This window comes from Ricinus communis, chromosome 1 (assembly GCF_019578655.1).
Source record: "Ricinus communis isolate WT05 ecotype wild-type chromosome 1, ASM1957865v1, whole genome shotgun sequence".
NCBI classification, from domain to species: domain Eukaryota; kingdom Viridiplantae; phylum Streptophyta; class Magnoliopsida; order Malpighiales; family Euphorbiaceae; genus Ricinus; species Ricinus communis.
Genome location: NC_063256.1, coordinates 13,086,209 through 13,139,079, shown reverse-complemented (window position 1 = coordinate 13,139,079; position 52,871 = coordinate 13,086,209). Strand labels below are relative to the sequence as shown.

At 29.4% G+C, this 52,871-nt stretch overlaps 4 protein-coding genes across 7 annotated transcripts; 3 read left to right on the top strand and 1 right to left on the bottom strand.

Moving 5' to 3' along the window:
- Positions 1-18,635: 18,635 nt before the first annotated feature.
- Positions 18,636-22,684, top strand: LOC8267687 (probable galactinol--sucrose galactosyltransferase 1). Its single transcript, XM_002530577.4, has 13 exons — positions 18,636-18,955; positions 19,098-19,357; positions 19,452-19,542; positions 19,859-19,907; positions 20,009-20,100; positions 20,174-20,281; positions 20,376-20,510; positions 20,606-21,016; positions 21,117-21,258; positions 21,339-21,406; positions 21,488-21,622; positions 21,707-21,924; positions 22,031-22,684. Exons 1-13 carry the CDS (start codon positions 18,765-18,767, stop codon positions 22,405-22,407), a joined length of 2,277 nt encoding a protein of 758 aa, XP_002530623.2. The 5' UTR covers positions 18,636-18,764; the 3' UTR covers positions 22,408-22,684.
- Positions 22,685-23,434: 750 nt separating this feature from the next.
- Positions 23,435-28,387, top strand: LOC8267689 (cytochrome c oxidase assembly protein COX15). Of its 2 annotated transcripts, XM_002530579.4 has the most exons (7): positions 23,437-23,795; positions 24,811-25,109; positions 25,441-25,666; positions 25,761-26,006; positions 26,109-26,219; positions 26,631-26,762; positions 26,858-28,387. In XM_002530579.4, exons 1-7 carry the CDS (start codon positions 23,625-23,627, stop codon positions 27,026-27,028), a joined length of 1,356 nt encoding a protein of 451 aa, XP_002530625.3. In that variant the 5' UTR covers positions 23,437-23,624; the 3' UTR covers positions 27,029-28,387. The 2 variants fall into 2 exon arrangements, with proteins under 2 accessions (XP_048225889.1, XP_002530625.3); XM_048369932.1 differs by lacking the exon at positions 26,631-26,762 and having other exon boundaries at positions 23,435-23,795.
- A 350-nt stretch (positions 28,388-28,737) lies between these two features.
- LOC8267691 (disease resistance protein RUN1) lies at positions 28,738-35,994 on the bottom strand. 3 transcript variants are annotated; one of them, XM_048369919.1, is made up of 6 exons: positions 33,385-33,756; positions 32,826-33,288; positions 31,178-32,279; positions 30,808-31,083; positions 29,693-30,697; positions 28,738-29,562 (listed from the first exon to the last, which is right to left on the bottom strand). In XM_048369919.1, the coding sequence occupies exons 3-6, from the start codon at positions 32,210-32,212 to the stop codon at positions 28,903-28,905; spliced, it is 2,976 nt and encodes a 991-aa protein (XP_048225876.1). In that variant the 5' UTR covers positions 32,213-32,279; positions 32,826-33,288; positions 33,385-33,756; the 3' UTR covers positions 28,738-28,902. The 3 variants fall into 3 exon arrangements, with proteins under 3 accessions (XP_048225876.1, XP_025015150.2, XP_048225880.1); XM_025159382.2 differs by lacking the exons at positions 32,826-33,288; positions 33,385-33,756 and adding an exon at positions 35,116-35,994; XM_048369923.1 differs by lacking the exon at positions 32,826-33,288.
- A 7,078-nt stretch (positions 35,995-43,072) lies between these two features.
- LOC125369047 lies at positions 43,073-43,879 on the top strand. Its single transcript, XM_048370447.1, has 2 exons — positions 43,073-43,297; positions 43,419-43,879. Exons 1-2 carry the CDS (start codon positions 43,159-43,161, stop codon positions 43,625-43,627), a joined length of 348 nt encoding a protein of 115 aa, XP_048226404.1. The 5' UTR covers positions 43,073-43,158; the 3' UTR covers positions 43,628-43,879.
- The last annotated feature ends 8,992 nt before the right edge of the window (positions 43,880-52,871 follow it).

The window sequence follows — 52,871 nt, the reverse complement described above, 5'->3', positions numbered from 1 at the left end:
AATATAAGATTATTTGATATGTGATACTATATCTTGATAAATTTTGACATGTGAATTTATTTTTAACACATAAAATTTAAGTTTATGCATAAAAGATTAAGAAAGAGATTGAAAATACTTAATTTTTTATTATTTATAAAAATATTATAAATATTTATAAAATATTAAAATTCTATTTAGTTTTATTTAAAAACTCAATTTACATTAATGTAAAATTAAAATAATTATAACAATCATTCAACATCTAAATAAAAATTAATTTTATAAATATAAAAATATTTAATCAATATATATTTTAAAAAATATATAATATTAATTTTTATAATTTATTTTTATTATAAATTAAAATGTGAAAAAAATAACAAACAAAAAGAGCAGTACTCCAGCTACACGTGTGCTCTGCCTCCGGACCACACTGCAAGGTGGACCGGAGTGCAGGGCATAATTTGCCGTTTAAGGTAGTGTGTCAAAGTAGCAACTCTATTTCTACTTGTACCATTGGACACCGAGCACCCATTATATCATTAATCTTTAATAGCCTATTGTCCTGTATGCCAATATGATGCGAATAACCCATGCCTACACCGCTTATTCATAGTAATTTTAGATGAGAGAAATTGAGAAAGATCAACCTACCAAATTCCTATAATTCAGCTATATCAAATTTTTCTAAGAAATATATGTTCTTATTTTGTTAATATACATCATGGTTGACACTTCCCTTAATTCTTTCGCAAATGGAATGACAGTCAATCTCAATATACTTTATTTATTCACGGAATACTGGATTAGATGCAATATGAAAAGCAGTCTGATTATCACACCATCATTTAGTTAGTATTGAAGTTTTAAGGCCTAATTTGGTCAGAAGCTGATATATTTACATGATTTCATACTTAGACTTTGCCATACTCAAACATCAGACAACAGTCTGTTTCTTTCTTTCCCATGAAACTGAATTCCTATCAATAAAGACGTAATAGCCTGAAGTTGATCTTTAAATCCAGCCTAATCAACATCTAAAAGACATTTGATCCTAGTATGACCATGATTTCCATGCATAATGCCTCGCTCAGGTGCTCTTTTAAATAGCACAAGGTTTGCTCTATTGTCGTCCAATATAAACAATTGGAGAAGATATGTATTGACTCACAACATTGATTGAGTATGCAATATCTGGACAGTCACAATAAGATAGTTCAACTTCTTTACCAACCTTCTATATCTCTTAGGATTCTCAAATAATTTACCTTCTTTTGTGAGTTGCAAATTTAGAGCTATTAGGGTGATACGTGATTTAGCTCCTAATTTTCCTATTCCTGACAGTAAATCAAGCATATGCTTTGAGTTAAAAAGATTTCCTTCTTGCTTTTAGTTACTCTAACGACCAAAAGTTATTTTAGTATTCCTAAATCTTTAGTGTGGAACTAACTGCAGGAAAATGGTTTAAGAGAGGAGATACTTATAGTATCACTTTCAATAATAATAACAATGTCATCTACATATACTAGTAAGAGAATGATGCCATCTGTAGACTGTCTATAGATAACCAAGTGATCAGACTGGCTCTTTTGTAAAACAATCTTTTTAACAGTTAGAACAAAATTTCCAAACCAAGCATGAGGGCTTTGTTTTAACCTACATAGACTTATGAAGGTGACAGACTTTCCATACTCCCCCTGAGCAACAAAGACATGTAGTTTCTCTATGTAAATTTGTTTCCAAATATCACCATGAAGAAAAGTATTTATGATATCTAGTTGATGCAATAGCCATTTGTGAGTAGCAACCATGGAAATGAATAATATGACAGAGGTAAGCTTGGCAATAGGAGAAAGTATCAGAGTAATCCATCACATATGTCTTGAGCATAGGCTTTAGCAACAAGACGAGCTTTCAAGCGTGCAACTGATAGGGTTAACTTTGATAGTAAACACCCACTTACAGCCAATAGTTATCTTGCTCACAGGTAGATTCACCAAAGTCCAAGTACCATTGTCCTCTGAAGCATTCATTTTCTCAATCATAGCACTATGTCATCTCGTGTAAAAAAGGGACTCATTAACAGTTTTAGGAACATAAATAGAATCCACAAAGGCAATGAAAGAATAAGGGATATAAACGAATATAAAACACAAAAGAAGGCACAAGATAAGTACATTGGTGATTACCATTACTTAAGAGCAATAAGAAGATCATCCTTAGAGATTGGACTTGACAACGATGGAGATGGTGCAGTTGGTGCAGGATATGAGTCAGAAGGAAACATCATCGGAGATAAACCTGTACTATAGGCGGCTTGGGCTTAATAGGAACAAAATTAATAGGATTAGGAATTAAGGATGTGAATGTATAGATTAGCAAATAATCATCCTTCCCTTGACTTATATAAAAACTAGATGGAGAAAATGGAGTTTTCTCAAAGAAAGTGGCATTGGCGAACATAAAATACTTGTTAAGTGATGAGAACCCATATAGCACAAGGAATCATACTTCAACAAAGAATCATAATTCCACTAAAGATCATAATCCAGCAAGGAGTCCTGATGATGAGAACCCATGTAGCACAAGGAATTCTACTTCAACAAAGAATCTTAATTCCACTAAAGATTCTAATCCAGCAAGGAGTCCTAATGACATTTATTTAGGAGTTATTTGCTTCCTTGTTTATTTAGGAATCTTGACCATATCTTATTCCCTCTCTTTAAGGAATTATTTGTTTCCTTGTTGATTTAGGAATCTTGGTGCATATCCAAGTCATTCTAGGATTAGGATTATTTTGTTTTAAACTCTATAAATAGAGCTATGTAATTCGGCAAAAGCAATCCTTTGATTGAATAAAAACCTTGTTTCTTTGCTTAAAAAGTTTCTTTGAGTGTTCTTAAGATTAAAGATTATTGTTCTTTAAGTGTTCTTTGGATGTACTTATTATTCAAATATAGAGTTTTAAAGACTTTTAAAAAGTCTATAAAAATTAGAAGGTATTCAATTACAACTTTTATAGAGTAAAAGTAAGGTAGTATTCAAAAAGTTATTGATTTTTATAGACATGGACTTTTATAATTTCTAATAACTTTTTATGCATTGTTATGAATAAAAAAATTTAAAATTTCTCTTTCACTTTTCTTTAAGATTGTAATAAATATTTTTTAGAAAAAAAAATCATCTTTTTTCTTTTCAAAATCTATAAATGTCTACAAAAGTATTTTTAAGTAAAGTCTACGAAAGTTATTCATAAAATCATAAATTCTATAAAAGTAATTAAAAATTTTAAATTTTTTTTAAAAATAATTCATTTAAAGAAAATTCTTAAAACTTTTTAAAACTCTTAATTAAATACACCATGCTAAGTGTTTGTGAAAAGTTTTCTATGAATTGGTTTTTCATTGCATCTTGATCGTCATTTTTGGGATAACTCATTTCTTCGAGCTACCAACGTCACCACAATAGTAACCATTCTATCCTTCTTTCTATCACCGCCATAACCTCATCACACAGTTCATCCATTGTACCTAGAGGAAAAGCCACGAGTCAAAGCTCGAGCAGGCATTGTAATTGTAGATTTTGGAGTTGTAAATCTTAATGTTCTTTGGTTAGGAAAATAAAGAAAATAGATTTTGGCAAATTCAAAAGGAGATGACGTGGCATTTAAGAAAATGACAACCCAGTTGGATGTTAAAATTTTTATAATTTTTTATTATGCCAACTTAGCTGTAATTGACTGGAAATATCATTGGAACTTAAATTTTTAGTTTGTTGATAAAATTGAAAAACTTGAAAGAATAAAATAAAATTAAAAAAAAAGTCAAAAATTCAGAATTAAATAGATAATTAGACCAATATAACCATCTCATTCGAAAATAGTCATTAATAAAAGTAGACTTAATTGCCAAAAAAATCAAGTATTTTACATTTGTTATCAAAATTTAGCACTTATTTTTAGATTCTTTAAATCTCAACATAGTACTTTAACATTTATCTCAATTTTATCCTCCGGCGAAATTATCAATCAAATTTGTTGACGTAGCTTGAATTCTGACGATAAAAAAAAAAGAGACTGAGTTAACACTTTCGTTATTAAAAAATATTTTTAAGCACATGAACTAATAAAACTCTAAAGTTAATAAAAGAAAATATAAATTCTTTTATATGTTTAAAAAGATAATATCTTATCAATGAGATGAGTCAACAACTTTAATTGATTCTTTTTTTTTTTTGTTATTGTCAAAGTTCACGTCATGTCAGCAAATTTAATGGATAATTTTACTGAAAGTTAAAATTTAAATTAATGTTAACATATGATGTTGAAATAGAAAATTTAAGAACTGCATGCTAGATTTGATTAGAAGTTGTAAAGTGCCGGATCTTTTTGGCAATTAAGCTATAAAAGTAACAATGAACCTCAAACCAGTTTTGAATGTAACTGGACAATACTATCAAACATTTGAATGAACCAATTCAATGAGAGCACTAGCTCGTTTATTGACTCTTGGACTTGAACTAGGACGATAGTATTTAGCAAAATAACACGGCTTACATTTTAATAAAGACAAACTCTAAAACTGAAGGCATACTTTCTTTAACAAAAAAAAGGGAATGATGAATGAGTGGATCAAGAATGTGCTTCAAATAGGGTAACCACTCTAGAACAAGCTATGTGATAATAGGTCTCCTAGGAAGTGGACTGACAGATTTTCAGGAAGACTAAGACTGGTGACCATTTGAGACCAGGCTACAAATACAGAGGACCAAAAAGGTTCACGATCAACATGTGTCAGCAACATTGCAAGTTCAAGAGAAAGGTGTTGAGATTGATCCGACCTAAGAGACCCAGCCGGTCGCCTATTAACCTAACTTAAGGCCAAAGAAACAAGGACCTGAAAAGTGTCCACGCCTACACACAACAGTACTAATAGCCTATAGAGAAGCCATAACACAAAGAGGAAACAACCAATCAGGAGGTAGCAAAGGAATGCACCAACGGGAGTGAAGATTCCCTTAAACTTTATTTTTATCTCATACATATAGAATATGATGGTAAGAGCACAGGTAGAAAAACCCTAAACACTAAACCATTTGTCCTTTCCTTTTCCTAATACCTTACTGACTTGATCCTTGGAGTAGCTTTGCCGATCTCCTTACTGGCATTGTCTTCTCATTGTTGCCTTGCAGAATCAAGCTAAGACACACAAGACTAACGTCATCACTATAGATCTTAGTACTTGTGTATCAAGAATGTAGAGACTTTCAGACTCATGTCCCTTACCAATAATTTTCTTCATTGCAAGATCATAAAACACACAATAACCAAAAAGAATAAGACAACAGTTTAAAGTACGAGCGAGTTTGCTTATAGATATCAAGTTAAAGGATAGCTGAGGTAAACTAAGAACAAATGATAAAAGAAGTGATGAAGTTGAAATAATTATGTCAGATCCAAGAACATAGGTGCGCACCCATTTGTTAAAGTAACATTAGAAGGAGATATTCGTCATTGAAAGGTAAAAAACAAACTAGCTATCATGTGATCTATAACACCATAATCAATGACCCATTTGAAAAAGGATGAAACAAGTGATGTATTGGGTTTATCTAACTCAACAATAGCAGGAGTACACTGAGATTTCAATAAATCTCGGTATGAATGAAAACAAATTTCTCAAAGATATTATTAATAGTTGCAACACAAGCTGATTATGCCTTCTTATTTTGTCATTTCTTGTAATCCCGTTTCATGTGACCAGGCCTATGACAGTGCTGACAAAAAATTCCTCTCAAATCTTGTCCACGAGTATCTATATTTCTATCATAAGTACTAGATCGATCAGAGTTGCTAGAATACACCCCCTATTGCCACACTTATGTTGTTGTTTTCTAAATTAAAAGGGATTACTACAGTTGACAAAGCACTACTAGGCTGAACCGGTGGAAAGGTTTCTGTATGAAGAATTCTACTAAAACTATTTTACGGAGAAAATATTTCAAAATTAGAAAAAATTTAAGATTTGGTAGTCTCAAATTTAGAAGGAAGTCCAATAAAAAGATTCATAACTATCTTGTCTCTTTGAGTTTGTTAAACTGTCACATCAGTATTGAATGGAAGAAGCATACTGAGCTCCTCATAAGCTCTCTTAAAACTATGAAGTAGCTGGTAAGGAATTAATTGCTCTTTTCTACAAGATAAAAAGCTCTGCACATCTCATAAATATGGGAAATACTCTCCTTTTCAGAGTATAAGAAATCCAGATAGTTCAGTAGTTCTTTGACAAATTCACACTGATTAACTTGACCAATTACTTCACTATCGACAGAATTGCGTATATGTAAGAACGATCAAGCATCCTCCCTTAGCCCCTTAGGTGGATCTTCGGTCATATGATTGTCCATATCTATACTTTACAGGAAAAGTTAAAAAGTGTTCTACTCCAATCAAGATAATTAGAGCCATTTAGCTCATACTATCTGACTTTTGACACTACAGGAACCACATTGGGCATAACCATAGATTTCTTATCGATCATCCTACCAAAATACGTAGAGAAAATAGAAAAATAAAAAATTCTCTGGAATCGAAAAATAAAAAGACCCGAACCTGTTACAAACGAACACCTTCACTTGAATGTCAAAACACTAAACGAAGTGTAGATATGTGCAATAGAGAGCAAGGCGAACTAGGAGGACGTCACAGGAAAAATTTCTGGCGGTAGATGCACCCTCGCGCACCGGTGAGTGGGTCTGATAAAAGATTTTTTTTAAACGGTGCGTATGGCTCACGCAGGGCTTTTGGTCACCGGAATCTAAGGAGATGCTGATATGCTAGTGGCGCTCCTGCTCAGGCTGGTGGTGAAGTACAACAGTCACTCGCAACGGGTAACCCAGATTAGAATCCAAATATGCCTTTTTCAGCAGATTCAGAAGAAAAATTTCTACACCACAATATAGAACCCTAATTTGCAATATTTAAAGCTCTAGTACCATGTCATTTTAGATGAGAAATATTTTTCTTGTGTATTAATTCATGTATATAAATACACACACACAAAGCTAATCCTTCTTTAAGAAGGTTAACTAATCTAATTCCTATAATTCAATTATATCAGATCTTCCAAATCAATATTACATATCCTGTAACATTCTTGTTGCAAACGGATGTGCTTACATAGGATGTGTTTCTTTGCATCTTAAAATTAACATAAAAATCCTAATACCCCATAGGCAAATCATTCTAATCCTAATACTCCACCCATGACGACAATAAAGTACTATGAGAAATATCTCTAAGTCCCAATACAACTCCTGTGTGAGAGCCTTAGTGAGGATGTCTGCCAACTGATTATTTGAGCCATGATGAATTATTGTATTCTCCTAAGTTCTCTTAGCTTCTCCAGTGGCATAGTACTTGACCTCAATGTGCTTGGTCCTCTCTTGTTACAGAGTAATTGTAGCCTCCATCTGCTCGTGTCCCTAGTTAAGTATGACCTTTCAGAACCATAGGTTCTATTGCAGCAAAGGCAATGGTGATGTATACAGCTTCTGATGTTTATTGCGCAACCATATTTTGCTTCTTCGATTTCCAACAAAATGGGCCTGTTGGAGTTGCTTAGATTTTTGTTTAAGAATTTAATCAGGATTAGTCAAATTCATGTAATGTTAACTATGTTTCATTAATGTAATTATATCTCAGCAATGTAATTAGTTTTAGGTGAAAAGGAATGGTGATCCTTGTTTCAAGGGCACAAGCATAATGTTAGGTTGTAGTAGTTTTGTCTAAGAGAATTCACTTCTCCCTATAAAAAGGAGAGGCTGCTGGGGCATGAAAAAAGAGAAAAAAAAAGAGGAAGAAAAGAAGGAAAAAATGTCTTTTTTTTTTCAGAGTTGACTTTTATTTTCTATTGCAATATGTTTCTGTTTTCTGCTAAAATCTGTTGTTCCATGTTCTTCTTTTCTTCCTCCTAAACCCAACAGGGCCTAACCTAGAGAGAACCCATAACTTGAAGTGATCTCCATATCTTCTAATTTCTCTGTCATTTTCCAAAAATTCTTTAAGTTTCTGCTCTAGTTTCTACACATAGCAAGCCCCATGAAAAATTGTATTTCCTTTAAAGTACTAATTCCTATTAACTCTGGGGAAAAAGAAAAAAAAAGAAATGCACCTCGTCGGATGAATTTGTAAAATTTGAAAGTGTACTTAATCAAACTGTTGCAAGTAGAGGTATCTCCGTTGATGTTCCGTCACATCTCATTTTGTGCAATTGGACAATTAACTTTCATTAATCAATATGGAACTGCTTCAAAATGTAAAAAGCATATTTCTTTTGAGAAATGAAAATACCATGTTGAAACTAATTTGTCTGTGTCCCAAGAAACTACCTGTTCAAGATCAGACATTTCAAATTCATTTTGCATTTATGTTCTTAATTTCTGCGATGATTGAGCATCAATTCCCAAGTTCAGGAGGTCACCAATATACACTGGTACTACAACTAATTTTCCATTTATACATTAATATCCTTTGGTTGATATACATATAAATCCTTTTGTATCTCAGAATAGAAATCCTTTTGTAGCTCAGAAATTATAACTGTTGGCTTCACAATAATTTGATTTTAAGTTGCAGGATCTAATAGTGTCATGTCTTGCTAGCAGTGAAAGGTGTCTCCATAATCCCAGCTTGATGTGCATAGCATTTGACCACCAACCTAACCTTGTGGTCGAAGATTGTCCTATTAAGATTCAACTTATTTCTGTAAACCCATCTTACACTAATCACAATCCTCATAGCTTGTTGCCATTCACCGAATTTGAAGGGTTCGTCATAACTTGTACGCTCTTAATTAGTATTGAGCATTAGAGAATCAGACTCGTACTCGTAAACTGACATGCATATGAACCAGGAAGTATAATAACTTCAGTTTTCTGATATGACAGAGCATCCTTGTTGTATATCAGAACCCTTTCTTTCAATTTCTTTTCTGTCCCAGTCCCAAAAAGCATCCTAATCAAATTGAAAAAATCTATGCATATCATTACTTGTGTGATATACTCTTTGGACCAGTTTCAGTGAGGTGCATAACCCAAGAAAACACTGAATCTCTGCGTTGTCATCTAATGCTTCAAACTAGCTAACCATTGAGAATACCTAATCTTTGCAACTTAAGAAATACACCCAGGTCATCCTAGTGTAGTCATCTGCAAAAATAAAAGAAAATGAGAAATTTATTCTGGTTATGGGCTGACACACATCAACTCCAATTTCCCTTTTGCCTCCATGTCTTGTTGAAAGGAAAGACTTGAATTATATGGTTACTTTAATTGAAAACATTTAGACATTCTTATGCATGTAAACCGTAGATATATTCCTAACTGGATCATTTTACTGCATAAGCTTTGAAGATTTCAATTGAAATGCATATATCTCCACTGCCCAAACCCTCATCTGCTTTTGAACCATAAGCGGCTTGGTCAATGGTATTCCAAAGAAAAAATCAATTAACCAGCTTTATTTCCTTTACTAAGGAATTTCATTAAAGTAGAGTTTTTAATTTTACTTTATTTGAAAAGAATGGATGGTAAATGAAAAATTTAGAAGGTAATATTGAGTTTTTAAAAAAATAATGCTTAACCAAATGCTTTACTTTAAATTGGTACTTTCTTCCCAACAGGAGTTGGAGATTCCAATACCTTATATGAAACCCTCAAAAATTTTAAAAAACTTTCATCCAAACAGGCTGTTAAGGGAGTTCACTTACAAATGAATTCTTGTTTGTTATGTGCTGGATATATTCAAAAATTAATTGATATCTTTTATCTAAAAGACATAACTTTTAAGAATGTCTTTTCATACGGTCATGTTCTTTCAAAGGGTTATTATCTATTCATAACATCTTTTAAATATTGACTTACTATAGATTATTTTGGAATTTATTTTTACTGCAGAAAAATAAACTTTTTTCTCTCTGTCGACTCTGTAACAAATACAAATACTATTTTGAATTGATTCCACAAGTGCACAATGCAATCAATTGGTTTCATTTTATCCTGTGAGGAAATTTGCAGATCCTCTGTTGCACAACACATAGGGCAAATTTTGCTTCAAGTCATGACAATTGTTACACGACTTGAAGTAATCTCTTTTATCAAATCCTGATTCTAATATTATGTACCTTCTTATTCACATTATAGTATATAATAATGTATCTTCTTCAACTTTATTTAGTCATTCAAGTAAGACCAAAGTAAACAAAACTATAAAAGATCGGCATTAAAAAATTAAGATACTTGAACTAGATGTGAATTAAAATAATTATTTACAAAGTCTTGGAAATTCATTTTTGCTACTATTATCCAGATGAATTCCTCTTTTGCAAATTAAACTTGATTATCCAAATGAGTTCCTCATTTCACTTTAGGAATCATATAATACCGACTCTAGTGGTTGTACCATAATTCATTTATTCACTATTCAAAGCAATAAAAAGATATATAGACCATTTGGCATTGAGAAGGATGACAATAATTTCTCTCTTTCATCGTTCAGGTCAAACTTGACTATCCCGGTGAGTACTAGATTTTAATCTCAGAATATTATAGTTCATATGACAGTTCTTCATTTATTAAGTCTCACTATCTAAAGCAATAGAAACACATATGGACCTTTTGGTACCACAAGAGGTATCCCTTTCTTAACACCATCTTCTAGTGGCAAGATTATTGGATTACATGAAATGAATTTTTATCATTTAAGTTTTATATATGAGTGTATATAAAATCAATATTGTGAGCCCTCAGGCTTGGATCTATTTTGATTTTAAATTTGATTGGTTGGGTGGTTGGAGTTTGCTCAGTAAAAAGTACTTGCCTATTTATAGATTTTTATGGCTTGAGAGACGCTCTTCTATATACTTTATTCTTGGTTTGATTCTTAATTAACTCTCCATCTTGAGATCATTTATTATTGTTTTTCATGTTTTGCATATGTTATTAATAATGCAACTTTCTTGCTTACTTTTTTACTCTTTTTAACTTTTTGTACTTATTTCACTCAACTTCCTACTTCTGCTAAACTTCCTTATTCACATGTTATAAACGTGTTTTTTCTTTTTTGGATATGCTTCACTTCCACACAATTTCCTCTTTCGATGACAGTTGTATTCCTTCCTCACTTTCCAAGAACGTGCTTTAAGCTTTCAAAAAACCCCGTAATTGATTTTTCACCTTTCTGCTTTCTTATTTTTCATATGTCAATAATCTTTAGGGATTATTAAACCAACTATTGGCTAGTGAACTGAGGATTTACCTATGGGTCACGAATCCGGATATGGGCCAAAATCCATGGACTTCAAAACTTAAATCAATTTTAAATGAACTTTCTTTATAGGTCTGACCAAATTTAACAGACTTGAATTAGTGCTAAATTTATATATAAGTAATAGATTTAGCAAAATTTTATAAATATAAAATCTATAAAATTTTAAACAAATTTCATTTGGGTTAAACAAAAAAGCAATGAATTATCATTTAAAAATAAAAAAAAAATTGAAATAATATAAATTTATTACATATAATATTGAAATAAAAAATGTTATAACAATAATCATTATTTTAAAATTAATTAAAAAAATGAAAAATTTTAGAAAATGATGAAAATTTCTTAAGATTTATGGATTTTGAATACTTCTTTATTTGCCAAATAATAAATTTAAATTAAGTTTATAAATGTTATGAAATTTCTCATTCAAAATTCGTCAGTGGAACCATCTTTCTTAGTATATTAATGTAAAAGGGAATTTGATTTGAGGTTAAAAAAATAAGTGAGGAACAACTTTCTCTTTCCATCGACAGAAGAATTAAGGAGTTGTACAAGCTATATAAAGATACGATTCTAAGCTACACTAACTAATGACTAATTGCCACATCACTTAGCTAACTACATCAACTAACTATCTGAAACATGAATAAATAATAATAATACAATATAGTCAACACAAGGCATATGCTAAAGACACTCTTCCTCACTTTGACTTGTATAATACCAACCGCATAAACACCTCAAAGCAAAATAGTATTGATACCAAAACATCCAAATTCATAATAAACCAAAATAAAAATAATCAAAGACTAAGAAAAACATGAACTCAGAAAATGACTTAAAATTCAAATGTGGTTTCAACCTAAAAACATGAAATAATCTGAGCCATTTGTTTGCCATCTCTACCAAAATTAAAGCTAGAGTTGCATAAACTTAACAGAAAAGCAAGATGATAGTTGCTCTATTTTTTTTATAAATTATGGTATTTCCTTAACCTATATGTACAAATGCACATTTTTATTTGACACATCTCGATGTTTTTTTTTTATATATAACTAGATTTTATTTAAAAAATATCGGATAAAATCTTTACGAATAAAAAAATACTATTTGAAAAATCTTAACGTAATTTTATATTTAAGATTCAAATTCAAAGCTTTAGTTACTATATTCGATAGGTTTATATTTTAATTAATTATAGAGATGAATATTATCAATCAAATTAAAAGATATCTCAATAGGGGAGAAAGTCTTGCATGGATACCTACTGATGAATTGTCACTAAATTACAATTTATTCCATTTCCCACTCAAGAAAGAAAAAATAATAATAATAAATTTGTAAGCCTGGCCTTACCATTTAATCCTTGGCATTAACACCACCCTCCAATGTGCTAATGAAAAAGTGGCTAGATTCCTAGAAATACCATTTGTTTGGTGGCAATAACAGCACCCATTAATGTGCTAGTGAAAAGGTGACTAGATTCCTAGGCACATTATGACATGCCTGTTTGCCATGACGAAATGTGGTGTAATAAGTGTCTTCAGATAATTTTAAAATTACACCTTCTCCAAGAGTATGACTCTTGGACTCCTTCCTGGATTTTGTTTTCACCCTCAAGTTGGGTGATTTCTATTTAAATAGACTCATTTTATTGTATTAGTATATAAATTTATAAGAAATAATTTTAACATAATTTATAATTTTTAAATATATAATAAATATTACTATATAAAAAATTAATATTCTTTTAAAATAAAAATAAAAATTTATAATTTATTATAATATAAAATTTATTTTTATTTATAATTAATTAAAATTAAAAATTTTATAATTATGTAGAAATTATTTCTATATGGAATTGCACCATAAACAAACTTTAGTGTATATTGATATTTGAAGCATCAATAGTTTATAAATTTTACTGCTATCTTCAACTCGTGCATTTGATCTTTTAAGCCAACACTTAGAAATAAATAGAACTTTTGTGAATATAATAAGTAGACAGGGTGATGTAGTTTTTGTCTTTTAAAATTATTTTTAATCGAATCTATTCAGTTCTATTTAATTTTTTATAAATATTTTTATTTATTTAAACTAAATCTTAAATGTATTACAATTTAGCTTTGTTTGATTAAATTAAAGTCTCTTAACCCTAAACTAAAACATACCAAATTCTTTTTATTTTTTAGCATTTAAAACCTGATTAAATTAACATAAAAATTATTTCACAGTTCAAAAACAACTCTTAGCCGCCTCTCCTCATCAAAGTTTATCTTTGACCACCGTTGGTTTTTTTTTTATCAGCAGTGGTTCTTTCTTTTATTATTAATTAATTTTAATAAATAAATATTAATATTTTTTAAAAAATTTTATAATCCTTCGTTATGAAGGTTTTGAGTTTTTTTTTTTATAGGAGTTCTATAGTAATCCATTATAAAAGTGTTAATTTCTTTCTCTATAAGAATAGTGAAAAAAAAATTAAATCTGATAATCAAATAATCAGACTCGTCAAAAGATATCTATAAATTTGATATGTGGTTTAGTGTCATTAAATAGAGCGTTTTTTCTGCAGAATTGCAATTTACTGTTTCTCATCAACACAATTGATGATTGTTATGAGTAGATTTATGTATTTATATTTTTTGATATTTGATATTTATTTTTATCTTGTATATTAATATATATTTATTAATTTTTATTAATAAAATATTAATATTTTTTCTTAAAATTATTATAATTTTAGAATATATATGTCATTCTTTTTATTTCTGATTATATTTTTGTACATATACATTTGAAAAGAAAAACTCAATCAAATTTATTATTAAAACAAAACAAACTGAACCGTCAGACCTTTTCATTTTCAGTTGGATTTTTGTCACCATGTGCAAAACTATCAATATCAAATAAGTAACTAAGCAACTAAATTTGAATAAGCAACTAAGCACTTTTGAAAGAAAAAAAAAAAAGAAGCAAATAAATACTACTAATTCAAAGGAATAAAACAAACTCTTCCCTTCGTAAGATTAATGCTACGCAGCCGACTATTATTTATCATAATACTTAATATACCATATAATATTTTCACTAATCTGTCTTTTAATTTTAAAATACTAAATGACAGTTTAATTAAGTTATTATAAGTCATTAAAAGTGGTTTACCATTTTCAAATGCGTAAAGCAAATTGTAGAAATGAGACTGTTTAATATTAAAAAAAAAGATTAAACTATAAATTTATTTATGAGTTTTCTAGATATAAAATTACTAATTGAATCTTTGCAATAAATTATCTAAAAAAGATAAACTTGTTAAACTATTTATTCTATACTAATATAATTATTCATAAATAATGGTGGATATATATATATATATATGGTTGTCGGCTGACCTGATTGGCAAGAAGGATATCTTAGCGTATGGCTGGATTCACACGATTAGAATTCAAGATCGGATCTTAATTTGAATATCATGATTGGGAAGTGTCGTATAAATATGTAATCCTTCCAACAAAAACTTGTCCTATTTGCTTTCTTTTTTTAATTCACTTACATAAAGAAAGCTTAAACTTGAATTGCTGGAGTTAAAGACAAGCTTTGATTAAACATATAATATTCATTTCCCCTTTTAAGAATGATTTAGAAATATAATTAAGCAACAGATTTTAAAACAGAGAATAATTTATGTAACATTTAAATATTTACTTAAATTAAAATATATTAACATTTAAATATTTATTTAAATTAAGATAATATTGTCGGCATTTACTTTTACGAAAAATTGAAGAAAAAAAATGAATTTAGTTGAGTAATACATGTCGAAATCAAATTTAAAATTAATTTATTTTAAGCTATTAGAGTTATGCAAATCATAACACATGCGACAATGCTAATCACTGTATTAGTGTAATTGACTAACCACGGTCGGAAAATAAATATTATAATTAAAATATTTGGATTAGATTTAAAAAATATAATGGATTTAAAACTAAGGTTGAGAATATCAGAATAAATATTTTATAATGGGAAAATAATAAATATTTCTCTGTATATTTGATAAATTTTTTAAATAATTTTATATATTTACTAAAATATCCAAATGAAAATATTTTTATTTTTATGATATAGCCTATATTATCAACTATTTTTTTTAATTTTAAACTAAATATATTTTTTTTATTATTTTAATTTTATCTGACCCGCTTTTTAAATTTTTTAATAACTATTTTTTTTTCTAACATAGTTTTATTTTTATATTACAGCAATAATGATTAAGTAGAGAACAGAGAGATGAACAGTGTTAGTGTCCAAATGACTAATAATATTGCAAGGAATTATTGATGTTGTTGTGTTGTTTAGTGGACAATTGTCATTACCAACACAGCAGTGCTGTGCAGGTTGTCATGTTTTGATATATTTGAGCCTTTTCAGTACAAAATCTGACTAAGCTCCACGTATACATTTTGCTTTTCATGCAAATCGCTTTCATTTAAGACGCTAAGTATTTAATCAATGTTGCCCTAATTACCTACTGGATCCTTAATTTTATCATTAACTCATGTCATTAAATTCTTGCTATTATTGATTTTCAACCAGAAAAATAGGATGCTTAACTATAGTTTTTGAATTTTTTTAAGAATATCTTTACTGTGATTATTCATTATTTCTTAAACATTTAGTTCCATTAAAAGAATTTGATTTAGCTTCACCGGAAAAGAAAAAAAATGAGCAAAGGATTAAATTTCAGGCCAAATGAGTTTAATTTTAATTATTTTAATAAAATAACTCACAATTTCTATTTAAATGTTAAATAGATCTAAGATTTCACTAAATTTTATAAAATTAACAGTAACGGTGTTGACGATGGTTAGACAGAGTCGAGGATGGTAGAAAAATAGCAGCAATAATATTTAATTTTAATTTTTTAATAAAATAAAAAATAATTTTTAATATGTAAAAATTAAAAAGTATAATTTAGAATATTAGAATTAATATTTGTTCAAATTTTATTTATTTATTTAATTTAAATAAGAAGCATGATATATACACTTATAGTTTTTTTTAAAATTTTTTAAATCTGTTTAATCCTTAAATAGAAATTATGAATATATTTGTTAAAATAGTTGAATTTAGATTTGTTTGCCTGAGTTACAAGTTTAGGTGGCTGTTTAGCCCTGGATTTTGATTTTATGATAAATTAGCTATGAAATAATTTTATTATTGAAAATAATATTATAAATATCAAATTATAAAAATTTAAAAATATTAATTTATAAAATAATTAAATTACAAAAATTAAATTATAAAATATTTTTTTATCACAAAAAGACCAGAGTCTTTTAAGTATAAAAACACAACCACAATATATGTTTTTATTATTTTTTTCCTAAAAAAATCATTTAAAAAAGGAAGCATTTATCAAAATTTGCAGGAATGTAAATTATTTTATTAAAATATCTTTTATATATTAAAATAATAATAATAATACATGCGCGTAATAGATAGGATAATACAGGAATGTTTGATTGGATAAATAGGAAATTTCCAAGTCATGCACAGGTCATTTCCCTGCTTAGCATTCAAATCGTCGCCAACCGGCTTTGAAGAGAGAGCAACTGGGCGAGCGATGACGAAATGATTTAGTATGCAGTGCGGCATGCCATACAGATTGTGCCACCTCATTATTGGGCACGTGAAAATATGGGAACATGTGTAATCGCTTGCATCTTAGTTGCACAACTTTTTGCCTTTTTCTTTTTGTCTGTGAGAGCTGAGCTAATAACTGTCAAAACCACTTTTTCTTAAGTGGCTCCAGAAACCCACACAGCCGCATTCAGTTCATGATGCAGATATTTTTGGGAAATGATACAATACGTCATTGCTCCTCGTTCCTTTTTGTATCCTTTTTTTTTTTTTTATAAATGTTTTTCCTATTTAAACCTCTATTTTTCAAAAATTTATAATTTATTCATTCCCTCCAAATATTTATACTATATAAAAAAAAAATCTGTATTTGAGAAATGTAGCATTCTCTTAGCCGTTTAAATTAATTCTTAAATTTTTTATAAAGAACTATAATTTCAAATAATATCCATCTTATATATCGATAAATATATTGAATAAATTTATATAATAAATTTTATAAAATAAATAAACTGAAAGAATATTTACTTTAAACCTTTAATCATAAGACTTCATTTTAATTGCTCTTTTTAAATTATTTTATTTATTTTAATAAATATTTATTATTTTTCTAAGAATATTAAATATATATGAGAAATTAATTTCTAATGAATTATTTTTAAAATTAAATTTCTATCAATTCTTAAAAATAAATTGAGAATTGAGATTTTATTATATATATATATATATATATATATATATATATATATGTTGAAGGTTTCTAATGTATATTAACAATTTTGGCACGTATGTATAATAATTTTAATATTATATACGGTTATATAATATACAATTTTTATATTTTATTATTAATTATTTTAATAGATCATCTTTTAGCTAAATTAATAATAATAACAACTATGTGATATATGATGTCACACCAATAAATGATCAAAATAAAATATAAAAAAATATATAACTTTTCTTTCACTTTTTTATTTAATTTTTTTTTTGTTGATTAATTGTCATGGATAATCACAGTAGTTTTCACGTGCATTGATGTAATAGTTGTGATTTTGATTGATGAAAGGGTAAATTAAATGGCCCCACAAATTACATTTATATAGAAACCAACGGTGGAGACGATGCAGTTAGGTAGCACACAGTTCACATGCATCCGCTATGCTCTAATCCATCTCTTGTCAATAAAAAGAAAAAGTGAAATTTATTTGGAAAATAAAGAGGGGAAATTAAGAGAGCAAGAGAGAATTAAAAAATTATTTTATTTTTATTTTACTTGAAATAAAAAATATATTAATGGATCTTAAAACCGGTAATTAGAACCGACCCATTTTATGATCCACAATATTATGAACTGGGCAGTTCCTAAACCGGAACCGGCCGGTTCATCAACTGGAATAGGCCTATATTCATAATTTTTTTTGAAAAAAAAAAAATAATGGTAGTGATTATTTCCCGCCATCGACAACTTTTATTATTTATTTTAAGTTCTAATGGTTAATTTTCACTTTGTTTCTCATGGAGAAAAGACTTCCTTTTTTATTTTTATTTATAAATAAAAGAACACAAGAATCGAGGAAGGGCTTTACCTGCTTTTGACGGAGTCCCTGGATTGCAATATATAAACTTTGCAACTCCTTATTTTTTTAACAAAAAAAGGGTCCAATTTGTTCTTGAATTGCTATAAATACCATAATCATTAACCTCAATGTCTCATTTCAAGTTTGCTTCTTTCTTTCATCTTTCTTGTTGAACAGCACAGATTTGTTGCTGTGCTTTCTGGGTTTTCTTGATAAATATTTAGAAGGCAAAGATGACAGTAGGAGCAGGAATAACTGTGGCTGATGGGAATTTGGTGGTGTTAGGGAACACTGTTTTGCATAATGTTCATGATAATATTGAGATCACACCAGCACAAGGTGATGCTTTTATCCATGGAGCTTTTATTGGTGTTCGATCTGATCAAGTTGGTTGCCGTAGAGTCTTCCCTGTTGGACAGCTCGAGTATGTCCTTGTCCTTCTTCTTCCTCTTTTACATTTTTTTACTGTTTCTTTCTCCTGAAAAATGAAGCTGAAAGGGTTTTATTGATGATTTTGTGATGTGGGAAATGATTATAATTGTGGATTATTGCTTTGAATTTTGCAGAGGATTGCGTTTTATGTGTGTTTTTCGGTTCAAATTATGGTGGATGACACAAAGGATGGGGACTTGTGGTCAGGATATTCCTTTTGAGACTCAATTCTTGATTGTTGAAGCAAGAGACGGGTCTCATTTTGGCAATGGAAATGAGTATGGAGATGATCAATCTTCAGTGTATACAGTATTCTTGCCAATTCTTGAAGGAGATTTCAGGGCTGTTCTTCAAGGGAACGAACACAATGAGCTGGAGATTTGTTTGGAAAGTGGTATGAGCATAGACTCACTTTGCTGATGATGATTTTTTTTCCCTCAGACATTTTGGTTTTAAATAAACTAATTAAAATTGGTTTTGAGCTGCAGGAGATCCTTCTGTTGAGGAATTTGAAGGGAGCCATTTGGTTTTTGTCGCTGCTGGATCAGATCCCTTTGATGTCATCACAAATGCGGTGAAGTAAGTTTTCATAGATCATTATCTATTGTTCACTATCTTCTTGTCAATTTTCCTTTAGCAATATAGTTTGTCACTTGTCTCATCCGAATTAGTTTAGTGGTAGCTAAATTCTTTCCGTAGATCGACATTCGAATTTAGATCTACGACATGTAAATTTGTCCTCTTTAATTGTGTAAACTACAAAGTCTTAATATTAAATGTTTGTAACTTGTAGGTTTTGTTCTTAGTGCATGCTTTATCATGGAATAGGATAGTCTTACTAATTGCTGTTTATGCATCACTTATTTTTCTAATGTGCAATTCGAATCATTCACAGGACAGTCGAGAAACATTTGCGGACATTCTCTCATCGGGAAAGGAAGAAGGTAAACTTTGTGGTTTAAATTGTTTAGGTGCTATGTTATTTAAAATTTCTTTTGGCACTTTATCTATTTACATGTTGAATAACTTATGCTGTGTGGTACAGATGCCAGATATGCTGAATTGGTTTGGTTGGTGCACATGGGATGCCTTTTACACTGATGTTACTGCAGAAGGTGTGAAGCAAGGATTAGAGAGGTATTTTCTCTGTTCACTGGAGTTCCCAATACTTACATCCTGTGGTTTAGTGCTAACCAGTCAATTTTTGCAGCTTACAAAAAGGTGGAATCACCCCAAAGTTTGTTATAATTGACGATGGATGGCAATCAGTCGGTATGGATCCCACTAGTATTGAGGCTAAAGCTGATAATACAGCCAAGTAAATACTTGAACTGGAAATTTTTGCATTAATAATGTTACCATTTTTCATTGGCTGACAAATTTGGCTTGATGGTTCTCTTCTTGTCCTTCAGCTTCTCGAATAGATTGACAAATATCAAAGAGAACCACAAATTCCAGAAAAATGGCAAAGAGGGCCACAGGGTAGAGGATCCAGCTTTGGGACTCCGCCACATTGTCACTGATATAAAAGAGCAACATCATCTGAAGTATGCTTTGCTTATAAAAAATATTAACCAATTCATAGGCTGTAATAATATATGTCAAGGAACATGTGCTGATATCTTCTTCTATATATGTTTAGGTATGTTTATGTCTGGCACGCAATAACAGGATACTGGGGAGGTGTAAAACCTGGTGCAACTGAAATGGAGCACTACGAATCCAAGATGACTTACCCAATTTCATCTCCTGGGGTTCAATTAAATGAGCATTGTGATGCTTTTCAAAGCATTACCAAGAACGGGCTTGGACTTGTGAACCCTGAGAAAGTTTATAACTTCTATAATGAACTTCATTCGTATCTTTCATCTGCCGGAATTGATGGTGTCAAAGTTGACGTTCAAAATATTCTCGAAACTCTTGGAGCAGGCCATGGTGGAAGAGTTAAACTTGCTAGGAACTATCATCAAGCATTAGAGGCATCAATTGCTAGAAATTTCCATGACAACGGAATCATTTCTTGCATGAGTCACAATACAGATGGTTTATACAGGTAAATTAAAATCTCTCTTGTTCTGTGTATCAATGTTAGTGGTAAATTTGTTATTCTTGCTATTTTAAAACTTGTATGACCTTTGTGTTTATAAATGCAGTGCAAAGAGAACAGCTGTTATAAGGGCGTCAGATGATTTCTGGCCAAGAGACCCAGCATCCCACACTATTCATATCGCATCAGTTGCTTATAATACCATTTTTCTTGGGGAATTTATGCAGCCAGATTGGGATATGTTTCATGTAAGCCAACAAAACTAGTGTGGAATTCGTAAAGTATTCGACTCATTGGATATTAACATTGAATGTGTTTCTTATTACAGAGCTTACACCCAATGGCTGAATACCATGGAGCAGCTCGTGCAGTTGGAGGATGTGCTATTTATGTTAGGTAGGGTTTCTTTTCACTAACATATTGCTAATGTTTTCCTTTCCTGAAGGTGAATGAAACATGTCTTTTTGTGTATTACAGTGACAAGCCTGGACAACATGATTTTAATCTACTGAAGAAGCTTGTACTCCCTGATGGTTCTATATTAAGGGCTAAACTTCCTGGCAGACCTACAAGAGATTGCTTATTCTCGGATCCTGCCCGAGATGGAAAAAGGTAACCAACAATTTAATTATATTTTTGGACCTAGTCTATTATCTTGAATCTATTTTGCTTAAAAATTTACACTTGGTGTTGCAGTCTTCTGAAGATATGGAATATGAATGATTTCACTGGAGTCGTGGGTGTATTCAATTGCCAAGGAGCTGGATGGTGTCGAGTAGGAAAGACAAACCTTATCCATGATGAGAAACCTGGCACAATCACCGGTTCTATTAGAGCTAAAGATGTTGATTATTTACCTAAAGTTGCTGATACTGAATGGACTGGGGATAGCGTTCTGTATTCTCATCTTGGTGGTATGTTATCCTTGCTGTTAGATGTTCCTTGGCTTGGTTAAACTTTTACAGTTAGCAAATCATTTCTGTATGTGATTTCCTGACCAAGTTTTTGTGTTTTTTGCAGGAGAGGTGATTTATCTTCCAAAGGATGCAACCATGCCGATTACACTGAAATCTCGGGAGTATGAAGTCTTTACAGTGGCTCCTGCGAAGGAATTACCCAATGGGACTAAATTTGCTCCCATTGGTCTGATCAAGATGTTCAATTCAGGAGGTGCTATCAAGGAGCTGAGTTATGATTCTGACACAAGTGTAGCTGTTCACATGAAAGTTCGTGGGTGCGGCCTGTTTGGAGCGTATTCATCATCTCAACCCAAGAGGATTATAGTTGATTCTGAGGAAGTGAAGTTTGTATATGAAGAAGGGTCTGGTTTAATCAGTGTTGATTTGAGAGTTCCTGAGGAAGAATTGTACCTCTGGAACATAACAGTAGAAGTATAGAGAAGAATAGAAGTGTCATTATTCTTTAGTAGTGATTCAAACTGCTTGTGCACCTGGAGTCCCCAATTGCATCTTCTCTAGGTTTGTACAAAGGCATTGGTGGTAGTTTGCTGTTTAGTGTACTAAAAAGATGCTTAAAAGAAGGCATGTCTTTTGGGTACAGCTCTTCAGAAGACTTGCAGCCTTTGCCAATGGATAAAACAAAACCATTGACAGATCTGTATTCTTATATTATTTGAGGTCTATGAATAGAGAATTATTTGTTAAGAACAAAGCATTTATCAGGCGTAATCATAACCGAAAACGATTTTGATTTTCGCTTCTGTAAAGGTTGAATGCTGTAAAATTGCATGCTATAATTTAAGATCTTTCCTAATTCTGCATATTGTTTCCTTACACAATGGAATACTTTTTCAACAATCTCATGTAATATCCAAGCTTTCATTCTTCTGTATGAATCAAGAAAACAGGATCCTGTTTCAGGAATTGCTTTATATTTCCATTTCAGAGTGACCGAGGAAATATCCAAATCTTTTTGCAGAGAAGTGATAACTTGCATAGTAGCCACATTTTGGTACTGAGAGTAACCAATAGAAAGATTTTTCCATAGGAAACTAGCAATCTTCAATTCACAACTACACCAACGAAACAAGCCTAAGGCTATGGACCCAGAAAAGTTAATCATTCTTTTTACAAACTTCAAATTCTTGAAATGTTAATGGAGAGCCAATTTAATCAACTATTTTGATTTATAATAATATATATTAGTCCTCTATCACTTTCAATATAAACAGAGATTTCCTTTTTTCATAAATAACTCCATTGCGATATTGAAAAAAGAAATCAAATTCAATTTTTCTTTTCCATCTTCATTGATATTAATAGGATTATGAGAGAATGACTTCTTTAGGCCCTAATATTTTCTTTAAAAAAATACTATTAAAGTTGTAATAAAAGGTTCAACTTTAGTTTTAAAAGTCACTTTTTAGAAATAAAATGAAATAGTGGAAATTTTTATTAGGAATGAAATTTCAAGGAAAGAAAAAACATCTTCTTTCTACCTTCTGAGAGGCCACGTTATTCGCAAGAGTAGCCACAAAAGCAAAAACGCATCGTTTAGAGCTGTTTAAAGCTATTTGGGGGGACTGCTGCAATGCTTATTTCCAAAACAAAAAACCTTACTAAACCCTGAAAGAGAGAGAGAGAGAGAGAGAGAGATGTTTCAGAGCAGAGTGATATCATCTATTCTGAAGAGAAACAAAGGAGCTTTTAACACTGTAATTTCCAGTTTCAAAGGGAAAGCATTACCCTTTAGAGACTTGAGAGAACACCCATCAAATCATAAGTCGTTCTTCAATGGCTTCAGATCTTTACCTGAGGCAGTAAAGGTTCTCTATAATCTTTTTTTTTTCTTTCTCTTTTTTAATTGGAGTCAAATTTCTTTTTGGGTTTAGAAGAGCAAATGTGATTGCCTTTTTAAATGCGTTTGTCATCTTTGTATAGTTTCTAAAGGTAAAGCCTCATATTCTAGTGTTTATGGGTTCACTTTGATTGAAGGGATCGTTTACATTGCGATTGATTTATGATTCTTGATGTTAAATAAGAGAAAATAATGGATCTTTATCTGAGGTTTTTCCTATTTCAGTTTCTAGGTACCATTTATTTGATTGGATATTTCGGTTTTTTTTTTTTCTTTTGAAGCTTGAATTGTGAAATCTGAGATGGAATGAGCTGAGCAAGTAAGTCTATGTTTGTACTGCTTAACAGACGAGCTTATTTCTAATCTTTAAATTGAAAATTTGGCATTTTTGACAATCTTGATTCTTGTGATAGTATCAAGGGTCTTTTTCTAGGAAAGAAAGAAAAACGATTTTGAATCAGCAATGATTTCTAAATATTTTGTTGCATTATATTTCTTTTACGCATCTATAACCACGGGCTGTACTGTCATGTGAATGATTGTGATTTTCTTCTTCAACTGTATACCAAAAAGTACGTAGTAATGGTTGTTTTCGAAGGTGATTCCTGGTTGCTCTTTTCGATTTAATTATGAAGCCAATTTGAGACAGTAATTAAATATATGTTGTAAACGTATCTTTGATTGCCCTATGAAAATGGAGTGGTACATTATACGGCAGTACATTTGTACTTATTACTAAACTAAATTTCCTAAGTTAGCATCTCAGACAGGGAAATTCAAAAACTAAAAATTAGAGAAACTCCTGCCACAAATGATAGTTTACGAATTTGGCCTTCTATTCAATGAAAAGCATCTCATTACAAAGCTCAAGATGAATTGTGTTGTAGAATTATATGAAACCACCATTGTGCAATTCTTGTCTAAGCATGTTAAAACACAGTTCTGAACTATATTTCACAAATATGATTCTTATAATGTTTTAGGGCCATCGCATACCATCTATAAGGAATATGTCTACTGCAGCATCTATTGGCCTGGAAGGTAAGGAGGGACTAAAGCTATTTGTAACTGGAGGACCTCGTGCTCAAAAAATGGTTGGGATATGGCTTTTTGGTTCTGCTGCTTGGGTTTTTAGCATGGTGGTGCTTGGTGGTATCACACGGCTAACTCGATCTGGTCTTTCAATGACTGACTGGAAATTTACTGGTCGCCTCCCTCCTCTTTCGGATGAGGAATGGTTGAATGAATTTGAAAAATATAAGCAGTCACCTGAATATAAGCGGTAAGTGCAAGTCTGCAAGAGATGCTTCTCTGAATTATACCTACAGCAGTACCTGAAAAACATGGAGATGCTTGCTTTAACCCATTTAATACATGGTGGTAAAATAAGTTTTGTACCTTGATTAGGCATTCCAACAATAGTGTAAGATAACTTAGCAGGAATGTTTCTCTCAATGCAGAATAGACTCTACTGGCCACAAAAATATTGGAAGCTTACTATTTATCCATAAAGTGTTTGGCAAACCTATTTGACAGTTACATGATTATATGCATTTTCTGTTTCTTCTTTGCCAAAGTATTTCATAAGTGGAGTCGTTTTTTACCATTTGCAGTGTAAACAAAGGGATGAGTGTTGAAGATTTCAAATTTATATATTGGATGGAATACGCGCATCGTATGTGGGGAAGGGGACTCGGTATCATGTTCGCTCTGCCATTTTCTTATTTTCTTCGCAAGGGATATATAACATTGCAACTTGGACTAAGACTATCTGCTCTTTTTGCCCTTGGTGCTGGGCAGGGTCTAATTGGCTGGTGGATGGTCAAAAGTGGTCTAGAGGTAAGAAGCACTTAATCCTCTCTTGCAGTATATTGTTGCATGCAATTCATGCCTGATTATGAGATAACGAATAGGGTTTTTTGTCCCCCTTTAGGAGCCACCATCTGAATATGCTCAGCCAAGAGTGAGTCCTTACCGTCTTGCAGCCCATCTCACTTCAGCATTTGCTATCTACAGTGGCCTATTCTGGACTGCTCTCTCTGTTGTAATGCCTGAACCTCCTGCCGAATCACTTGCATGCGTTCGCGGGGCGGCAACCGTGAAGAGACTTGCTCTTCCTGTTAGTCTTATTGTAGGCATGACTGCTATCTCAGGAGCATTTGTTGCCGGAAATGATGCTGTATGCAGCTATTTCTTTCCTGGTTCTCATTTTTCATAAAATTATGATGCATATCCCCCAGTATATCATTAGAAATTTTATTATGATGATTGTACCCTGCAGGGTCGTGCATTTAACACATTCCCCAAGATGGGTGATACATGGATTCCTGATGATATATTCGAGATGAAGCCTCTAATTCGAAATTTCTTTGAAAATACATCAATGGTGCAGGTAAATCCTCAATTCAGAACTATGACATTGTATTCTGTTTTGTTCTTCTTTGCTGACAGATTTGGTCAAGAGCGCAAGTTTGTTATTTTTGTTTTGTTCTAATTATCAGAGTGTGCTTTCCACAGGCATCTAGAACTATACTGAGTCGTCAAATAAATTCTCTGGCAATATTCTTGTTTTCAAGAGTGCAATTACTAGTGAAAAAATAATTAAAGAATAACATTGATGATTGTGCTTCTTGGGTTTAACCATCAACAAATCCTGTAATTATATAGATACTTAAAGATGGGGGAAGAATTGCATTTTAATTTCTCACTAATTAAATTTGAAATGTCTTTTCTCTTGGTTACAACTATCTAAAAACAAAGCTAATAACCAACAAGTATTAATACATTTTACCAATGGTTGTAGCTTGACCACCGTATCCTTGCAACTTCAACCTTAATCTCAATTAGTGCATTATGGTGGTTCACAAGAAAGTTGGACATTCATCCAGCAGTGCGATCTTTGATTGGAAGCACTGTTGGCATGGCTGCTCTTCAGGTGATTGGCATGAAGTGTCTGTCTTTTCTCTATTAATGCTTGTTTTATTTATCCTGTTTTTCATGATGTGACAAATTTTATTGTGATGATTACAGGTCACGTTAGGTGTATCAACACTTATATCATATGTACCTGTATCACTTGGCACTGCACATCAGGCTGGAGCCTTAACACTTCTAACATTTATGCTTCTGCTAAACCATACGGTGCGCAAGCCATCTGTATCCCTTCTTAAATCACTTCCTCAGGTTGTGAAAGCGGTGTAATTGGTTAAGAAATTTGCGAGGGGACTTAGGTTAGTCTTATCAAATACGGAAGCCATTCATTGGATTCTCATTGTTATAATTTAATCAGCAAATGTTCAAGTTCAGGTCCATTATCCTGAACAAAAGGGAGAACAAGGGAAAAACCAATATTTTATAGTGATGGAGTAGCTGATGAAATACCACTGATGAAATTTTGTTCACTCTTAGTACCTCGTTCTGAAAATCTAACATCAAATTCAGAACTTCTCGCTATAGCTTCTGCTGCAGTTATGAGGATGTGTGCTGCCAATTTGGTTTGTCAATGCAGGAGAAAATGCAGAGTCCGAACTTGGGATTGCCTGGTCCTGGAACTGGTAGCATGCATATTAATAGGTTTAATGACCTGTTTAAACCTGAACTTTCAATTTTTTTTCATTTACGACCAGTTCTCTAAGATTATGCACAGAAATATATGGAGTGTTATTTTTTTCAAAAACACTTCCTGTCGAATTTTTGAGGCCAAGAGTGTATACATGTCCGCCGGAAAGCTGAGTCATAAAAAAAACATTAATGAGTCAGCTAAAAATTAAGCTGACTCATCCTTCCCCCATAAACGCCTCCGCTTTTCACGTAATCATCCTTCTGCCCTGATTTGGTTTTGTTGCAAGGGTGTATCTCACCATAGCAAACAATTCTGGTGAAGCTTGAAGATGTCGACAGAGAGTGTGGATACAGTTGCTTCTCAACCAAGTGCGATTTGCAGACATGGAGCCACTGAATTGCTAACTTCTTGGAGCTTGGATAACCCAGGTTAGATATTTGAGTTGCAGATTGTGGCAGCAAGTTGGAGATTGTTGATATTTTCAGTGGGTTGAGGAACCGTACATTTGAAGAGTGTAGAGCAAAGATTGGAGAAGAAGTGCTTAGAAGAAACTTTGAAGGCAAAAGAAGCACATTTGAAGTATGTAGAGCAAAGACTGGAGTTGACTAAGGAAGAAAATGGTGGGTTAGTTGAAGAACTGTAGAAAGCCAATGAAGCCAAGGCTATTTTTATGACTCAGCTTTTCGGCGGACACCCTGAAAAACTGACGGAAGGTGTTTTTGAAAAAAAAAAAACACACTCCATATATTTCTGTGCAAAATCTTAGAGAATTGGTCATAAATGGAAAAAGAATGAAAGTTCAGGTTTAAACAGGTCATTAAGCCATATTAATAACATGAAAATAAAATTTTGGACATACCATCTGCAAAGTCATTGTATTTGTTCTGTGATTGATTAGAAGGGACTTGTGATACTACTTGTATACTGCCAACATGTATACTTCTAACTACTTGGTTAACATATTTATGCATTGTGCGTGTATTTTACAGCTTATGTCAGCATGATTGCGCTAAATTTTAGTATTCTCCCATGAAGTTATTCTTCCATCTCTTTTCAACCGGCGTTGCACCAAGTAACATTAATGAAACTAAGAAAACAAAACTTGAGAAGGATGGTAATGAAAAGAGGGTTAGCCTCACTCTGTTTAACGTAATCATCTTGCAATAAGTGGAAAGAAAGGCATTATAAAAGAGGGTTAGGCACATTAGGAAACATTATGTACCTCTGCTTCATGGATTGCCTTCCTCTTCCAAGCAAATGAGATTGAATTTCCCAATGAGCAAAAGGAAAAACATAAAGTTAGACACAGAATAAGGTTTGCAAAAAGGCCAGCTGTCCAAAATTGAAGTGCTAGAAAAAAGTAATAATATCCATTAATAGTAGTCACTGCCAAAAAATTTACGAGAGCTGCTGTAATACATATAAAATAGACTAAAGAAAGAGTCTTATTTCTGGATTGTGAATGTGAGCAAGGAAGGAACCGTATGATCAGAATGGAGCAGCCCGTACTTTTTCATTCTTGGGGGCTTCCGCTCGTGAGCTTCACATCAGGATCAACATGAACTTTCAGTCTCTTCGAAGGCAATCCACTAATCATGTTGCTGATTTCATTACTGGGTTCCCCACTGCTGCCACAGCAATAGTCTTCCGGGCTTCTCTTACTCTTCTCAACATTATTAGCATTACTGGGGAGTAATCCCATGCTCTCCAATGGTCTGCTGCACAGAACTAACTCGTCAGCATCTCGACTATACATCTTCCGGATCCCACAATACTTGAAGCTTAATTCATTGGAAAAAAATGTCATCTTAAGGCAATCACTTTCTTCCCACTTATCCAAACAAGTTAAACAGCTGCGCGGTATGTAGTTGACCCAGAGTTGATCCAATGTAGTGTCCAATTCCTTAGAGATTTGTACAGATGAGCGACCGAGAAACAAGTCTTGATCAGGAGCGATGCGTGCATGCAAATCACAGAAGATGGTAGAAGTATCGGCTATAGGCTCACGGAATTCAAAAACTATACAAAAAGTAAATCCCATCCACTTGTTAGTCCACCAATATGGAGGCAGCTGCATTTCTAGTGAAGACCCTGGTGATTGATAGTTGAACCAACCAGGAATTTCACTTCCAGCTAAACAAACGGATACCTGAGTGCTTGGATTAAAGAATCCCTGCAACAAATTCATTTCTTTATGCTATTAACTTTTGCATTTAGAAGTAGAAAACGAAATAAAAAGTTTACAGCGATCGTGTGTGAAGAGAGATAGTTGGAGGAAAAAAAGAGAAGAGAGAGAGGGATACCAGAGAGCTGTGCCTGTGCCTTAACAGATAATGTAGATAACCTGACATTCTTGCAACTAGTGGAATATTTTCACTTTGAACCTCAACCGACTTCAAGATATTTATAAAAGTCAACATGGAAGGTTTTGAAGAGTGCGTTACGAATAGATTCGGACTGGTTTCTTTTGAAGAAAAACCTTCCACGCTTATTTTTAAAATACTTGATGAAAGATCTGGCAATAGCTGAAGCCTCTTGCAACCTTCAGCACAGATGTTAAAAAGCTCAAATTGGCTGCTGTTACTTTTAGGTAGCAAAGTTTCCAAGGCACTGCAACCTTCCATACTAAGAAACAAAATACTTGATGGAAGATTTGGAAATGACTGAAGTCTCTTGCAATTAGAAAATTGGAAGTCTTCAAGTTTCGAAAGTCGGCTAATGCTTGAAGGAATGCTAACAAAATTATTCCCACTCAGATTAAATGTCTTCAACAAAGGGAAGCAGCTCAGATCACTGGGAAGTGCTCCATCCGTTAGGTTGCAGTAACTTAGATTCAATGACCTCAAAGATTTTAAGGAAAACAAGGCAGGCAATGCCATGGCCATTGGATTTGGATCCTTCTGTGTCAAAAACCGTTTAGGAAATTTTTGCCATGGAAGAAGAAAATCCCATAGCTTAGTGGATGGAAGTTGTCTCGGTGCAATTTCCCCTACATTCAGCTTCTCCAAACACGTCATGTCACCCAACCTTTCTGGCAATTGCTCAAGTTTTGAGCATCCATGCAAATTAAGATACTTGAGGGACTTCAGATCACATATGCCATTTGGAAGACTCACAAGGCTTTTGCAGTCCTTCAAGTTCAATGAAATGATACATTCTCTTAGAACTCCAATTGATTGGTGAACCTCAAGAAGCCTTGTGCAACCTTCAAGGTTCAGCTCTTCAAGATTTGGAACATCCTTGAAGTCCATGGTCTTGATTAAGTTAACAGAGTAACTAAGATCAATGACCTTCAACATCTTTAAAGGCTGTTGCAATAAAATGCACAAAAGAAAGGAGCTCTAAAGTCAGCATCAATATTCTAATTAATTATGAATTTAAGTACATATTGGACATAAGAAAGCATATAAATACTTACTTTGATTCCCTTCCACATATGTTTTATGTTACTACAACGCATATGGAGCTCAATAAGTTCATTTGGCTGAAAAGTAGACGGAAAAGATTTGAAAGGATATCTATCCCATTCAAGGTATCTCAACTTATTTGAAAGATACTCAAGACCCTCTGAAAGGTGAAGATTTCGAAGTTTGAGAAATCTTAGCCTTTTCATCTTGGTGAAAGCTTTAGCACTCAATTCTTCATCTTCTTGTTCACATGAATCTAGGACTATGGCTTCAACCTGTTCTGTTCCCTGAACATAATTATAATGAACAGTGTGTTAAAACAAAATTAATTAGGAGCCCCATGTATACTGAAAAATGTATCATAAGAGATAAGTTAGTCACCGTATCATTTGACAAAACATGATACACATCCTCATAAAGCCACAATCTACTTCTTTTTCCAGGTTCTTCTTGTGATTCTTGTCGAACAATTTCTCGACCCATTTCTTGAAGTAAATCATGCATCCATATCCTCTCTTTTGAAATGGTTATGAGGGATTTATTGATGAGGTCCCTTATTCCAACATGTGGATAGAAACCACGACTTTCCAACACTTTTATCACATAATCTTTATCCTCTCCATTGAAAAAACAAGCAATATCCAAAAATATTTTCTTCTCCACTTCCTCCAACCCGTCAAAACTTATAAAAAGCTTTTCCAAAATTTCTTGATTAGGAATTTGTTTCAATCTACGCAGTGCACTTGTCCACTCGTTTACAGATTTATCAAACAAAAAGGAACCAAGAACATCGAGAGCTAATGGAAGGCCATTGCAATAATTCACAAACTCATTGGAGAGCTCCACATAATCATCTGCAGGATAATCACTTTTAAAGGCTCTCAAACAAAAGAGATGAATTGATTCATCCTGACTTAATCCCTGAACCTTATATATTTTATCTACTCCATGGCATTTCAGCAAATGTTCATCTCTGGTAGTTATTATTATCCTGCTTCCACTGCCAAACCAATCATGCCTACCAGCTAATAGCTTTAATTGCTCCAATTGATTGACATCATCAAGAATGAGAAGAACCCTTTTCTTACACATCCTATTTACGATCTCACTGGTTCCACAATGAGCATCCCAAATCGCGATGTTTCCATCCATTAGAATTTCAGAAAGAAGTTGTTGCTGCAAAGGAACTAAACCATGCTTCTCCTTAACTTCTCTAACATTAGCAAGAAAGCTGCTACCCTCAAATTGAGAAGCAAGTTCTTCATAGACAACTCTAGCAATGGTTGTCTTACCTATGCCGCCCATCCCACTAATTCCTATAAAGAGAACATCATTCAACCGACCCATATCCAAATACATGCTCATTTCCACCAAACGTGAATTCATTCCAACAAAATCCATTGCAGCACCTGACATTAAACTTGATTTTCTCAATTTCCCTAGGACGTCCTTAATGATTTCTTCAATAAGCTCTGACTCGGTCCTGCATAAGTAACAATTTACTAGTATTATGACATGGTATGAATGATAATAATGACATCAGCAGCAACACAATCCAACTAAAGACAGTTAATTGCTTAATTTCTCTGCTGAATGGTAATATAATTCGGAATATGAAGATTAAAAAGACCTTCAGCTAGTAAACATAATTTATATTTCTTATATCATCTTCATCACAAATTTTGTTGTACAAAGACATGGAACGAGGATCTGTCTGTTTACCACTTAGCCTAATCAACAGATGTAAGTGCAAAAAAAAATAAAAAATAATAACAGATGTTGATCCCACAGCTGAACATAATAACCTTTCACAACACAATCATCATAATGCAATCTTGATCCAGATATACTTCACCTAGCTACTACTCCTTGCTATAACAAGAAACAAATATCTAACAATTATAGTAGCTAAGATGCTGGATCAAGTGTGCTAACAGGAACCCATTTCTTACAAAAATAACAATAAAAGAAAAAACCCCAAAAGCAGAATGATAAAACATTAAAAAAACAATAAAACAGAAAGGCATACCGTTCAATTCACAAGGTGATCGTCAAGCCTCTCTTTAATTATAATTAAGATATAGTATCTCTGTGTAAATGTTTACAATTTCTCAATTTGTAGTTTTGTCTTTGAAGAGATGATTTTAAAGGCGGAGATAATTGGCGAAAACCCCAAAAAGAAAAACGTGATAGAAATTGGACTCCTCGTCGGTGGCTAGCGTCAAGGACGGTGTTGCAAAGGGAACACTATGGGGAGAAGGAAAGTTTTTAAGTCTTTCTGATTGTGGAATCTGTTGGCCGTTGAATTCTAGTTTTGTTTTTTATTACTATTATTATTAATGCATTAAAATAATCATTCTCAAAAATTATATTTTATTCTCAGTTGACAATCTTAATATAATAATAATTATACATCATTTTCTTCATCTCTCTTTCTATAATCATCGTCGTCGTCATCATATATATTTATATTATTAATATACTTTCTTTACCTGCACAGGAAAGAAAGCATACATAAAAAAATAAAAATAAAAAGAGCCATAAGTACACACTTATGGCTACTGAAAGCTGAAAGTGATCAAGCTCACCATGCATCTCTTCAAAAGGCTCGAGTGACAGATCAACATCTGAAGAATTTGAACAAACTGATGATACTTTCAATTGTAGGAATTAAGGAGATTTGCAGCGAAACTGGAGAAACTTCACTCCAAATCAAAGGATAAACTATTACAAAGAAAAAGGACGAGGAGGAGGAGAAGCCTCCCATGTTTGGACATCAGACCAAGAACCCGATGCTCATGAGCAACCTGGTTCGTTGATTTCCTGACTCTGATAAGATCTTAAACATTGTGATCTTGTTTAGATTAGGGTTTGGCATTATTTAGTAACGTTAAATTTAAATTTTGAATAAACCTAGAATCGAACATATTGATTATCTAACCCACTATATGCACGATTGCACAATTTTATTTAATTGAAATTATTAGGTTAAAATATAATATACAATACAAAAATACACAGATAAATATGTTTAGTTAAAATAACATATAAATATTTAAATTTATATGCTAGTATATTCGTTTATTTCATACATTAAATCATAATCGTATTAAATACGTAATTTTGTAATATGACGTGTTAAAAACATATAATGACCTATATAATATTAAACAAACTTTAGAACCTTATTAATAAATATATTTGTGCTAAGGTTTTAGAATTCTAAAAAAGAAAAAAAAAATAGTTATATAAGCCATGTTAGGATTGAGCATTTCTTTATTATAACCATATCTTGACACACCAACTTGAATTGCTAGTTGGAGAGTTTATTTATATATATTCATAAACTGTTCTACCGTAATTTTTAGCGGATAGCCCCAATTTAGGTTTAATAGTACAACCTAATAGAAGGCTACTATACTTGTTCAATTTATTTATTTCAACTTGGATGCTATGAGGCTGCCCTTGGAAAGATTTAGTATAAGCAAGAGAGATTTGCAAATCCTCCATATGTAGGGTGCATAGGGTTTTGAACCCAAATACATTTACCCGAATGGAAGTAAACATGTTAATAACATAACATTTTTCAAAAGGTCTAAGGAGTAAGCTACATAAGCAATAAATTTTCTTCTCACGCAATGGGCTCAATATGGTAGCATCATCCTTTATAACAATTAAGGCTAGTAAGCCCATCGGTTCACCCAGTTATCCACCATATATATATATATATATATAAAATTTTGATATATAGGTATAACTTTAACACATTATACAATAATGATTGGTAATTTTTATATTTATTATATTTAAATTATTTTTAATTAAATTATAATTATAATTTTAATATTAGTATAATATAATTAAAAATAAAAGATATTGAATTTGATATAATATTATCAATTATGTCCTTTATTAATTAATTATGTATATATATATATATTTAATTTATTATTAATCAGATTTTATACATATAAATCTTTAAAATAAAAAATATATGTTTTTTAATTTTTTAACTCGATAAATATTTATAATAAAAATAATAACAACAGTTCATACCACAATCATTATATATAACTTAAGTAACTCCAAAAATTAAAGATGAAATGTGAATTAATTGTTACACTTAATTTGATGTGATTATTTGAGAATTTAGCCAAAAGATTATGTAGGCATTTTATTCACAGAATGCATGAAAACAATATGACTTGTTATGCAACAATTATATATTATATATACCAAAAATAAATATTACACCCGATAATCAAATGACATGCAAAAGTAAATTGAAAAAAGACAAAAAAGAAGAAGAAGAAGTTTACCTTTCTTGTAAATCCCAACCAGAGAGACTACCCAATTGTGTCAATGCAAGCCTCCAACGCTGCACCGTAAGAAGATTGTTCCTGAAACGTAGCTGGTGCTCCCCAAATGCCTTTCCAAAATCCCCCGTCTGTTTCCTCACCTCATTCGGGTTCACATTGTAGAAAACAGGCACTACCATTTGTCCATTCCCTTTGGCACACTCAGCAATTTCCACAGCCTCCTCCAAGCACCATCTAGAGAATGCATAGTTTCTTGAAAATATTATCATCAGTATCTTCGAAGCTCTGATCGCCTTAACTAGTTCCTGAGAAATGGTCTTCCCTCTCTCGAGCTGCCGGTCATCTTTAAAAGCGTTAATCCCTTTCTGACGCAGCGCAGCGTAGAGATGGCTGGTGAAATTTTTCCGGGTGTCTTCTCCTCTGAAGCTAATGAACACATCGTATTTCCATGAAGGGTTGCTGGAATTAGCCATGGAAATGATATGCAAAAGAAATTGTCAATTGAACCAAGTGTAAGCCTGTGAGGTTAAATTTGCATGGCAGAGTAGATACTGTCGTGGGGTTTATATATAATAACGCAAAGGTGTGAAGGTTTTGATAATTACCAAATCCTGCGCGTTTTTTAAGAGATTTTAAGAAGTTTGTCTGTGCTGTGGTCAATCAATTGTTTATAGTCTTTATTGTTTTTTCTATTTTTCTTTTGCTGGGTCCTTTTGATGACGCAGTGCTGTCACTGTCCAAGTCTCATTCTTTCGTAAATGTTTTTAATTGTTTCTCTTTGACTTAACCTCCTAAAAATAATATTTGAATTTGTCAGTAAGGACCCACTAATCAATTTTCTATTTTTTTTCAATACCGTAATCAATTTTCTAATTTTACCAACTTAGAATTCTCTTGAGAATATTTTGTCGTCCGTACGAATTCTAAGTAATATATTTGAAATATATATATATATATATATATATATATCAAAATAATTTTTAATTGTCTAAATCTCAATTTTAGAGATGTTGTTCAATGTTTAAAAAAAAAAGAGGTTCAAAACATTTTAACTTAATAAATTAAAATTTTTAATTCTTTGATAAACATATTTTTTAATAATTTATAAAGTATAATGTTATTGAAAAATGTATGAAAAATATTTAAAAATATGAACATGTGATGTGTTCTTAATTTTAAGTACTGAATTTTTATTATAATAAATAATAATATGTGGTTTAAATTATTAGCAAGTTTTAGTATACGCACGTCATTAACTTATTTTTAACGTGCATTTGAATTGAATGATAACAATGCCTGATATTTGTCTCATTTATAACTTGCATCGAATAACAAGCTCACATATTTTTAGATTAATTATTATATTTTATTTTTGGATAATTAAAAGATAATGTAGAATAAATGATAGAAATTCACAATAGATATCAAACTATAAGCTAAAATCCTTAACATATCACAGGTTCTTAATATTTAAATTTATCATTAAGAAATGAATAATCAATTTCTAATTTAATGTAATTATTGAATGGAATCTTTTTTCTTTTAGGAAATAAATGAAATGTTTTTGCTTTTAAGGAAATGAATGAAATGATAAACCTTTGATTAATATGTTTCACATTTAAGGCAGAATATCTTCTTTAAGGCAAGATAATTTCTTTGATCTTAAATATCTTGCCTTTCATTTAGTACTACTGTAAATGATCTGCGTCGAATTTTCGATAAATTTGAATTTAGTTTATTACTATTTTGCATGAATATAAATGAATGAGTTCAATAATAATAAACTCAAATCAAATTTGAGTTTATTTCAAACTTAATTTATTAAAATTTTATTTTTACTTTGTTTATTAAATTTAAATTTAATTTTAAACTTATTTGGTTTATTTAATAATATAATTTTTTATAAATATTGAATTGATCAAAATATTAAACATTTAATATTAATATAAATTGAGTAAAAAATAAAATTATATTCGCATATTAACTTCTAATTAAATTGATGAATATATGTAAACATACATGAGAATAAAATAATTATAATATAAGGAGAATTTTATTTTACTTTTTTATGAGCTTATTAATAAGTGCATTAATTAATTAACTTTATGAGTCTAGAGATGAGTAAGCTCGATTTTTTTCTCAAGCAGCACATCACCGCATATAGTGTGTGGTTCGAATACGTCCACATGACCTACTTTTAAAAGTTTAAGTTCTTATATACTAGTATTATTCTATATATACATAAATTATTATTATTATTATAAAAATTATAATATAAAAATATTTATTAAATATATTTAATTATTATATAAAATATTATTTTATCATATAGTAAGAACTCATGTATCATTAAATATATTATAAATTTAATAAATAATTAAATTTCAAATAATTTTATGTATCATCAGACATTCAAGTATTTTTTTTATTTAATGACTTAGTATCAATATTAAGTTTTATATTTTTATATTATTTAATTGTATCTTTTATATAATTATTATTTATTAATTGAATAATTTTTTAATTATTTTCATAATAATTTAATTATTTTGATGGTTATTTAATATAAAATATAGAAATAAGATCTCCATTTTAATAAAGAAAGAAACAAAAAGAATTAATGCTGAATTTACAAGAAAAAAGAAAAGAAAGAATTAAAAACCAAAATGTAAATTATAAAAATACATGATTAAAATAATTTTTTTATTAATCTATTAATTAATAAATTACTAATTCTAAAAAATAATATTTAATTATATTTTTAATATTATATTAACTGATAATTTAATTTCTAATGATATAATAATATTTTAATTTTGAAAGATAGTATTATTGGCTATACTTATAATATTAATTTATATAACACTAAAATTAGTTAATAAATATTTTTAAAATAATTATTATATTATTGTACTAATAAAATTTAAAAAATATTTAATTTATTATTATTTTTAAAGTATTATAAATAGTTTTAGTAATTTTTTTATCTGTAATTTTATAATCGAGATAATAACAGCTACACGTGTAATTATAACTAAATTTAAAAGGTTAAGTTGCTATTTAATATATTTTTAAAATAATTCAAAAGTACTCAAATCATATGCTGTAAATATATTTAATTCTAATTGTGTCCATGTTATCCTTTAATATAAAATATGAAATCTTCTAACACGTTCACTTCACTCCTGAAGATTAAGAATTGCGGTCCAACAATGGCGGTCTTAGGGTACCTTTGAAGTCCATGGTCTGGTCCGCTTGACCTCAATTCTTCTTAACCATTAACTCTATTATAAATTTGCCCAAAAAGTTTCCCTAAATGCATATCTGTATGTCTGGTTTTCATTATTATTTTTTAATTCTTTAATTTTTTTAAAAAATTTAGGCATTTCAATTTTTTATGATATTTATTTCAGAAAAATAACTGTTTAGTTTAGGTACATGGCTCTATTAATACATCGAAAATAAATGATTAATATAAATTTATTATTTTTAAATAATTAAATATGTGTTAATTATCCGATCTCAAAATATAAAATTTATATATATATATTACTTTCTTACTTATTACAGTATAAATAAAAATATCCTTTATTTTATTCTTTAACAGATAATATAACTTTGATATATACTAATGATGTGAAAGTATTTACTAAGAGCACCTTTTTTTTATAGAAATATAATTAATTTAAGAAACAAAAGAAAAAATATATCAGTATATGCATTCATAGATTTAGCCGAACAATAAAGTTTTAAGTTTGAATTCCACTCTCTTCATTTTTAACTTAAAGAAAATGTTTGATCACAAATTTCTAGTACAAGGAGAGATTAAATTAAACATTTTTATCATTCTTTTAATTTTAATTCTTATTACTTTTAGTTGTTATTATTTTAATTTTATCTTATAATAACTTAAATAATTTTTATAGAAAGTAGCTTTTTCTTCATACCTCTTAGAAATATTAATTTAAAATTAAAAAATAAACTCAATTTTATTTCCTTTCTATTATTGTTCTCTTTATGTAATTGAAGTGATAAATAATATCTATTTAATATTTTTCCCCATAAATAAAAAAATGACTAATTGTATAAGTAAAGTCTTTTAAGTATATAATAAGATATGTAAAAATGTTCAATTTATTGAGTTGGTAATTTAACATGAGATATTGAATGCATTTAAATTTATTAAGACCGATCCATCTACTATTTATATAAACCTTTTTTTCCTTTCAAATTATAACTAAATGAGTTTGGAACTTATTTATATAAATAGATAAGCTATAAACTAATATTATAATGGAATTCATGTAATTGATGAAAGAGTAAGTTCTATTTGGCATAATTTTATCAAATTAATTTTTAGTTTTTAAAATTTTAAAACTTTTTTTTGTTTAAAATCAGTTTTTAAGAATTATTTAGAATTAATTATTGATCCGCATATTGCACGATTGTTATTATATATATTTAAGTAAGAAGGTAAAATAAATTTATACAAAGATATATGAAATTCTTAATATTTATAATTATTTAGCACATTTTATAAAATCATAATAAGGTAAAATATTTTTATCTGTCTTGATTAATACAATTTCTAATATTTTTAAGAATTAAATAAAAGAATATTTTAAAGATATTTATTAATTGATTTAGTAATTATATAAAAATAATATTATGAATATAATTAATATACTATTTTTAAGAATTAAAAATTATTTAAAATATTAATAAAAATAGATACTAAACTTTTCACTTAATTTTGTTTTGATTATAGAATTTTAATTATTTTATTTCAATTATTCAACTTTAATTTTAATTACAATTTAGTCATTTTACTAATAAAAATTTAACATCTCTTTTATTGGCTATTTTTACCATGTGCCAATCTTTTATTTAGGAGATAACTAAATGAAAACACAATTAAAGTTGAATAATTAAAATAAAACATATTAAAATTTAACTAAATACAAAGTTCAGTGATCATTTTTATCATTATTCTAAAATTATTATATATTATTTTATATTTTAGAATTTATATACATAGATAAATAAATTTAAAATCTTTTAAACTATTACTTTTAGAAATCTAAAAAAAAGAAAATACATGTGGTAATCTATGCAAAATTAGTAGGCTATAGCTAATCCTAGCCCCTCGTTCACGCCATATCGGTTAAATTATATCAAAAATTAGAATTTAACAACAACTGACTAAATGATTAAAACTCATAGAAATATAAATATGCATTCGGCTAAAATAATAATGAATTATGTGTCTCTTTCAGTGTATTAATTTATATCTCACCCACATTCTTGGCACAAAGCTCTGTTCATGTTGTTAATTAGCTTTTATGATGATGCTATTTCACATCACAGCAGCATCAATGGCAGCTCTGGTCTTTTCTAGTTTTCAATATTCCACTCGTCTTGGTCCCCATAATTCATAAACCCTTCCCTGACAACCCAGTTCAAATCCACACTTATTAGACGGCTGATATAGGTTACTCTAAACTCAGACTTGGAAACTTTCAGTTTCTTTTACTTCCACTCCAAGCAAAACAAAGAAGGAAACCAAATGTGGAGGAAAAGTTAGAGAGCGATTCTCTACTCTCTCTTTTTTCCTTCTTTTTCTTCTTCGAAGAAATTCCCCAAATATAAGGTTAGTAACATTCATTGAACTCTCTTACCAACATTATCTATACAAACTAAAATTCAACTAAAGAAAAGAGTGTAGTCATCTTTCCTTTTCATCTCTCGTGTTTTTTTCTTATTCTTTATAAATTTAAAATAACGGTATAAATAATTACTGAATTTTATAATTAATATTATTTTAATTTTAATTTAATTACTGCTTAGCCAATAAAAAATTAACATATCACATTTTTTTAATTATCTTTTTTATTAGTTATTTTTTACCATATGTTAATATTTTATTTACAAATTGACTAAATTGAATTACAAATTAAAATTGAATAATTAAAAATTTTATCACTAAAATAAAAATAAGTATAAAACTCAATCATATTACCTCATTAAAATTTTATACTTTAGCCTTTCACCGTTCATTTTTAAATTATCGGTGTTTTTTTTTTTTTTTTATCGTCAAAACATTACTGCTACCTCTTCTTTTCTACTGTTATCAAATATTGTAGATATTCAATTTTCTAGATTCTATTTTCTTTTAACGTACAGAAAAATATTAATTTTAAAAAAAAAATTCAAAGAAAAGGTTTGGCTGTAGAAAATTTGGAGTTTTAAGTTGTGATTCCAGTAGTAAGGATATTAGTCCTTCCCAATTTGGATGTCTGGTCTGTTTGTTCACACGTATTGACTGTCTCTCTTTTACTTTTCGGTCTCTTTTTATGTTGGCGTATTCTCCGGTTTTGAATATTTCAACATTCCATTTTCAAGATTCCTTACTCTTTTAGTCATATTTTCACATGTCTAGACTTTGATTTTCAATATTGGGTTAATTACTAAATAAACACAAACTTTTTCACGTTTTCTCAATTTTACTCAAGATTTTGAATTTCGACAATTTTACTCTAATTTAAAAACTTGAATTCAATTGTATCCAACTAAATTAAATTGAGAATTTGAGTTATGTGCATGGTTGACGTGTTTGCCAACTGGAAAAAGCGTGGCATGTAATATAAACTCCTCTTATGAAGTTCCGAGCTACTGCAATCCTCTCTCAATTCATGATATCTCTAGAAACACTTTTTTTTCATCCAAAACTTAAAATTTTATATTGATAATAAAATAAATAAATTTTAAATTGTACTCTCTTTTTTATTACTTTTCACGTCAGAAATAAGATAAATAATTAAAAAAATTATTCTTTATCAGGTGGCAGACACATCAACCATAGACACAAGCTAATTTATCAATTTAATCCGGCTAAATACAGTTAAAATCAATTTTTCAAATTAGAGTAAAATTGTTAAAATTAAAAGGTTTAAGTAAATCTGAAAAAATGCGAAAATATTTTTAGATTTATTTGGTCTTTTAGCCTTTTTTTTTTTCGGTTTCCAACTGAATGAGAGACGTTATTTTCCAATTCTTCACATAATATGAATTCATTTATTGTGTTTGGTTGAAATTGATAAAGTTTATAAAATTCATTTACAAATTTAAAATTTACGTACTTTGAATGAAGTAAAATTTAATTTTAAATTCTATATATTTAAATTTATATAGAATTAGTTATAGATAAACTAAGTTCTAACAAAATAGATAGAATTTCTTGATGAATTCTACATAAGTTTGTCAATATATTCTAAAAAATATTAAAATATCTCTTTTAATTTTATCATTTTTATTTTACTTTATCTCTCGTATATTCTTTTCAAATAAAATAAATTTTTTAATAGAATTCAATCGGACATAGTATTACAAAAAATTCATGCAAAATGAGCCGCAATGTATAATAAAAAAGATAGTCATTTTTTTACACTCATCATGAAAATAATAGCTAAGTTATTTTTTATTATTTCTGTTTATGCAGGCTTAATGAGTCCTGAATTAGACGAGTTGAAATAATTATTTTTTTCACTCATCATAAAAATAATAATTTATCTAATGAAAATGTGAGAATCTAAATTCAAGACTCTATTCTACCTCTTAAAAGCAAATATTTTTACGATTTGAGTTATGTTACTATAGTATTATATTAAATTTATTTTCTATTAAATGAATCTATAATAAAGTTATTAAATTTTTTATAGAAATATAAATCTTTCTTTAATATGATTTTAGAGTTAAAATTCTAATTACATATTAAGATGAAAAATAATGAGCTAAGCTGACATTAGATACTAGCTTAATTAAATGAATGTACATCCACAAGAAATAGTCATATAGATATGGTCTTTCACTACGTCGTATTAAATAAGAACAGTAACTTTCGTTAACAAGCATAAATTTTGTATGTACGACCATGGCTTCACCTATGTCCCTTGTCCAATGGTGCGACAAGTATGGTTTTCCTCTCCATTGGCCTACTCTCCCACAACATCTGAAGGGATCTCCTTTACGGACTCGTGGGAAATAATGATGAGAACCTGGAAAGGTCCTAATCCGGTTGACATCCTAACTAGAATTGGCTTCATGCTATGGGCTGTTTGGAGAGGGAGGAATGAGCTCATATTTTCATGGACTCCTTTTATTCCTGTTAAGATTGCTAAGATTGGTGATTTTCTTGCTAACGAGTTTTTATCTGTGCCTAGCAAAGCTACTGTTATTAACTCTGAAGCTTAATATTCATCAACTGAACTCAACCAACTTGCAACAATTTGCTTTTCATATTGCAGTTAAGTTTCATGAAATGTCAGATTCAGCAGCTGTGGCTATCTTGTGCAGGAAAGCTACTGGGTCCCTAGTGGATGGTGCTGCGGTGATTATTCCATGCTTATCTAAGGAGGCTGCAGAAGCCAAAGCGATCCTCTTATGTCTCCAACTTGCCCAGAATTTGAAGCTAGGATCTTTTGATGTATTTTGTGAAAAACAAACTTCTTGTTAGTGCTGTTAATAGCAACTCTCAAGTTCCTTGGGAAGCCCTGAGTGCTGTTCACCAAGCAAAGGAGAGACTCCATTATTTTACGTTTGTGAATTTTGTTTCTGTTTGTAAAACTAGGAATTCTGTTGCCAGATGGGTGGCAAAGCGCTTATCGAAGGGGAGTCTCTCTTGTGCTTGGTTATCTAGTCCTGAATTCTCATCTATTGTAGCCAACGATTGTTTCTTTCTGTAATGAATGATCTCTTTGCCCCCAAAAAAAAAAAGAGGCCTAATAGTATGCACGTGGTGCATTTTACACTTATAAATCTAATGTGGTATAGTAGATGAACAAAAGGTAAATATGCTATAATAAGAGATATTTGATAATTTAACTTATCATTTAAAATTAAAATTTTTTATTACTTAATAGTTTTAAGTTGATTTGATAATATATTATAGAACCTATTTAATAGTTTCAGTTAAATAAAAATATTTAACTTCAAATTTATACTGAATGCACTCAACTTTCAAAATTATTTATTAAAGTGACTATTATACCTTTAATATATTCTTAAATTTTATAATGATAAGTCAAAGATCCTGAATTCTTAAGATTTTATAATCATCAACAATTGGCTTGGGGTCTTAAATTTTAGGAAAAATATTAAAAATATTCATTTTTTATTTTTTATTAAATTTACAATGTTGATTTTTTTTTTACTGTCTTAAAATATCAAAAATATAATTTTAAAATTTTTTTCTTTCAAAAATATGGTTTTGGTTTTTCTTTGATTGCTTTTTTGGCGAAACAATAAAAAAGAAACTAAAGAACAACAAAGAAAAAAAACTAAAAAATAATTGCACCATAATTTAAAAAAACAGTATTTTTGAAGAAAAAATTTATACAGCAAAAATGATATTTTTGTTGATTTTCGGATATTTCTAAAAAGCTTTCTAAATTTTATAAAAAAAAAACTGTAAAACTGTTAAATTTTATAGTGACTAATTATCCAAGTTAAAGTTGACATGTTTAATTCAATTCTCTTATATGAATAAAACCTTAATTTATTAGTTTCTTTAGTACTTATTTAAAATTCAAATATTTTGTTAAATATTCATTAGAAATACTATCTTCATATTACAAGTTGGAGATCTAATGACTATAATCTAATAGCTAAAAGTATTCATGGTTTAGTTTGGTGGTTTAGAGTAAATATTTTTAACTAAATCAATAAAATCAGTTTTTAAATACTTTAGCTCTTAACCAAACTAAATAATACTAAAATATATCAAAAAAAAAAACTATTTAGATTCGTTTCGGATAGTCAGTTTGGTCAGTTTGATAAAAATAATAAGTACATAAGTTAAAGAAATTTAAAGAGATCACATAAATTTTGATAAATATTAAAATAAAATCATATTGCCAAGTAACAATTAACCTTAGCAATGCTATAAAAAATACAAATGTTATCGTATGTATTTGAAATTCTTAGCATAAACAATTTCGAATGAAATATCTCCAAATTAGTAGAGATCAAAATAACATAATAAAAATTTTCCAAGACATAGAATTATATATTAGTAACTATACAACCAAATATTATCTATATGACTAGATAATTAGTTATCCTATTATAATAATAAATTAAATATCAACGGTTGTAATTTTATAAAGGTATTATGCACCTATGCTAATTTTGAAGGATTCAAAATCAAGAGTTTGAGATAACCTTTTATGTCAACTTCATTCAAAAAAGTTTTCCATATTTTTCTATTGTCTCTTGATAAATGTAATATTTTGAATTTGTTGATGATTGAAACATGAGGCATATTGAAAATTAAACTAAAATGACTATTATGCAATCTAAATTAAATTTCAGTCACTTTCATGAAATAAATTAAAATTAAGAAGAGTGTATTTAATTGAAACTTTTAAAGACTTTTTTTTAAATGAATTACTTTTAAACAGTTTCTAAATTTCTAATAATTTTTACAGAATCTATGATTTTATAAAATGATTTTTACAAACTTTACTTAAAAATACTTTTATAGACATTGATAGACTTTTATTGATTTTCATATACTACTATTTATTTATTATTTAATTATTTAACAATGAATTTAATCATTTTACTTTTATTATTTTTTCATCTTTTTTTTTCTGTGTTTATGTTAAACATTATTTCACTTAATATTATATGCAACTTAATACATAAATAACAAAGTTTATTTAATTATCGTGTTAAATTTATATCATTTTAAAATTTTCTACCTCATAATTTGAACACTATTTTTTTTGTCAAGAGAATAATTTTTTTTTTTAAAAGAAATTATCATAATACATCTTGTCTCCAATTAAACCACCAAATTCATGTCATACTCGTTATATTTTTTTATTACTTATTTGATAAATACTTAAACAAAAAATAATCACGTTTACTAATTATTAATAAAGAGAAAATTATAAATTTACTGTCTTCACTTTTCGATTTTTCTATTTCAGTCTTTGAATTATTTTTTTATTCAATCGATTGTCTAAATCTGATAATTTATATATATTATAATGTCTTTTACAAGTTTTGCATATTAAAGTCATAGTTTAACTCATTTTATATGAAATGACTTAAATATCCTTATTTATTTTTATTTATAATTTTTTCTATTTCTTCTTTCTTCTCTTTTTTTTTTTTAATTTTTTATCCTTTTCTATTTTCTATCAAATTTTATTTTAGCATTAAAGAAAATATTGGATTAAATTATTTTAATTTTTTAAATTTTGCTCATTATTTTATTATTTTAAAATTTATTTTTTTAGAGCACTTGATAACTTCATCCTTCTTTCCTTATTGTTTTGAGGTGAAAAAAATATACTTTATTTTTATTTTTTTGAGGTGAATGCACAAAGTTAAAAGAATAAATAAAGACATTTAATTTATTTTCAGTTTTTGTTAGAATGAATAAGAAAAATAAAATAAATTTATTTTAAAAATAAATAAAATCTTAAAAAAAGTGTTGAAAATGGATAAAAATAAGAAAAATAAAAAAAATAAAAGAAATAAAATATCATTGTAAATAAGGGTATTTAAGTCCATTTACTATACAAAATAAGTTAAATAAGTATTTTAACCTGTAAAACCGGCTAGAGATACCATATTAAATATTTTTAGATACCAAAATAGAAAAAACGGAAAAGTTAAAACATCAATTTTGTAATTTTCTTTTGGTAAATATCTAAGTAAGGGGCCCTGAATAATCAACTTATTTTCCCTACTGATAATCACGTTTACCAATAAAAGAATTATCTAAATAATTAAATTTAAAAATTTATATATGGTGGGATTATTTGTTCAAAAAAACTCATTAAATGTTTCATTTAAAATTCATATTTTTTATGAAGGCCTTTTTAAAATTAAATTAAAAACTTTAATTAATCTTTTATATGTGTGAGTACAAGAAAATATTATTAGTACATAATTTTTAGCTTCTGAATTTCATCTAATTTCTTATATTTCTTAGAATAAAAAATATAGTGAAGAGAAATGAAGACGATAATGCATAACAATTTTAAAAGAAGAAAGTTGAATTTTAAAAAAAAAAATTATTGAAATCTCAAAGAAAAATAAAAGAGAAATCTTGAGAACTTTTATTCATAACAATGCATAAAAAGTCGTTAAAAGTATATAAATTCTATGTTTATAAAAGTCAATGACTTTTTAAATACTATCTTATTTTTAAAGATTTTATAAAAATTGTAATTGAATGCCCCTGATTTCTATAGACTTTTTTAGAAGGCCTAATTACTAATTAGATTCTAAATTTTATACTTTTTAATAATTTGATCCACTTGTTTTAAGATTGTAAGATAAATACTTATACTTTTAATTTATTTTCAAAAATACTTTTCAGTAACAACTTTTGAAATACTACAATAAGAAAAATGACGTGGCAAGTTAATTCTGCTTATTAACATAAAAATTAGTGAGTTAATAAAAAATTTGTTGTATTTAAATATAAAATATGTGAAAAATGCACATACATGAAAATTTTTAATGGTTATATTATTAAGTTTAGAATAAACTATTTGCTCTAATTCATAATTATTATTCTTTTAATAAGCACAATCAACTTCCTACATCATTTTTTTCCTGTGAAACTTTAAAAATTGTCATCGGAAAGTATTTTTAAAAATAAGTTAAAAGAATGAGTACTTGATTTAAAATTTTGAAACAATTAGATAAAATTGTTAAAAAGTATATAGTTCAAGATTGAATTTGTAATTAGGCATTTTTAAAATTTTTAAAAGTTTATATTGAAAAATCCATATGACTTATACAAAGTTTTTCAAAGTTATACATCTTGACTTTTAAACTCCACCAAAATCTTAATTGAATATATCCTTCTAAGTGACCATAAATTTAAGTATACAAATTAAAACTAAATGCATAGTTAGATGATCACTGATATTATTATCCCATATTACATATATCTTTTTATTATATCTAAACACAGTAATTAAACAATTTTTATATTATATGATATTGGAATATTAATTAGGCCTAATTATAAATCAAATTTTAAACTTTATACTCTTTAATAATTTTATCTAATTGTTTTAAAATTTTAAAACAAATACACATTCTTTTAATTTATTTTCAAAAATATTTTATGATGATAATTTTTATAATTTTAAGGTAAAAAAGATGATGTAGGAAGTCTATTATACTTACTCAAAGAATGATAATTATGAGTCAGCAAAAATAATTTATCATAGATTTAATAATATAAATATTAAAAGTCTCATATATTTTACATCTATTTTGTTATTGGTTCACTAATTTTTATTTCTGCTAGCAAGCAGAATTGACTTGCATGTTGTTTTTATCATTGTAAAATTTCAAGAATTATTATCGAAAATTTTTTTTGAAAATAAATTGAAACCGTATGTATTTATTTTAAAAATTTAAAATAATTTAAAAATTGTTAAAAAGTATAAAATTTAGAATTTAATTAATAATTAGGCCTATTCATTATCTTACATAATTAATTAAGTTATATTTCTTTATATCATATCAAATACAGTCCAAGTTTTTTCCATTTTACATAAATGAAAGGATGAAGCCAATCAAATTATAAAATGACTACTTTTTTCCTAATAACTCTTTGAAGTAAAGGCTAAGTAGGCCTCTACCCTTACTACGATGTCCTTCAAAAATTTCTTGGACAATTTGATTTTTTTTTTTTAAAAAAAAATTATCTGGTATAAGTGTATGTCTCAATTTATTCATCAAACTGATAAATGATAACATATATTTATTAATTTTAAATAATAAAATACGTGTCAATTATCCAATATCAAAATATAAAACACTATATATAAACAAGTGGATTAAAAACAATTGAAAAGTTAATAAAGTAATAATAATAATAATAAAAAAATATACTAGTATAAACATAGTTTATATTTCTGTATCGAGATTATTTACTAGTGTCTCAATGAGAAGAGGCAGCACAAATGGTACAACCCATGTAGCAAATATCAGAATGGAAACAGCCATCTAGAAAATGCAAACGAGAGGAAGAAAACACTCTGCAAATACAACAGTAAATACATAACTAAGCCAATAACCAACTTTCAAGCATTTCATAAATGAGAATAGAAACCATTGCATATATAGCCATCATTAAAACCAACAACCATCCAGAAAAACATAAGTTTCAAAAGTTATTTGTGAATTCTAGCATTCGACCTAAGGTTACCAGCAGAATAAATATTAAATGATGATTTACTTTATGGATGGAGTCTCTCATTCAAGTCCAGAAGGGCCCAGCTGCGTTGAAGAAAATCATACATTATAAATAAATAAATTCTTTATTCAATTATGACTCCTAAGATCTCTGAGAATGACCCATCTATAATAAAGAAAATCATACATTATGGACAAATAAGAAATTCTCATTTAAATTATGAATCCTAAGAAAGAATATTCAATTAATCATTGAAAAAATATAAATGTATCATAGTACTGTAACCCATCTCTAATAGCATAATTTGGGCTAGAAGTTTGGGACAGCTCCAGGCAGTATTTCAGGGGGAACACAAAGTAGGTGATTAAAATGGCTCGAAAAGAATTTTAAACTCCAGCTGCTGTGCAAATAATATTTAACGATGTGGCTGACATAGCCTTTGAGTTTACTGCTACATCTTTTAAGTTTGTTCCTCTATGTCAAAGGGTGTACTTGAAAATGATAAAGTAGTGATAATTGAATTTGGAGTTTACTGAATCAATTCTGAGATGAGTTCGCATAGGCCTTGGTCTGAACAAATCATGTGCAAGAGTTAAATTTAGTACATGCGAATCATGTCAGCTATGTCATAGTGTTTGGGAAGTCTAGAAATGCAGAAACAGACCATGCCAGAAATGACCCAGATTAAAAAAAAAAAACAACAACAACAAAGGAACACAAACCCTAGGCCAATTTCTACCAAGTAAAAGTGCGCCATGGGAAACCAGTCTCCAGCTCTCTATATATTCTATCCCATGAGCAGGATCAGCTACAGATTGAGCCACGTCACTCACTATCAATCCCATTCTGGTCTTTATTGTTGTTGCCTTGTAATTTAAGTTCTACTTTGTGCCTTTTGTAATCATAAACTACTACTATAAACTTTATTCATATATAATGTCTTTTTTGAAAAGAAAAAGTTATGACAAAGTAGAAAGGCATGCTAAAATAAGAATAGAAAAAGGAAACATGTAAGTATGTTAGTTCAAAAAGGAGATGATAAATAAGATTGTTCTAAAAAATATATGATTATTAAATATTTTAATATGATTTTATATTTATTGTAATAATAAAAAAATTTCTTAGTAAAGTTTTAACCAGACATATTCAATGTAATAGACATTCAATAATAATTTTAAAATATTTTTTATTATATTAGATGTCTATTATTATGTCTATAGACATATTTTTTTTATGTAAATAGAACTCTATTTCTGTAACTTTTATACATGTAAATAGGTGTTACAATTAATGGAATGATATCGAAAAATTACTCTCTTATTTATTTATTTATTTTTTTGAATCTTTATTTCACAAAACTACTTATTCTTCTTACTGTTCTTTACTTTACAACATAAATTATATACTGTAAAATAAAATTTAATAGATGACATAATTGACAAAATCAGGGATGACCATAAAAATGGATGCTTATAGCGACAATTAACTGGCAAGACTTTTAAAAGTGTCGTTAATATTGGCCATATGCCAACGGTTCTCGTTAATATTGGCCACATGCCAATGGCTCTTACCTAAACATTGTTGAGTTATTTTATGGGTTAATTGCACCGCTGGTATCAAACTTTCGTACTTTTTTCCAAATGGTACCAAACATTCAATTTGTTTCTTTTTTGGTACCACTCCTATTATTTCTGTATCTTTCGCCAATACCAAAGAGGAATCCGGCACTTATTTGTTGATGTGGCTGTCGAATTTATGAAGGATAACACACCACTTGCTACATTTATTGCTGACTTATTTGCTCTCTCCTTCCTTTCCTTCAATCCTCCCCTCATTTTTTTTCTCTTTCTTCCCTTTCTCTTTCCTTGTCTCTCTCCTCTCTTTCCTTTTCTCTCTTTCTTTCTCTCTCTTCCCTTCTCAATTATACCCGAAATACTCTTTCAACTTCAAGAATAATTATAATAATTACAACCAACCAATTTTCTCTATCTTTTCAATTTCATTATCCCAACACAAGCTTCCACTTTCTAAATCACTCCTCCTTACTGTGGTTTTCCTATTAAGATTTCAAGCTTTTCGCTTTTGCGGACTGCTGCTATGATTCTTGTCAAACCTCTGAGTTTTTGTCGCTTTTTATTGGGTTATTTTTTTTATCAATTAGTTGGGATCAGATTGATTGTTTTCCATTTTCGACGTCTTTTATTGATAAATATAGATTTACTCTGTTTCTTAGAGATGTTGCCTTTTTCATCTGGGTTTTTGTTGCTGAGTTGGATAACTGTTTGTTGAGTCAGCAACAAATGTGGCAAGTGGTGTGTTAACCTTCATAAATCTGGCAGCCACATTAGCAAATAAGTGCCGGATTCCTTTTTAGTACTGGCGGAAGATACAGAAATAATAGGAGTGGTACCAAAAAGAAACAAATTGAAGGTTTGGTACCATTTGGAAAAAAATGCAAAGGTTTGGTACCAGCGGTGCAATTAACCCGTTATTTTATATATCAACAGTTTCTAAATTTGTGTCGTAAAATACAAAGGTAGATCAATCTAGCAACGCTTTAACTAATGGCGTCGCAATATGATGTTTAACTTAGTGACGCTTACTCACTAAAGAGAATTGATAAACAATGTACACAACGCAACTTTTATTATGCAAACTCAGTTGTGTCAGTGGGCATTTTTATTCAACAAGAACTCTTCATCTTCCCTCTCCGTTCACCAACTTCATTAATCCTAACCTCTACTCTATCAACCCTCATTTCTTTTCCTTTTTCTTTGCACATTCATAAACTCTGATCAATTTTGGTGAATTTTCTTTTAATCATAAATCCTCAAGCAAGGGAAAGAAAGAAAAACATTTATGTGTATCTTCTTAAATGGAAATGAAAGTGATATGATGAGGCCATAAACTAGCTAATTGACTCTTGTTGATGATTTTGCCTTGTTTTAGTGTCAGCTACTATGGGTTTTCTCATTTGATCTGTAATTGTTGTGCTTTTTTCAGTGTATATTGCTAAGGATTTTTTAGCTGCAAAAATGCTTTTATTTTCTTTAGATCCACTGTTTTCGTTGAGCTTATGCAGGTTCTGAATGATTATTGTGTAAGCATTCTTTTGGATTGCAAGTTACAAACTGACATATTCATCGGAATCCAATCAAATGTCTGATTATAGGAAAATTGCTTCATCTTTTTTAGAGAATCAAGTTTAACAGTGCTCTGGTTTTATGATGAGTTAGCTATGTCAGAAAAAGAAAATTATATGTTAATTGTTAAACAATTTGGTTCACTAACATAACCTGTATAAGAAATGATTGTCTTTCAGCATGAACAGTAGCATTAAAGTTTATCTTTTCCCTCTATTTTAATTAAACTTTGGTACGTTACTGTTCTTGTTGCTGCTTCGTTGAGCAATGCTAGTCAGATATTGCACATACTGTTGAAGAGCTTTTAGAGGTTTGATCTTAAGCTTAAAGTGAAAATAAGCCATTTAGATGTGCATTGCAGAATATTATTTTAATGATTC

What these genes read in the sequence shown, in the direction of transcription:
- LOC8267687 (XM_002530577.4), top strand. Translation starts at nt 18,765, where the DNA reads ATGACAGTAGGAGCAGGAATAACTGTGGCTGATGGGAATTTGGTGGTG. An exon ending in GTCATCACAAATGCGGTGAA is followed by an intron (nt 19,543 to 19,858) that starts GTAAGTTTTCAT and finishes AATCATTCACAG; the next exon opens with GACAGTCGAGAAACATTTGC. An exon ending in AAAGAGCAACATCATCTGAA is followed by an intron (nt 20,511 to 20,605) that starts GTATGCTTTGCT and finishes ATATATGTTTAG; the next exon opens with GTATGTTTATGTCTGGCACG.
- LOC8267691 (XM_025159382.2), bottom strand. Translation starts at nt 35,588, where the DNA reads ATGGCTAATTCCAGCAACCCTTCATGGAAATACGATGTGTTCATTAGC. An exon ending in GGTTGGGATTTACAAGAAAG is followed by an intron (nt 32,280 to 35,115) that starts GTAAACTTCTTC and finishes TTACTTATGCAG; the next exon opens with GACCGAGTCAGAGCTTATTG. An exon ending in ATATGTGGAAGGGAATCAAA is followed by an intron (nt 30,698 to 30,807) that starts GTAAGTATTTAT and finishes TTATTGCAACAG; the next exon opens with CCTTTAAAGATGTTGAAGGT.
- LOC125369047 (XM_048370447.1), top strand. Translation starts at nt 43,159, where the DNA reads ATGATGAGAACCTGGAAAGGTCCTAATCCGGTTGACATCCTAACTAGA. An exon ending in TGTTAAGATTGCTAAGATTG is followed by an intron (nt 43,298 to 43,418) that starts GTGATTTTCTTG and finishes TTCATATTGCAG; the next exon opens with TTAAGTTTCATGAAATGTCA.
- LOC8267689 (XM_002530579.4), top strand. Translation starts at nt 23,625, where the DNA reads ATGTTTCAGAGCAGAGTGATATCATCTATTCTGAAGAGAAACAAAGGA. An exon ending in TTGTTGCCGGAAATGATGCT is followed by an intron (nt 26,007 to 26,108) that starts GTATGCAGCTAT and finishes TGTACCCTGCAG; the next exon opens with GGTCGTGCATTTAACACATT. An exon ending in AAAATACATCAATGGTGCAG is followed by an intron (nt 26,220 to 26,630) that starts GTAAATCCTCAA and finishes CAATGGTTGTAG; the next exon opens with CTTGACCACCGTATCCTTGC.